Genomic DNA, 55,548 nt, shown 5'->3' with positions numbered 1-55,548 from the left:
ACACATGCATGCAATCTGTTAATTTAGCTTTTTCTTAATGTATATAGAAGATAGGGATCTCCTAGTGAACAATAACATATATATCAAACAGATATATAACCCCACGAGATGATAATGATAACAATCCAAGTGATAAACTGCATGGATGAGCAGCAGGAAGAATATATATATGAAAAAAGGATAGAGATCATCATAGAACTTCAGGGATAGAGATAGAACCTGATGTACGTTATTTATGATAGTACTCATGTTTATATTGTGATAAATTAAACTCATGATCATCTGCATGCTGTAGTGTATATATATACGCATCCACATGCATGCATGACTGATCTATATCTCCGGGAAAGTGTGGAGAATTAATTCGAACCAATTCTGTGTATATACTTTAAATTCATGTTTTACTTATATTTTCCTTTGTCTTTAATGGAAACTTTTGATTAATTACGTGGCGTGGACTGATTGGCCATGAAGCATGAAGTCCTGGTAGTAAAAGAGGTCTGACGCCGACATAATTCCACCTTCAACTTGTATATCATGTTCGTATCAGTATGTATCGGAATTACGATTATCTTTAAGCACAGTTGTAACATGAATAGTCTTCTACTTAATTTCTAGGCCGTTTGTTCTCTCTCTCTCTCTCTCTCTCTCTCTCTCTATATATATATATACATGTATATGTATATAACCTTCAAATCTCATCAGTGAACTCAATTAGTTAACGTTGGTGGTTTCAACCCGTATTTCTGATCATCGACATGAGAGGCCGTAGGCTCCTAAAACCTGGCTCCGGTGGGCAAGAAATACTCCTCTACCACCTTCACAAATAAATAATTTTCGGCCTACCAAACCCTGAAATCGGCGAATGCAACTTATACGGTGAAAAGGAGCCATGGGAGATATGGGATCACGAGTCCAATAACAACCAGGAAGACCTTCTCGTCTTCACCAAGTTGAAGAAGAAGACGGCCAAGGGCTCACGTGTGGACCGCACGATCGGGACGGGATCGTGGAAAGCCGAGGACGTCGGCGTCGAAATATATTGGAGAGAAAATAGCATTCTTGAAGGGATGGCGACGACGCCCTTGGGGAGGAAAAAGAGGTTTCATTATGAGGGTCGAAGCAGCTCCGTTGATGATGATCATCTGCGCTGGATCATGTACGAGTATAGCCTTGATGCCAATCACCATGCACAAGTAAACAGACTTATAAACTATTAACTGCTCCATTATTATAATTAAAAGTATATACTTCTTTTTCTTCCTTTTTTCCTCTTACGATAATAATTTTCAATAAATTTTATGTTCGTATTTTAATTAGACGTCGATCGTATATATATGATGATTAATATATGTTATACGGCAATATATTATGCTGACTAATATAAATATATATATAATTAGTTATAGTTCTGTCGTTCTTGTTGCAATGCTTTCAAATCAAAATCGTAGCAGACAATTATCTCCGATTGATCAATTGTATCTTTCGTTGCTGTTTTTATCATCTTTTTGGAAAAGTACACTCGATCGGTGATTGCTGGTGTGTGTGTGTGTGTGTGTATATATATATATATATTCTGGACAGCCCTAACTTAGATATTCTGATCTATATATCTATTGCAGTGCCAAGACTATGATATCTGCCGAATGAAAAGGATAGATGATTCAAGAAAGAAGAGCAAATCACAGAAACGGGAAAGCACAGAGATCATGGAGAAAGGCAAGGAAATTTATCAAGGAAATCATGGAGAAGTTGCACAAGTCAACAATGGTATTGGAAGTACTACGGCCGGAGTAAATTCATCGGAATCACTGATGGGCGGGAATTTTAGCTGCAGTCATATTGAAACTCTGAGAAATACTAATGGATTACTGATGGACATAAAATCATTTGGTGAAGAGCTAACTGGAAATGATCAAGCAGATCAAACTATGGAGGAGCCAGATGATCAGATTGAGATGATTGATGCCAAGCGTTTTGTTGACGTTTGGAACGTTAATGGGTGTGAACTGCTCAAAAAATAATAAATGGGAATTTTTTTTTTATTTTTTTTTAACTCTTTGTGCAAATTCATGGGAATTGGACGTACAAATTATGATTATGAATATTGTACATGAAGCAGAGAATTTATCAAAGTCCTATATATATAGCTAGCTAGGTTTTTTTAATCCCTGAAATTAAAACCATTTCAAAAGTAGAATTATTTTTGTCGAGTTTGTACATGATCATGATAGTGATACGTGGATAGTTATTTTATATAAAAATGATTATTTACTGTTAAAATGAGTTTGTTTTGTAATAAATAGTTATTATTGTTACAAATAATCTATCACAGATATTTATTTATCTTTTTTTGTAGTGGATGACTAATTAAATACTTGCAACAAGTGGCTGTGTAGTTCTCATCCAAGTTAATTGATTCCAATTATAAGATTATTGGATTTGGAAAAGCTATATATGTGCATGTGACCACAATTAATATAGTTTACTTATATAGTACTATTCCTAATGTCAAGGGATCAAGATTTTCTATAATTTTTTTTTTAACTCAGGCAATATTTAAAGAATTATATAGTTCAATCCAGAGTAAAATTAAAAAAAAAAATTTATTAAAAAATTATAGGAAATGTCGACAAAATGCGAGTTATCTAGCTCAGTGTATGCTCTTATTACCATATAATTATGATCTGAATTATCTTTAATTGCAAGTACTGTACGTAGTTCAGTAGTGGCAATTATAAATAGTCTCCTAGTTTCTACGTACTTTTTCCTCTCTTTAAAATTATTCTCATAGAATTAGAACGCTGGTGATTTCTACCTACATTTCCGATATGGACTCGATCGGGCTCCATGACACGAGCGAGCAAGAAATGCTCCACCACCTTTACAACAAAGTAACCGGCTGGCCAGCAGATATGGGATCAGGAGTTCTCCAACGACGGCCAGCAGGAAGACCTTCTCGTCTTCACAAAGTCAAAGAAGAAGACCGCCGGGGGCTCACGTTTGGACCGCAGGATCGGGACCGGAACTTGGAGAGCCGATGACACCGGCTTCTTTATTTATTCGAACGACGAGATCAACGGGATGACGCTCACCGGGATGAGACAGAAATTTCACTATGAGGGTCGAAGCAGCTCGGTGGAAGATGGGCGCTGGATCATGTACGAGTATGGCCTCCATAACTCCATACCCGTCCATGCAGACGTACGTAAACAAACTAAATTACTGCTCCATGATTAACTTCTTGATCTTTTTTCTTTCTTTTCACGATAATCATTTTCCATCGTTTTATATAATTCATCTTTCACATGGTATAATATTATTAATATTGGTGATGATCATGAATCTTTTCCAGTTTCTTTTTCACCTTCCATCGATTCCGTATTGGTGTGTAATGAGAATTTGTTAGTTCTGGTGGATATGCTAAGGCCTGGTTCTCGTTTAATCATTACATTTTTTTCAAATTAATCATAAAATATAATATATAATTCAACATTTTTAAATCTCAAAATAAAAATAATCTTCTAACAATATTTTATTTAATTTTTACTTTTTATTTCATCTCATCTTATAACCAAACGAGCTTTAAAAGAAATTAAAGTTTCAAATTACTATATAGGCTATATATTTCTCTTCTTTATATTAATCCAGTTTTCATGCACGTAGTGGCGGCTGTGTAAATTTATATTGGATACTAGCTATATAAAGAGTCGATCATGAATATTGCTGATAGAAATATTGTTTTTCTTTTTTTTATATAACAAGAACATAATATTAACAAAAAAAAAATATTACAGACAACTATCAAGCCAAATTGCTTGAGAGATAAAGTCTGAAAAAATCATCACACCACATCTCAATAGACTTAACAGAGCAAGCATGTTGGGCTATTCCATGAGTAGTCTCATTTCCTAACCTACTAATATGTTGAACCTGATATTCCTCAAAAACAGCCAATAACTTTTTCATTTCTTGCAATAAAATCTCCAATATTGAAGAAGAATCTACTGTAGCTTGTAGCTCTCTTATCATCAGTAGACAATCACTCTCTATGATCAACTTTTTAATACCTGTATGAGCACATAACTGCAGAACTTGGAAGACAGCAAGGAGCTCTATATCCTTAGGAGCAGCAGCCTCAAATTCAACTTTGCTAGCATCCATAACAGTTTCACCTTTAGCTAGCATCTCTGAGTATAGCTCCAATCCCAACTTTGTGTTGATCTCTAGACATATCCCCATCCACATTAAGCTTTAGAAAATTAGTAGGAGGTGGTTTCCAACTATAGTACTTCTTAACCTCTACAAGGGACTTCGGCCTTATATCTGTGTATATCTTCTGAAGAGATAAAGCATGCTCAACAACCTGCCTTGGCTCAAGTATCACCTATTCATGCATCTTCTTATTCCTCCTATACCAAAATCTCCAAATTATTAAGAAAAAAAAATAGTCAAAGCCTCTGTTTTATGAAGAGCTTTAACTCGCATAGCAACTTCCAAAATTGAGTTATTTCTTTCCACATCTTACATAACAGGCAGAATAATACCCCACTGATCTTTTATGGATGGACAATTAAGCAAAACATGAGTCAAGTCTTCACTTCCAACATTATAGAAAAACACACACCTCCTCATTAATAATCTTTTTCTTTTTAGATTATTTTGTGTTGGTAAACCATTCTTACAAGCTTTTCATGCAAAGACCTTAATTTTGTTTGGAACTTGCATAGTCTTCCACAGAGCCTATTATGTACTGGCATTCGAACATTCACCTGAGATTTTCTATGATTCGTGCTCTATCAACCTATAAGCACTTCTCACACTGAATTGTCCATTCTTTTCTTGGATCCAAGTCTACCTATCTGGCTGAATACCTAAGCAGATTAGTATTTTCAGAATCTCAAAGGCAACATTTAAGATTGAATAGAGCTCTTACTTTTGCTACATTCCACCAATTAGTACTATCCCAAAACTTAAAAACTGTACAGAAATTAATAGACTCGTGAAGTTCAATGGACAAAATTTATAATTCCCAAAATGATACAGTACTATTCATATTTCTGTCTAACGAGACAATTTGATATTGATTAATTTATACCCTTATAAATCTTCACTAATTCCAACTCCAAATTGTAGAGCAAATCTCAACTACGCAGACCCAACTGCAAAAGAAAAAAAGAAAAAATCCATATATCTACGCCTGCGCAAATGATCTCGGCCACCGCTAGCTCGTGGTGGATCAGGAGAACAATAAAAAAAAAATGAAAAGAATAAGAGAAGAAGTAGGAGAAGATAAGAGGAGATGAAGACGAAGAAGATGATGAAAGGAGGATGAGGACATGAAAGAGGTGTGAGCAGTGGCGGTTCAATATAAAATTTGAATAATAAACTTATTGTATAAGCTTGTACAAAGTAGAACTTCTTATTTAATATTTAAGCATATCTTAAATGAAAATTTATATACAAAAGCCTCACATTCCTGCATATTATATAAAAAAAATATGTGAATTTATTTTTTTATCTTCATATTTCATGAAATATGAAACATGAGAATAAAAGAGTAAAATTACATATTTTTAAATAGTGTGTGCAGAGTGTGGATCTTATATGTAACACAACTCATTTTAAATATAAAAAGATTACAGGAAATTACTCTATTAATACGATATATGTTTAAATTTTTATGAATATAAAAATATTTACAAAAATTTATATCGATTAAGTTGGAGCTCATTAAATAAATAAATGAAATTAAAATTAAACGAAATGAACAATCTACTAAATGCAAATTGGCGTGAAGGAAGGCAAGCAAGCAACCTGGGGAGAGGGTGCAAAACAGACTACTGAGCTCGGCAAAACTATGTTTAATGTTCATTTCAGATAAACAGAGACAGTGGGCAAGACGATCCTCTTTTTGTTACAAGAGACTCATAGTTCTTAGAAATGACTGTTTAGTCTACCAAATAGGGTGCAGATTTGGAGAAACTTAGGATAGGTAGGGCAAGAAAGCTGGGTTGTAGTCTGCGTGAAGGTATTTTTGATAGTATATATACTCATTGAATTGCCACTATGACATGAAAATCTTCTTTTACTTTTGCAATCTGGAGCGATGAGAGGGATTGGGGCTGAAATGACGATGGGTGAGAGTTGAGAGGGATGAATGATGTGCCAAATTTTCATGTTTGGCACTTTGTTCAAATGTTGGGCTATTTTCTTTTATCAGAACGCTTGATTCTTTGCTTATTTTATACATTAATTTATATCTGCTATTTTCTAGCTATTAGTTGAATTTTTAGTTATTGTGGTATTGAGCACAGGATCTTGCTATACAGTGGACATTCTTGATAATCACTCATGTGTGGAGAACTCCATGAAGAATTTCTGCCCTGTTTGTTATGAGGTTCATGCTTTAAGTGTCGACTTTTTTTAAAGTTAAAAAGAGTTTTCTGTTCTAACAAGTTGCTTTTATGCTGACAGTATCTTCTTGACTCGATCAAAGCCACCAAAATTTTGAAGTGTGGACACACAATGCATAGGGACTGCTTTAATGACATGAAAAAACAGAATATGTTAAGTTCAGCTACTTTTGAAATTATTCATTCATTTCTGTGTTTTTTGATATGTGAAATAATTGTTTTTAATTTGTACTATGTGATGGATTTATCACATAGGTATCGATGTCCTATATGCTCCAAGACAATGCGTGATATATCTGTTTTCTGGAAATTGTTAGATGAGGAGGTATGGGGATTTTGTTTTTATATAATTGCCATAGAAACTGAAAAAGTATCTTTCATTTTTCTGTTCATTTGTATTGAGTCTTGTTCGTTACATAAATTTGGTCAACAGTTGACTGTGATTTTAGTTTAGATTCTGCATGCCTGTCCATCGTGGGGATATGTTTCTATGGCAGCTACAAGTTTTAAAGTTCATGTTATATGAAACCACCAAACCACCAGGTTCTTAGTTTTGTTGGAGTTGTTATGCACCACTACACGGTATGCTTTGTCATGTTCAATACTTTCTCAGAAAGATTAGAAAAAAGTGATATAAACAAATGTATATGATTGTATTTGTCCCGAACATAGACAAGATTGTTTGTTGATTAAAGGTCCATGTTGGATTTTTGATCTTATTTTTTATTTATTTTTTTGGGTTTAAGGTTTAGTTGCAGCTGAGTTAAGTTGAGAAGCCTGTTTCTCTTTCTTTTTGAGGGAATTGTTATACTATTGTCAGTTTTCTCATTAACACGGGTTGCGCCTTCGTGACTTTGTATCTTAGAAAATTATTTCTTCCATACCTACATCCTCCCATGCATAGCCACTATTTCCCAGACATCTCTTGCATCAATTTATGAACAAACACACGAGCCAGAATATCTGGCACCATTTGGGTTTAAGGTTTAGTTTGAGCTGAGTTAAGTTGAGCAGCCAGTTTCTCTTTCTTTTTTGGAGTATTGTTATACTATTGACAATTTTGTCATGTACACAGGTTGCACCTCCGTGCAATTTGCATCTTAGAAAAGGAAAGCCTGTTTCTCTTTCTTTTTTGGGGTATTGATATAGTATTGTCAATTTTCTCATGTACACAGGTTGCGCCTCCGTGCACTTTGTTTCTTAGAAAAGGATGAAAGAAATCAAAAGGTGCCAGATATTCTGGGTAGTGTGTTTGTTAATAAATTGATGCAAGAGATGTCTGGGAAGTAGTGGCTATGCATGAGAGGGTGTAGCTAGGGAAGAAAACAGGACTAATAAGCAACAGCATTAAAACTTTGTTAATCAAATTTACTCAATAGCCTGAGTACAAAGATTTTATTTTTTCTATGGCCACAATACTTGTGCTCTATGTTTTAATTTGGATAATCACTTTGTTTTATTCAATTATCCTAGCCACAGAATCGCTTGCTTCTCTAAATGATCCAAAATGTCTCTAAATTAGCAGCAGTGCAGATATAAAAGAATTCTCCAAATTAGGCATTTATTTGGAAATGCGCTATATAGAACAACTGCAAACTGCAATGTTCTCTGTCTCTCTCACACACACACAACTGCTTCAGAAACTGTGATACCAGATCTTTTTTCTTACTTAAGTTGGGAGTTAGATTATCCCTTTTCTATAAGAAGGCAACATGTTTGGATTCTAGATTACATATAGATATCTACACCAATTAAGGTTTACTGGGTAAAATGAAAAGCAATTGCCTTGACCTTGAACATTCCTTTATGGTCATTAAGTGAGATAGTGTTGAAGCTTTCCTGCTTGGCTAATTTGTTTTCATAAATGACAGGAGCCCTGAGTGACATCCTAATTTCTCATTCTCTCTCATTTTAAGATTTGGTATTTAGATTCCATGATCCTATAATAAATCTATCAATCCAAGTTGATGGACATGACTTTTAGAAAAAATAGCTACATCCTGCTAATTTTACTGAGGTTGTATTTAAAATGGGATAGATTTTTGAAAGTCAAAGCTAAATAGCCTGCTCTATGTAGCTTGGCTTGTTTACTAGGCTGCTGGTGATAGCCTGGATGCTGTGGGTATGTGTGCCTTTGCACTTGTTGTGTATTTGTGTGTTTATGTCGAGAAGTATATTATAGTTTATTTACAGTTGATTTAATAAATATTATTTCATAATGTTTTCTGCTTGCGATGACCATTTCCTGTACTTGCTTTTTATACGAAGTGGTTATATTCTTATATGATTATGTACCTCTGATAGATAGAAGCTACTGTCATGCCCGAGGAATACCGATACGATGTAGTTTCTTCATCCATCCTCTTCTCTGTCTGTTAGCTTGCTCTTGTGCACACAATCTCCATGCCTGTACGATTTTATGCATCAGTTTCCACGTTAATTTTAGACTCAGTTTGGACGAAAACCTTAGGAAGTGTTTTTAAAAGCCCATTAAAAATCATTCAGATTGATTTGTTATGTGATTTTTTGGGCTAAGAATTTTGCCATTTGGAACATATATTACACTTTTCCCACCACCGAGGTGGTCTTTGCTTTTCTCATTAATGATCACTACAAGGATGATCATGTCAACCATCTTACCCTAGGCCTACTGGTCATTTCTATTCAGAAGAACAGAGTACGCTTAAACTGGAATTCAACGTAGACACAACTTTGTATCCATGCTCTCCATGCTTAATTTTGAGCATCCATTACACCTGAAAAGGGCAATTAGTGTTATTCAAAGGAAGGAGAGTGGGCTGAGAAAAGCATGTTTGGAACCCTTTCTTCTGAATTTCATTATATTGCTGTAGAGAAATTTGGAAGGTGCATCCATGAATATACTTCCAAAAGGTTTTCCAGGTTGATTATTCTTGTGCCTTGCATTAATGTGATACAGAAAAAGGAGTTTAAGTGCATAGAGCATGAAACACACTACAGTGATCGACGACCTTTGATCACAATGTTACTTGTGTATGTATACTTGTGTGACAATACTCATTCCTCTTTCTAAAAGAGATGGAAATCTGTGTGATGTTGCTTACCCTGTTCCTCCACATTTCTAATCTGTATTGTACTGAAAGTCAATATGCATAACCTTGTGGCGGCTAGTTTGATCTGACTATTGCTAAGTTTGCAATTTGGTCTACTAAAAGTATACTGAGTTTCAGGGGCATTTTTCAGGTTTCAATTCTTTGCAATGATTGCAACAATACTGGCAAAGCTTGCTTTCACATTTTAGGGCACAAGTGCCATTACTGCAATTCATACAACACTCGCAGGCTTTCAGCACCAGACAATTGATGAGATGTCAGCTGACTAAAAAAGTTGATTACCAAACAATATACATTAGGCTATCATACACCTTAGAACTTTTGACAGATCTGCCGATTGTTTCAGTGAAAAATTCCTCTATAGTAAGTGCTTTTGTTTTATGCAAGTTATACTAAGGCAATGTTATGCTTTGTAATGTTAAACGGTTTCAAATTTTCAGTTTTTTCTTTTCCACATGACATACATGAGTGAGAGAAGTACTACAGTCATAAAAAGACCTTACAAAATGACATGATTTCTTATGATATGTTAATACTTTACAATAAAAGTATCTTTATAATCTGATGTATCACACGTGTCAGTTTATGGATTTATTTTTATAGAATCACTTTGTGGTTAAAGCATTTCCCTACATGAGATGTGAATGGCCTTAAAAGGCTTTCTTGAGAACGAGAGAGTTCATACAATTCAGACTTTCTATCACCTCATTTGGATTGCAAGATGGTTTCATCTCATCATATTTCATCTCAATATTCAAAAATCACAAATACAAATAATTTTTAATTTCAAATTTCAAATTTTCAATGTACAATTTTTTCATCTAATCATTATATAATCATTACAAATTTTCTAAACTTCCAAACAAACACAAAAAACAATTAAACTTTTTTAAATTTCAAAATAAAAATTATATTAAAAAATTATATTCTAACAATATTTTAATTTTATAATATTTTTATTTCAATCTTTTCAAAATTTCATAAAACATCTTTAATTCAAATCATTTTATTATTTATATACAAATTATTTCATTACTATTTATAAATTTTTTATTTCATCTCATATCATCATCCCAACCTGCTAATTCTTAGATCTGCTTGTTGACAATTCTTGAGATATTGAATCCTTCCTATTAAAACCATAGAAGGTAAGAAAAAACGTTGTCTTCTGAACTTCTGAAGTTTGCAGTATTTACTATTTTATGACCCAACATGAGGTTGCATTCTATTCATATCTGGCGAAATTGAGAAATCAAGCATAATAGGTCATCAATTTTGACAATTATTGATCATGACTGGGGGAAAGTGTCTTTCTGGGAAGTTGTTTGGCGTTTGAAAAGCTTAGAGATTTTATGAAATGGAAGTGAAAATTGATGATATCCAGCCCACGTCATAAATGAATTAGTTGATATCCAGTCTACATCACAATTGAATTGGGAGAGTACAAAATGGTCCCGTTGGAAGGATGGAATAAGCTGGAACAAACGTCAGCAATGACCTGGCTGTTGATAATAATGGATCTAATGCAGTGAAGGAAGAGGACCCCATCTCATGATATTTAATTCAACATGTGAACTCCGTCCATGTAAGGTTCTGAAACTGCACACGTCTCTCTGCCAATTCACTTTGACTTGCCTTTTTTCTTGCGATGCAGGTTAGCCGAAGGCTGCCTCCCTCTGCCCCCCACCCCAAACAAAACTCAAAATATCAGCTTTTGTGGGGGAAAAAAACAGATGGTCCATCCTCCAGGCCTAGCTGAGAAAATCTTACGCAAGATTGAAAATAATTATTATGGTTTAATTCAAGTTTAATTGTTTAGGCTGTCCCGTGAACTTGTGCTGTTTGTAGCACGCCAAAGAGTTACTAATCTTTGTTGGTGATCTTTGATGGGTGCGTATTTCATGTAAGATGGGGAGGGGGTGCTTTGACTGCTTCCTTCTCTCTTCCCTCCTCAACCTGTAAAATCTTTATATATATATATATACCAAGACAGCGAGAAGAAAGAAAAGTCGAAGCTGACTGAAGAAGAAGAGAATGAAGGAAATGGAAGAAACAAGATATATTGCACAATAATTAATTTATGCAAGCACAAAATAAACAAGCGGTTAAACCGGCCATATGCATGTATGAGTATGCAAATTATTTATAATAAACATATAAGCTTTATTTAACAAGCTTAAAGTAATTACAGGTGCAAGATAATGCAGATTTACACTTACAGAAATCAGGGTAAATAAGGAGACTCAAGAATAAGGTAGAGAGAGTCAGAGGTTTTCTCTCGAGTGAGTTCTGGTTTGAGTTCTGCCTTAGCTCAGAACAAGGTTCTCCTTTTATAGTATAAGGAGTTCCTGTTTACAATTATTAAAGTAAAACAGTAAATCGATCCGTGAGTGAACAGTGAGAACTATTTAGTTCACGGGGCTCATGGGATCATCATTGTGTCTTCTCCAGCTGTCCTCGTGGGCGGCTGTTTTGGGCGCAAGATGACAAATTAGAATTCGGTCGTCTCTGTGTCTTCCAGCTGTCTCTGTGGGTGGCTACTTTAGGCATAGAGTGACAATTATCTCAAAAAGGACTATAGTCGGTCTTCTTTGAACTCAAGTAGTAGTCAATCATCTTCCAGCTTTGGAATGCCTTCTGAATCATGACCAAATATGTTACTGTATGAAGCTTCTGAGGATGCTTCTGAATTCTCATCGTTTTCAGAATTATCACTTGTAGACTTAGACAGTTGTTGCTCCAACAATTTTATTAAATCTTTTTTGCCAAGTCTGTTGAGGATATTATCTTTAGCAGACTTAGAAGATTTCTTTGAGGATGAGCTGGTGGCTTTTCCTCTTGATGAAGCAGTTGGTGAATTAGGGGCCCGAACTATCAAGGGATATTCGGGGACTGGTGAACCAGATTTGATTGCTGGGAATTCCTTCTTGTCTTGCAGATCAGGAGCGACTTGAGGAAAATATTTAATCATCTGGTTGATTACTTTTTCAGTATATCCAAACCTATCCCACCATTTTGTGAAATAAGCTCGGTCAATTATATCAGCATTTTTCTCATAAGTCCATTTAAAGATCCACGGTAGTTTGTAGTTCTTGCAAAAATTGAGCTCATAAGGAAACATCTGTGAATGCCGGTTCAATTTTGTACCAGCAACTTGTTGATAAAATGTAAAAGCTCTGGCGAGCTGCTCAGGAAGATTCTGCGGAATTAATCCGAATTGATCCCACCATTGGAGAAACCAGTAAGGAAAAGTTCCTTTGAATCTTATATCAAAATTGATGAACCATGAATGGCTCATATCTGGTACCTGAAAGAACATGAAACGTTTCCAGACAGTTATATAATCAAAATAATTATAGCTCAGTGCAGAGTCTGAGAGTCTTTTGGGAGTCCATGAGTTTGTTCCCCATTCGGCCTCTGTCATGACTCGAAGGATATAAGCACTGTGGTAGATTAGTTTGGTGGAATCATTCTTATCATAAATGAGTTTTATGACAAGAGAGTTGGTGAGAATCAAGATACTGGAATAGTACTGGAGATTTTTGGAGGAATCTTCAAGTATCCAGTAGAAATTAGGGAGAAAATAGGAAGAGGCTATTTTGAACGGATCTGTTAAATTGGAACGGTTAGGTTCTATATGAAACAGATGAGTAATGAATGACTTTTTCAAATATTCAAATTTTCCTTTTGGGAGGAAAAACTGGGGGTAATCAAAGTAGGACCTTTTGATGCAATTGCTTTCACATATGGATCAAAAGGTGTAGAAACTGTAGACGCAAAGGTCGCCTGTTGCACAATTTTACCAAGAGGTGTGAACCTATTGGCAATATCCAGTGCTATTGAAGAGACACTGGGCACAATGGAGGATCCAGACTCATTCTTGATGAGTTTTATACTGGGTATTGGAGGTGGGGGTTCACTCTCTGTTTCTCTTTTCCTTTCTTCTTGCTTACGCTTATGGTTGGGTGTCTGCAAGAATTCTCTAGTAAGAAAATCAAGGATAGAATTATCAGTGCCTTTGATGTATTCAATATCAAAATCAAAAACACTTAAAATACCTTGCCATCGTGCAAAAATATGTTTTGATGCAATGTTTTGAACATCTTGTTTTAAAACAAATTTAGCACTCATGCAATCAATACAAAGTAAAAACTTCTTGTTTAACAAATCAGATTGAAATTTAGAAATGCATAGTACTATAGATAAAATCTCTTGTTTAATAGTACTATATTTTTCTTGTGCAGGATTCCAAGTTCCAGAATGGAAGCGAACAATTTGTTCAGAAGAACCCGGTGAAACAGATTGTTTCAGAATGCCACCATAACCAATGTTTGAGGCATCTGTTTCAACGATTTTGAATGAATCAGAAGTGGAGATACCAAAGCACGGAAGAGTCTTGACATGTGCTTTGATTTTTCTCACTATTTTAGTATGGATTTCTGTCCACTGAGGAGGATTTGAAAGAAGTCGTTTGAACAATGGACGACATTGTTTTCTCATATCCTTATAGAAATCGGCAACATAATTAAGAGATCCTAAAAATCTCTGTAATTGATTTTTGTCAAGAACGACATCAAGGAATTTGTCGGCAAAATCAATGACTCTTTGAATAGGCCTGATTTTCCCTTCAGAAATATCATAACCAAGGAATCTGATCTTGGTTTGAAATAGTTTGATCTTCTTCGCGGAAACGACAAGACCATTGAGTCTAATGATGTCTAGAAACGAATTCAAATGTTTCCAGTGTTCATCAATAGATTTAGAAAAAACAAGGACATCATCTATATAGACAATGGTAAAAGCAGAGAACAAGTTGAAGACGTCGTTTATGATATGTTGGAACTCACTAGGGGCATTTTTGAGACCGAATGGCATCACGTTCCATTCGAAATGACCGAAGGGGTTACAAAGGCTGTCTTGTACCGGTCTGACTCAGCTATCTGGATTTGCCAAAAACCAGATTTGAGGTCAAATTTGGAAAAGACTACAACATCACTTAACCTATGAATTAAGTCAGTTTTGTTGGGAATAGGGTACCTATTCCACTGTAAGACTTTATTCAAAGGTTTGTAATTAATGACTAGACGATGGGTACCTCTCTCTAGTTTAGCATTTTTTGTTGGGAATAGGGTACATATATATATTCTACTACTATAGAAAATAACTTATCCACATGGACTGTGAGATTCTCGGTTCATCAATTTACAAATTCAGAAAAATTGCGGCACGTGTACTACGTGTCACTAGTCCAAAATTGTGAAATATGAGATATTCTTTCATCCCTATTAATTCAGAACTAATAGGACCCATCAATCACAACCATCACACTGAGGTGGTAAAGATGCAGAGTAATGCTCTTATTGGATGCCTATAACCAGCCCCTTCATTATTCCAAAATTGTTCCCTCTATTTTTTTTATTCTTTTTTGCCTTTTCTTTTTATAGGAAATAGAAACTTTATTGATAAACTTTAGGAAATGAAGGGAAGAATACAAGATGTATAATCTTCCATATCAACCAAATCCTCCTCTGAATCAAGACAATTTTTAGCTAACAAGTGTGCAACCCCATTAGCACTCCTTTTAACATGTCTAACATTCCCACTAGCAAACTTAGATAATTGTAATTTGTTTTCAGAAAGCCAAATCCCAGCGCTATCCCATATTTCTGTTTGTTGAGAAACATCCATAACTACTTGAAGAGAATCTCCTTCTAATATGACATTTTGCAGACAAAGCTCAGAGGTAAAGATTGCAGCTTGGAAAGCTCCAATGGACTCTGCCAGGAAGGGGTCATTGAAGCTAGCTTTCTTCATCCTGTTGAAAGCCATGACATTACCATCATGATCTCGAACCACAATTCCAATTCCAATACTACCACTAGACTGATTTGTAACAGCATCCCAATTGATTTTATAGAAGTCTGGTAGAGGAAGTTCCCATTTATCTATCATAGCATTAGTCACTCAAGTCTTTGAGTTGTTACTAGACTGCAACTCCTTAAAATCTTCCAGTAATTGCTTAGCCTTTGTGCCACCAAAGAAGGATGTAAAAATGAACCCTTGAAAACCAACTCATTTCTTCTTAGACATATCTTCCTTGCTATCATGGCAAATACCTCCATGGTCTGTTGCTCAGTTACTTCACTAAGGCCTTAAAAAATTCCTCTAAAACTGTCTATACTGAGAGTGCTCTTATGAAAAGTAGATGGGCACTGACTCCACACATCCATAGCTGAGCTACAGCTCCACAGTGCATGAACCACATACTTCTCTTCTCTAAGACAGATATGGCACAATGGAGACTCAATAATTTGTTTCTTGTACAAGTTCAGATTAGTGGGCAAGGATCTAGGTAGGCTCTCCACACAGACCTTGGTGCCGTGGGGAACTTGAAACTTCCAACAGCAGCTCCACCCATCTTCCTTAGAGGCAGCTTTTGATGATTGCCCCTTTGACAATCCATTGAGTTCCTTTTGCATATGGTAAACACTTTTAACTGAAAATAGGTCATTATTTATGCATTTTCAGATTAGCTTGTCAAGAGATCCAATAGAGCTAATTGGGATCCTTTTAATGATTTCTGCTTCTTTTCTTTCGAAAATTGCTTCCACAAGATCCTTTTAATGATTTCTGCTTCTCTTCTTTCGAAAATTGCTTCCACAAGATCCACCCTCCATTGCTTATTTTCATGGTTAATGAGCTCTGCCACAGCCGCATCTACATTCAGAATCTGTACTGGACTTTGAACCTTAAATGTTGAGGGTTGAGGTAGCCATCTATCCTTCCAGATACTAGTACCTTGACCATTCCCAATCCTCTATAATGATACTTCTCCAGATAAAAGAGGGTCTAGCCCCAAGCTTGACTTGAAAAAATGATGAATTTAAGAAATACTTTGATTTCAGGATCTATGAAGCAAGTGATTTAGGATGTTGTAAGATCCTCCATCCTTGCTTAGCGAGCAAAGCCAAATTGAAACTTTTCAAGTCACGAAATCCCAGTCCGCCTGCAGCCTTAGCTTTCCCCATTTGACTCCATGAGACTCAATGCACTTTCCTTTCATTTTGTTGCTGTCCAAACTAGAACTAGTGCATCACTTTATTGATCTCCTTAGGTAAAGATTTTGGGAGTTTAAAAACCTCAATGCAGTAAGTAGGTAGAGCTTGGATGATAGCCTTGAAGAGAATTTCCTTCCTTGCCTAAGATAGAAACTTTGACTTCCAATTACTGATCCTGCCCAAGATGCTCTCGGAGGTTTTGTGTCTTGATCTACCAATGAGAGCAGGTAAACCAAGATACTTTTCATAAGAGGATGAAGATCTAACTCCAGCAATGGTAATGATAAAGTCCTTTGCATCCCTTCTGATGTTGGCACTGAAATGAATGGAAGTCTTCTCTTTATTAAGCTTATGTCGTGAGGCTCTTTCATTTAAATCAAGAATACGAATAACCTTGCCCATTTAAGAGAGTTGGCTATGCTAAATAGCAAGTTATCGTTTGCAAAAATAAGTGGTTAATACATAGCTTACCCCTAGCAATAGGAATGCCAGAAATTAATTTTGATGCCTCTGCTTGGTTGAGTAAGGAACTAAGAGCTTCAGAACAAAGGATAAAAAGATAGGGAGATAAATGGTCCCTCTGTCTAATACCCCTTGTAGGTTGAAAGAAGCCTTGAGGAGCTCCATTAATAAGGATAGAATAAGTCACTGAGCTGATGCATCTCAGCACTAGTCTGATCCACCCGCCATTGAACCCCAACCTCACCATCACTTCTCTTAAAAAACTCCACTCCACCCTATCATAGGCATTGCTCGTATCTAACTTCAATGCCATATACCTTTTTTGCCTGTAATTCATAGAGTGCATCGCCTCAAAACAACAATGATATTGTCCAAAATTAGCCCACTAGGTTCAAATGCACTTTGAGTGGGAGAAATAATATTGGGAAGGATACCTTTCAGTGTATTGGCTATGACTTTAGAAATAATCTTATATAGCACATTGTATAAAGAGATAGGCCTATGATCAAGTACTATTTTGGGACTTTTAATCTTGGGGATCAATACAATATGAGTTTCATTTATATGACCAACCTCTCTTGCTGAATTGAGGAACTCGAGAGCAGCATTAGTAACAGCACAACTAACAGTATCCAAATGATTTTGGTAGAATGCTGCTGGAAATCCATCTGGATCAGAAGAGCCCAAATGATTCATTTGAAAAAATGCCTCTTTAACCTCCTTTGTTGTGTATTGCTTGGATAGAAATGAATTCATCTCTTCATTTACCTTAGGAGTCAGTGAAACTAGACATTCGTCAAAACCTTCAAGATTGGATGAAGTGAACAAGTTTTGATAATATAGATAAAAAGTCTCTGTGATATCTTCAGGATTGTAGGCCACTGATCCATCTTCCCTAACAATTCTCTTGATAGCATTTGTCTTCCTTCTTTGATTAGCATACATGTGAAAGTACTTGGTATTTATGTCCCCATGTTTGAGCCAAGCCTATTTTGCTCTTTGCTTCCATCGAGTATTGTCTTCCTCCAATAAAGCCTCCACTTCCTTCTGCAATTGCTTAACAGGACCTGGATGAGAGCCAATATTCATGTTTTGCAACTTGGAGAGCTAATTCAACTTAGTATGGATAACCCTTCTTTGCTTATTCACAGTTTCCTTACTCCATTTCTGCAGGGACTCTTTACACTTCTACAAACCTTTAAGAATAGTCCCCAACTTTGAGCCAAGAAGGCCTTGTTGTTGAAGCCAACTGCTCTCTATAATACTGCTGCAATCCTCCCTTTGATCCCAACTGGCTTCATATCAAAAGAGTTTTGCCCTCCATCTATCCCTGCTATTCATATCTAAAGAGTTTCGCCCTCCATTTATCCCTGCTAATCTCACTTCTTGATTCATTTCTCATGGAGACCAGTAGAGGACTATGGTCTGAAGACTGGGTAGCTAAGGCACTGACATTACAAGTAGAGAAGAGACTACTGGTCAAGATAAATTGCCCATAGCCCGATCCAACCTCTCTTTAGTAAACTGAGAACCCTTTTTATTATTGCACCAGGTGAATTTTGTGCCTTGAAATCCAAGGTCACTTAAACCACAAAACTCCACTGCATCTCTAAAAGCTTCCATTTGTGAATATGGTCTCCTAGCTACCCCTTATTTCTCAAAATGATGCAGAATCTCATTGAAATCTCCCAAGCATAACCAAGTCATTCCTTGCCTAGGTTTCATCATTTTCAGAAGCTGCCAACTCTCACCCCTTCTAGAAGTTAGAGGGTTCCCATAGAACCCCGTAATCATAACCTTAGAATTATTCTCTACCCTTTTCATGATAATGGAAATATGACTCTGAGAATAAGATTTCAAGCAAATGTCTTCAGAGTTGTTCCACAAGAAAGCTAATCCTCCACTGAGGCCCCTATTGTCAACTACAAAGCTACTGCCAAACACAAACTTGGGATACTTAGACTTCACCAAAAGGTGAAGTTTACAAACTTTCTAAGGGTTTCCAAGCCTTCGACAATTCTAGCTAAGGCCTATCATGGCTATTGGTGGAGCTGCGTAGCATCCTCCATCAACACAGTATTGGGATTGTTCAGATCAGAGCCTTTAGCGAGTTTATGTTTCTTCACTGACTTACTATCAACAATAGTTATTCCCAGTCTCCTCTTCTTCCTTTCCCTACCCTTAAGACAGTCTTCATTGTTTTCCAGATTGTTGACCTCCCTAGCCCTTCTCTTCCATGTGGAGCCTTTCTTTTTAGACACTTTAACTCTCCCATTAAAAGAGTTATCAAAATCCACATCAACCCATGGGCTAATGCTTGAGAGCGTAACTGCTTGGTGGGAAGATCTTTCCAGTCTCATTTGGGTTGATATCTTCCTTATTTAAAACCCCCTCCTGCACCATATCAGAATTTGCTCCTGAATCTTCCTCAACTTGGAAACAACCTTGATTAAAGGGAGCATTACTATTGACTTTTACCTACCTCACCCCCATCTCTTGCTGGAAAACGACATTCTCATTTGCCAAATTGATGGCCTCATCGTCAGAAAAAGCCTGAGAATTAACCTCAGATCCCTCCTGTTGATCTACCTTACCACTTTTGGAGTCATCCCTGTCACCACCACAGGAATCTGCCTGTTGCCGCCTCTGATGTTGGCTTGTACTAATAGAGCCACCATATTTTTGAAGATAAAAAATGTTTGAGTTCATTGGTTAAGTTCGAAGCCAAGGACCAAATTGCAACTGTTGCACCTCATCCCCTTGATTGTTATACCTCTGCTTGTTACAACTTCTCCCTTTACGGAATAAAACTCTACATTATAAAAGTTTTGCAGACGTTCATACTTAAAGGATTCCTAGTACTGTTGATAATCAACTTTCAGCTATTTCCCTCTCAGCAAAGGTCTATGCAAGTCAACAGCTACCCTTACTCGAAGGCATTTACCCCATGCCCATCCATCATTATCGGATTCAACTTCTATGACTTTCCCAATAGTTGAGCTGAAATTATCTCCCACTTCCTCTGACATAGCCACCAGAGGGAGATTGTGTAACTGAATCCAAAAAGGTTCATGCATGAATTGCATTGCATTGGGAGGGACATTTCCATCAACTTCTTGAAAAGTTAACAAGCTCCTATCAAAGAACTCCGGGCGACCACTTAGCACTTTTTCCTTATCAACAAGCCATTGAAATTCAATGATGAATCGATGATCACCAACTTCTTTAAACCTCACCCAACCCTCTAGCCTCCACACCTGTGACATCGTCATTTTAAAGGCTTCCCTATTAATTCCTTTCTCAATCAACACTAAACCAATGAGACAGTGCTTCCCTCTTGACCATGAATCTTTAACTCCCTCAGTTGATAATTGGTATATCAACTTCTCCTCCTTCGACAGTTTAAGACCCTCCCATCGTTTAGCAAGTTCTTCCTCCTCCATCACACGCCTACCCTCAATAGACTCACCACAAATCTGAGAGACTACTTGGGAACTACACCTTACACTACTCAAGAGAGTAGAGAATGACCCTCATCTATTAAACTTCATTCTTTTTGACGGTTTAGTAGATATAAATATATGAGCGGTGCTACTCTGCTGCCTGGGTAGCACCGCTCATTCATACTACTAGTTGCTTTTGCAATTTTTTTTTTCTATTCACATTTTTTTATTATATGTAAATATTTTAAAAAAATAAAAAAAATACACAAATTTACTTAAAATTACTTTCTTAATCATTAAGTGAAAAAAATTAGAATAATTTTTTCCAAGCGGTCAAGTAGAGCGATCAAGCTTAGTGGGCATGGCAGTTTCTTCCTATATATATATTTATATATATATAGATATATATATATATATTTTAAATAAGTAGATATAAATATTGAAGGAGCATAGTAGGCAAAACTCTAATTTTTTGGTACTTTAGATTGCGTTTAGATGTTGAACTGAGTTGAATTGAGATGATAAAATATTGTTAGAATATTATTTTTTAATATTATTATTATTTTAAAATTTAAAAAAATTAAATTGTTTATTATATTTTGTGCTAAAATTTGAAAAGATTATAATGATGAGTTGAGATGAGTTAATGAGTTAAATGTATGCTTGAATTAGTTACATAATAAATATTAATTGATTATGAAATATAAAACGGAAAAGAAAGTGGGGAGGTGACAATTCATATGATCTCTCACCTTTTATCCATCGTTTCAGGAACAACGCAAAATATCAACTACCCTTTTCAAGATACTACTTCCTCAACAAGACAAGTTACAACCTCTCTCTCTCTCTCGTATAGTTGTATTTATCACGTATCCTGCTTAGCTCTGTTTCGAAGCTACATACATTCCAGACCACCCATCATCTTCTTCTTCTTTCGAGTTACAAATACATAAGCTTAACCGAGATAGTTTGCAAAAAACAGAGAACAAGAGATGATTAATTTGTCTTCTTCTTATTTTTGATTCCTTATCGTATCCACAAGAAGAGCAAAGCATGAGCCCCCAAAAGCGTGTCTGTGACAATTGTTCAGAAGCCACCGCTCTTCTCTACTGCCGAGCCGACTCAGCCAAGCTATGCTTCCTCTGCGACAGGGAGATCCATTCGGCCAACCAGCTCTTCTCCAAGCACACTCGCTCACCGCTCTGTGACGCCTGTGACTTCTCCCCTGCCTCAATTTTCTGCTCCACTGAGAGCTCTGTTCTGTGCCAGAACTGTGACTGGGAGCGCCACAATCTCTCGCTTTCGCTGGTTCATAATAGGAGGCCGCTCGAGGGGTTCACTGGATGTCCTTCTGTGAGTGATTTGATGGCTATTGTTGGCTTTGAGGAGGTGGGTAACAAAGCTCTGTTTTTGAGCGATGAGAATGATGATGCTGATGAGTTTTCCGATTTCTTGGTTTGGGATGATGCTTCTCATGTTTTCAATTTCGATGATTTGATTGGTTCAACGAATTCAGCGCATGAGTTTCAGGCTATGGGAGGTCCTCCTCTCCCTCTCCCTAAGGTGACTTATCTAACTGGTTCTTTGGGATTCATTTATTTAAGCCCAAATAATCTCAATTTATATCGTCTCATTTCATCTTATCATTATAATTTTTTTAAATTTAAAATAATAATATAATATTTTAATAATATTTTATTCAACTCATCTAAAATTTATCATCTCAACTATCAAAGGAACTCTGTTTCAAGTTGCTGACTCGTGTTAAGTTGCTGACGCTCCCAGTTCTTTTGTAATCTAGTCTCGTCTATCTATGAAGGCTATGAAGGATTCAGTTCATCTCATTTATTCCCCAGCAGATTCTATCTAATGAATTTTAGGATCTTTTGTGGGGGCTGACTTGACTTTGGTTGAAGTTTAAGCATTTACTGTACATGCCTAAGAACCCTTTTCCTTGGATTTGAGATTCTCTGGAATGTTGAATCTCTATTACTATTAGAGTTTGTTTGTCGACCACTGCGATTGTGACTTAGTTCAGGACATTGTTGTTGCATCAGAATCGTAATGCTGCTTGTGGGCAATACAAGGAAGATATACTTAGCCAGCTTCGTGAAATGGCAAAGTCGGAACCCAACTCGAATCACGAAGCTGCTGATGCTGAACCCCTCATCAATTACCGATCATTGGTGCCTGAACAAAATGTGCAGCCAAGACATATGTGTACAGGCTTTGCACATGATGCAGAGCAAATTGAATCTCCTGATTTTGGGGTAATTTTCTTTTTCTATTCGTACCCTGCAAAATCATTTCCCATGCTTTGCCACAATGGTATTTTTCATGTTAAGTATCTTGTGTACGCTTGTCTAACATAGATCTTGTTGTTAGAACTTAGATCTTCTCATTAGATTTGTATAGCATTTTTTCTTGTTTTCTTCTTCTCCTCTGTGATCAAATCAGATGAAGGAGTAGAAATGGGAAGGAATTGGATGTTTTCTTTCGAATTAGCTCCTACCTTCATCCTTTTTGCCAATATGTCATATGATCACAAATTTGGTCCTAACACACACCCGCACATATATATTTTTTACTTTTGTTTTGTTATATCTTACACGGGCAATAATCAACTTTATATATTTTCTTTCTTTCTTCTGTCTCACATGGCCTCGAGTCAGAATCCTAACCTATAACAGTTGGACTTATTAGCCACCACACCAATCTGACTCCTTTCCAACCCATTAGGGAGGAGAACCACATTGCGAGTCCTTACTTGAAGTCCATGCTGATCAAGATCTTGCAAAACTCAAGCATCTTGATTACTTTGCAATAATAGGAAAACTTCATTATTGAGAATAATCTCATCTTTTATAGCCTTTATCCAACCCTTCAACTCTTCATCAAAAGCCAATGTATACTTGAAAGCTAAATTGTTGACTTCTCCCTTAACATGAGGGTTAGCAATATCTAGTTTAATACCCCAAAATCAGTCGGACAACAATGTCAACTATCATCAGCTTAACGTCATCCTAACACAATTCCCTCAATCTTCAAATAACCAGAATCTCCTTCATCATGGTAATAAGTATCCTACTTTATTGGTAGTGAGGCAAACTTTCTTGTGGGAATTACTTACGGTAAGTTGTTGAATCAATAACCCACTCAGCATCACGGTTACCAACACACTTGCACTCTTTTCTTTAACAGAATGTACCAGTACTCCACATTAGTAATAGAGCTTTTGAATGTACCTCTATGTTTGCTTCAATTCCGATTCTATGTGACAAGAACTTCTTGTGCATTTTTTTATATCCACATCTTTCCTCACAAAGTCTTGTCTATACCCATGTATATCAAACTTTATTGTCTTCCAAACCATCAAAACATTAGTTATACTGTTCTATTATCTTATCCGGCTTGTCACATTTAAGGAAGTCTCCAAGTGAGATACTGATATAACATGTTGGGATAGCACCTTAATCTAAAAAGCTTATGCCTATAGGTATGGGGCCCTGCTAACTTACTTCAACTCTTGTGATTCCTTTTTGAGATTTAATACACATACTTAAGCATGTATACTCCATTACTATGTCCAATATGTTTTGTATACCAAAGTATGTTCAGGCATTAGAGTGTGTTTTAGATGGTTAATTTTCTACATTTCTTTATTGGTTATATCAGTATGGTGTACTTTTAAAAACTCAAATTGAAAGGTTAAGCATTCTTCCCATTGTGCAGGCAGGTGACTTTCAGTGGTTTAGTGATGGTGGTCAGGCTGCAAATCAATTTTGTATTTCTAATTCATTCAAAAGAAGCTACATTGAGGAGAGTCCTGTGGTCCCTGAAAAACATTCAGATATTGGTGGCAGTGTCAGTCATGCCAATGATGGTAATGAAGCCCAATCACTACATGTTATTATATCAGAAAACTCATCAGCTCTTCCAAAAGTTTCTCCACATGAGTTAAACAGCCAAGAGAGGGACTCTGCACTCTCACGCTACAAGGAGAAGAAGAAAACAAGGAGGTATCATTGCCACCTTTTTCTTACAATTATAACTTTGTCAAATATTTGGCAATTTTATTTCCTTTGGTACCCCAACTTCAAAATATTCTATAAAGAGGGGATTGTGTAGCTAATCAACATGAATTGAGAATTCACTTCGATATTTCTTTATATTCTTCACAATTTTTTTTTATCATCTGGTCACACTTGTACTTGGAATAATGAGTATCGATGTGTGGAAAACAACAGGTATGATAAGCACATTAGGTATGAATCGAGGAAGGTTCGTGCAGAAAGCAGGGTAAGAATCAAGGGAAGATTTGCTAAGATGGATCACTGAAATACAGGTAGAGTTGTGACATTGGGATTGCAAAAATTTTCTATATTATGTTGATCAGGTGAAACTAGTTATACCTTATGCAATAGCTTTTGAAGCTAAAGCTCAGAAGGTATGTTTGTATTTTACTCAAGCTAAACGTAAAATCTTTTTTTTTTTTTTTTTGTTACCTGTGTAATGAGATGTGAAAACCAGTTAGATATGTTGAATTTTCACCAAAGTTATTCACTTGTGTATAGTAGATTTATGCGTTTGGTTGTTCGAGTGAGTTCAACTCATCCCAAACTAATATGGGACCTACTACTTTTTTAACTTCTCATAAAAAAAGTTAAACTTATCTCAATCTATTTCATACATTCAAACACATATCTCAATCCATTTACATTCAAACACATCTCAATAGAATCTATAAAATATTACTATTCACAGATCAATTCAAATAATCTGAGATCACCTCATCAACATCCAAACACAGTAAGATCTTTCCCAATATTCTCTTCTATGATTTTCTATATAACAGTCTAATGGTCACCACCGTCTTGGGATTGTAGCGAGCACAAAACAATTGTTAAGACTTCATGGCCCTGCAGAGATTTTTTTCTAAGTTGAAAGGGGCATAGATTATCTACTGAGTTCAACTTGAGTACTCCTTGCAGCTGCGGTTGGCTGTTGAACTTTGCTTAGCTTGGCTCTACAGAGTCATTTGCTGGAGGATGCCCACAATTCCTACGGCAAACTACAAGTTTTTCCCAAGGTGACGCCTCGATAGTGAATACAAAAATGATGACCAATTCACAAAAATGCGACCCTTTTTTTTCAATTTAGAGTTTTGTAAGCTATCTATACTTTTCATAAGAAAACGTTTAGGTGACCCTTCAACAATTCAGAAGTCAAACTACTAGAAAACGCACCAATTAATTGTTGTGCACTAGTTTATAAGTTGATGGTCAAGTACACCTAAGCATGCGCATGCTTTTTTTAAAGCTATAGCATGTGAAATGCAACTATTAATAAATACCCACTTTTTCAAAGCAATAGTGGGACTAGTCTAAAGTCATTTAAAACACCATTAAAATACCTATGTTATCAATACATAAGAGCATATATATATACACATAATTATTTTGAGAATTCTAACATTTCTCGACTTTTTATAGAGTCGCTAGACAGGTATTTACTATTTAGAGTTAAGCGGGTCGAATTGTGCATAGAGCTTCCAATTATAGTGCTGAAGTATAAGCACAAGGATTAAAAACTCCATGAACCATTGCATTGGATATGATATCACCATAAGATATTCCCATAACTTCTTTCAGATTCAATGAGAAAATATTGAATAGAAGTTTTGTTTGGACCAAACAATATAATTCATGATTGACACTGCTAGCTATGAATGATTTTTCAACCACTTTTGTTTAGGTATAGAAGCATTCAAGATTCAACCACTTCATGATGACACTCAAAATACTCTGATCTGCTGGCTGCATTTGGTGCAATAGTTCCTATTTGTGGTCTGATCTATCCGTTCCTTTTTCTTTTTCTTTTTTTTTTTTTTGGGAGCTTCTGTGATTATTTCTCCCCCCCCCCCCCCCAAAAAATAAAAAAAAGAGCAAACAGCGGAACAAAACAAAGAAGAGACTAGGAAGCCAAATTCAAGGGGACCACGACAAAATCTTAGGTAAAAGATGTGAGATGGGATAGAGTCAGAGTTCGAATTCAGAATATCTGCTGATTTGATACTATATGAAATTACTTGTCTTAAAACCTTAAACTGATAAAAAAATAAAAATTTAATTATTTATATTATATTCTTAACAGGATGACAGAAAATGCATCTAGTAATCTTGTCGGATGTTGCGCATTTAGCAAAGTTGTGTGTAATGAAATTGATACTCGTGTTCAGTGATCCAGCACCTTTTAGGACCTAGATGATATATATATCCTTAATAAACGGTACCATTTTCCATTCCATCGTTTTTCAATCATTTTGGATAACCCTGATGTCTATTGTCATGGAAAACTGCTACCAGAACCTGGAAGTCAAGGCCAACACGATATTCCATGGGCTGCATGGAATTTTTTCAATTATGATCGTAGGACAAAAGTACCGCATCATGGATGCATTTTTTATTTATTTTATTGGTATCGGGTGTTGTCGGTAAAGATTTTTTCGCAAGTGCCTATAGTGTAATTCAATGAGAAATTCTCAACTCCCAGAGTGTGAATGCGGAATTCTGAATCCAGATAGGAAATAGAATTCCTATCTTTCTTTCTTTTTTCATTCTTTCTCCCACCCAAGATGGTCTTTAGAATCTTCCCTCTCGCATGAAATGCCAAAATAATTAGCCATGCACCAGGCCAGGGAGGTTCGCTTTTGCTTCAAACGAATATCTTCTCATGCACGAACTCTCATATATACATATATATGGATCCGTTTGCATCTTTCGGCCGCTTGATCGATCCGATGATCGATTACTCCATGATCGCCGCCATTGGGCCGGGTGATTAGCCAATATCTATGTCAATTATGATAATGGTGATCTTGGGGTAGACCCCTTTGTTCTTTATTTTTTATTTTTTTTCCTTCCCTAATTTTTTTAATTTTAATTTGCATTAATGTGTCTACCTAACCTGCATTAGAATTTTGTTAGGGGATTTTTCATTTGATCTAATCACGACCCTTTATGTAACTTTTTATTCTAAATGAATGGTCAAGATCATTCATGGAATTAATCTGGGCATTATATATCATGATCCTGAAACACTTTTTAAAAAAAGAATAAAAAAAAATTATGTTAATTAGTATATCCATTAATCATTAGAGGATGAATTACCAATATTTTTTAAAACAAAATCAAAGATGGATGAATAATATCACGTCAACACATGAATTGAATAAATCGAAATAAAATAAGAATATGGTATAATTAAAGCTGCAATTTCCTATATCAAATTCATATATTTTGTACTGTCTCGATCATATAATATATATATATATATATAAATATTCCAACTGCAATTAATAACCACACCAACGGCCAGCTGCTGCTCGGCATCAAAGATTCAAATTTGCTACAGATCATCAAAGCATTTACTTATATATATATAAAAAAATATATATATGTAGTCCTTAATTCCCATACCGCAAGCATTTACTACGTACTACTAATTACAAGCACTGCAACAGAACAAAGTTTCCCTACACTAACCCTAATCCCATACAATCAATTTCCAAGAGCCTCGCATGATATCTTTATTTTTATTTTGACTTCTTGTGGAGGCCCAAAACGGAAAGAAGAACGAGCCCAAGAAATGCAAAAGACCCAATAAGAGAGAGGACTAGGGCAGCTGCCAAGTGGTGGCAATAGCCATCAAACACATCACAGATCTTTCTCCATTGCACGTGTGAATTGCCGTCGCGGCCAACGAGCCCAATAGCAGCCGCTGCCCCATTGGCGGAATAGAGAAGAGCCATCATGATCAGGTCTAGGATGCTTAGTGCCAAAGCTGCATTCATGTGTTTGAAGCTTCGGGCTGCCACAGAGTATACCAAAGATCCTGCTGCATACGCACATGCTACGGAGTTTGTCACCAAGAAGAACCTGCAAGCATGCAGCATGCAGGTAAGAAGAATTTGGTCCCTATTTTTCAGCTTATTGCTTGAAGATAAATTTACTGTATGTAGGTCTGCTTGTATGTATCTATGATGTGAGATCGCTAGATATCCGACTTTTATCTTATACTGGATTAATATAAAGCAAATATATATGAAACTCGTGTGTATGTTTGAGAGGAAAGCTAAGGGTTGAAAAAGCTTACACAAAAGCAGACATGTATTGCCACTTAGCCGTCAAAGGAATATGCAAGACGGGTACGCCTTGTGAAATAGTGATAGGGATAATCTTGGTCTCCCTAGTAACACCCACCAGAACTGCAGCAACAAAAGTGAAGGCCAACCCCAAAAAGCGAAGCAAGACATCATAAATCCTCATTCTCCAACTTGGAGTAGGACTCTCCATCACCTTTACATCACTCCTCAGCACTCCATCCATGTTGTTGAGCTCGTACTGATCAAGTTCTTCGAGAAGGAATCTAGCCGACAGTACTAGAGCATTTGAGCAAGGATGGCAACAAGGAGGAGTTTTAGGAGTGTAAAAGAGTCATGCAGCAAGGGATAGCAATGATGTAATGAGTAAATACTATATTATATAATATAGATCTGAGTAGGTGGGGAAGTGAGGGAAGTTCGAGCTGCATTAATGAAGGCAAACTCATCTGCTAGTGTCTAATACCCATTACAACAAAGTAGAGTTACAGAAATTACAACACCTGCTGCTAGCCGATTAAGCCACCGATGCCATTCTCTAACGTACGTCCGTAAGACTAAGGTCATCGAGCCTTCAGAAATTATATATGTGACTACATATACATATATCTACTCTATTATAATAAGTGGCTATCTAACTACAACAGTAAATTTTCTTATTTTTCTATTAAATTTTCTTGTTTTCCGTTAACCTCCGTTGTTTTTCCCATTAACTTCTGACCCAATATAGCAGTTCTTCACCTTCAGTCCTCCCAAAAGCAAGAGCCATTAAGTTGTGTTTTATTGCCCTAGAGAGAGAACCTCCACATTCTCTCTAAAAAACTTTCCCAAGCCACAACTTGCTTGAGGGGGTGGGAGTTTGGCTCCTACCCCCTCACTTCTTTCATTTCTTCTTTTCCAATTTGCTTTTGTGTTATTTTTTGTTTTTGTGTTTTATTAGGTCTAATAAAGAAGGTGATCCTAGTCCTCTCCTTATCGTGTTTCCTTTGTTTTCTCCCTCACAAATCCTCTATGGTCGTGCTGTGTGCGATGGTGCTCATGCGATGGTTGTGCGATGGTGGTCGTGCAATGGTCATCAATGTACGATAGTGTGATGGCTGTGATGGTCGTGCTCTGTGCGATGGGTGTCGGTGCTCGTGATGGATGTGCAGCCTGGTGGAGCCACCGTGATGGTCATCGATGGGTGGTTGTGCAATGGCTATCGGGTGGCCGTGCGCTTCTCCCTCGCAATGTGTTGAGGAAACTCGAGCCAGTGATGAGCCACATGAGGTGCATGGGTGAAGGATCGCGATGAGCCATGGGAGCCTCTCGTTTTTTTTCCAATTTGGTGGAGGAAGCTGGAAGTGGCTGGTGCTTGTGTGAGGGTGGAGGGGAAGTTTGAAACCCAGGTGGAGGTGGCCGATGGTGGGGAACGAGCGAGAGGGACGATGGTGGGAAGCTGGGCGAAAGGGCAGCTGGGCAATGTTCATGTGAGAGGGACAATGGTGGTAGATGGCAGGAGAAGCTGGGAGAGATGGTGGAGGACCAATGCTCATGCGGGAGGTGGGTGGCGGTTGTAGAGGCCAATTTTCATGCGGAGGTGCATGGGTGAAGGAGAAGGAAAATAGAGGTGGGGGTGGAAAAAAGGTTGGGGGGCAACTGCTGATAGTTAAAGATGAAACCCTAGCTGCCTTCCCACTATTTGCAACTAGGCTGGTTTTTGTTTATGATGTGCCATGTGTTTCAGTGGAGACCATAGTTTAGGCTGAAGTCGAAGAAGATGATGATATCTTTTTCGTAAGAAAGATGAAACCGAAAAAGAAAAAGAAAAAGCAGTGGAAGGCGCGCTGGTAGAAAAGAATTAAAGCCCCAAGGACTATGGCTAAAACGGCGTTGTTTAGAGAGAAAGGAAGGACTGGGCTGCAAGCTACGGGCTTCGCTTCAAATCCGAATGGGCTGGGCCCAAAAGAGAATAAAACACACTAAAACAAGTCAGTCCTAAAAAGAAGGGTCCAATAAAATAAAATAAATAAATAAATAAAAGCACATTAAAATAAGAAAATAAATTTCACAACCTAGTAATAATAAGTACCATAATTTTATAAATAGAACCACAACAATGAAATATCCTCAAAGAGGTTATACAATTATCCAACAAAATATAATACAAAGCCAAAATATGTAGACAAAATAAGAAATAAATCTCATTTGGTCCAAAATACGCCAGTAAATACCATCATCTTGGTGATGCAAACTCAATCATCTTATTAAAATATTAGTCGTAGTAGTTAATTTATTTGTTAAAGTTCCTTTGTAATATTCTATTAATTATATTACTTGTATAAAAGTTGAAGCAATGTCTTCTAAGTTATATATGCCACCAACTATTTTTATAAGTTTTGTAAAAAAATATATTATTTTTGTAAAACAACTGTTTGATCTAACTAGACAAACGAGTGTGTATAAGTAGTACTTATGGTTTGCGTAAAATATATAGCATGATTTGGTTGCATGCAGTTAATTGCGCGCAGCCGGTCGGCTAATAATTAAATCTGTTAGCCCAATGTAATCACCTACTTAATTGCAGGAAAAATCGCAATTAATAAGTACGTAATAATTGGTATGTGTATAATGAATGCAATTTAAGTTACTTGAGTCCAACTCGACCAATACATGCATGATATATACACACACACATCGTCGGTGCATGCATGCATGTGTACTATCAGAGTTGCATTTGTTGTAGGTTTCTCTTTAGGGCTCGTTTGTTTTCAGAACTGAGATGAGATGAGATGAGATTAGATTTAAAAAGTTAAATAAAATATTGTTAGAATATATTTTTTAATATTATTTTTGTTTTAGCATTTGAAAAAGTTGAATTGTTTATTTTATTTTGTGTAAGAATTTGAAAAAGTTGTAATGATAAAGTGAGATGAGATGAGATGTTTCTTGAAAACAAACGAAGCCTTAAGGTTCCCTAGCTCATGTCGAAATCAACAATATGGACTCATCATGTGACTAATTAATTTGTTATATATATATCAACCTGGCCTGCAAGACAATATATATCATGATGTGTCCATGCATGTTGGGACAAAGCCTAGAAATTAAGTATCGATCACAGTAGTACTACAGCTCCTCCATACATGAGAAGCATATAATTAATTATTAATGCTAGACTGAAAAAGAATAAAGGAAAAGGCCGCACACGCCTGGAAGTTGATAATGCCAGCTAGCTAGGCGTTTCATGGATAATAATTATATATACAAGCCCATGAAAAATAATTAGAGAACATTATTTAAAGAATAAATCTTCTCATCAGTCACTGTGCCAAATCTTACACCCTACGTGTGAACCGGCTTGATGAGAGAGAGAACTTGGTAAGAGAAAGCTTGATGTGTGTGTGTGAGAGAGAGAGAGAGGGGGGGTCTAATGAGAGAGAGGGGCCTGATGAGAGAGAGAGGTCGAAGAGAGAGAGAGAGAGAGGGGGGTCCGATGAGAGCTTGATGAGAGGTCCAAGAGAAAGAGAGCTTGAAGAGAGAGAGAAGTTGAAGGGAGAGTGCTTGAAGGGAGAGAGAGGTCAAAAGTGATGGGTCTAACATAATTTTTAACAAAAAAAAAAAAGAAAAAAAAAATGTCAAGTTTAAATGCGAGGATGAATAAAAGTTGATGTATAGCAAAACTCTTATTTAAATATCAAGCCAACCCGTTCTAATCATGTTTTAATTGATTAACAGGATGGAGATCAATTTGGCATATTGCTCCATCGACTCAACCGCCCTTTCTGCTCAAGTTTTAATTGATCAACAGGATGGAGTACTGGGTCGGTCCGATCTGGTTCGACCGACCACTTATTAATTGCTTATAAATTCGTTGAATATATGGTCTTATATATAATAAGCCAGTCAAAAACCGATATATATATATATATATATGAAAGTTCTGAAGTACCATTACATGATCGATATTTGTCTTCAATTTATTGAGTATATATATAATTAATTATATATTTCGAATGGATTTTTTGATCAACCGATGATCAGCCAGTATTAAATCTAATCGCTTTATCTAATCGTTTTTAAAAAGCATTTGACTCATCCTTACAATATTCTATTGGGAAAATTTTGATAATAAATTATATATGTGCAAGCATTTTGTAAACCAGAGAATATGTAAAAATAACAACAATGAATTAAAAAAAAAAAAATCCAATGTTGATACACGTTGTGATGGATGTTTTCCTTAAAGTAGATTCTGCCGCCTCCAAATCTAAATATGCACTAAGTTTCCTGATAGTCTACTCCTAAGATACAAAAATATCAATTCCTGTTAATCTTCTTGTCAGTGCACAAAAAAAGACATCCTCGAATCCAATATAAAATAGTCAAATCCCAAATAAAGAAATACAAAAAGGAAGAGGAAATGTTTCTCTAACTTTTGTAAGAGAATTTGGAGTGAGTAAATTTGTGGGTGAAGTTTCCTATTTATAAAGAATAAAATAGCACTTGTGAAAAGTTACAACTAAAATGAAATGACACTTATGAAAATTCTCAACTTATATAAGTGAAAGTGTACTTGTAAAAAGTTACAACTAAAATAAAAGAACACTTGTGAGAAGTCACAACTTATCAAATTGTAGAAAATATATTAGAAAGATTTTTAATTCACCAAAGAACACAATCTTTCGTTTGGCAGCCAAATGGTTAAGGCTCATATCTTCAAGAGTGGTATTACTACAAAGCACACTACATTTTAACACACTGGCCAGCGTGTAATGTGACATGGCCTTAAGTATAATGATAATAAAAATAAATAAATAAATAAATCCGCAAAATAAGAGCCAAAAACAAACGAAAATCCTTTCATATTTTCCAAAAGAGTGAAAATTTAAGTTGTCTTAAGGAGCAGGTTGCAAGCAACGGAACTCACCAACAAAAAGTTTCCTTCCTTCCTTCTGTGTCGAAATCGAAACTCTGCATTTTGTTTCCCACTAATGTGAAGTAATGCTGAAGCTGAAGGTTTAACCGAAGCTACGCATTTCATCCACCATAGCTACTTTGTATTTCAAAATGTTTTGTATTTGCATTTCGAGAATTTTGCAAAGTTTAGTATCTAGTTGTGCTTTTAATTTGTTTGTGTATGTAATGAATTTTTTATGCATTTATCTGTTTGTTAGATAATTTTTTATGCATTTATTTGTTTGTGTATTTGACTTGTTAGATTCGAAATTTTTGTGCATTTATCTGTTTGTGTTTTTTAATTTGTTTGTGTTTGTGTTTGAATTTAAGGCATTTATCTATGTTGTTTGTGGTCATGTTTGATTTCTTCTTTTCCACAAAATGAGACTTTTGTTTTGGTTTTAATCTCTTGTGAGGACAACAAAAACTTTGGGTTCCCTAGTTTCGAATTTTTTGCATTGCATTTGTGCTTCATTTAATTTAATTTTTAAGCTCAATGTACATATCAGTGTCTAAACAAATCGCTTGCTGCAATTCATTGGCCAAAAAGCATAATGGGCATAAACAACCTCTAAACCACCCATAGAAGACATCTTTGAGTGAATGGTCAGATTCTACAAATGAGATTAAAGTACAATTTTTATTTTTTATTTTTTGGATTTGCCCACGTTGTTATTGTTGATGTTAAAGTAATGCTATTTCTATTTTCAAGCTTATTATGGATATCTGTCGGCTCCATTTTCCAGGCCTCTACCCCTATCTACGCCTCCAGCACCCACTACCCATTCAAATCCATAGGAGCTAATGACTCCTTACCCCACTACCCATTCAAATCCATATGAGCTAATGACTCCTTACCTATCTTCATTTCAGAATGCTACCCCAGATTCCAATACTCCAAACCATATGCTTTCCCTCCAAACCCCTATACCTCCTCTCCAGAACCTTATGTGCCTCCTCCAAAGCATAATGCTTTTGCAACTACATTTCCCTACATATGGGGAAGTTAGGTACATTAATGACATGAGTTAGAAATGATTGCAAAATATTATTATTATTTACACTTCATTTTTTTTAACATTGTGTTGCCCCCTTATATCCAACCGTTTGGGACGCAAGTAAATAAATCCAATTCATTTAGCGTGAGAACTTTAAGCAAGGTTGAGCACTTTGCAGAAACTAAAAAGGCAGAGACTTCAAAACCAATAACAATTTCAAAAGGTACCCTTACTGATGGAGATGTAATAAGGATGAATAAGAATTTTAATTCTTTAGTTGTTGAAGTTGGCGGCTTTGAGAACCTTGAGTTTACTGAGAAAGACTGCAAAAACTTCATTGACAAGGTGAGGCACCTTCGCCTAGGTAAAGGAGATGCTAGGGCACTCTATGATTATTTGGATTGGATGGCTTGTATGCCTCTATGGACTTGGACAATGAAGAGGGATTGCAAAATGTATTCTAGGTTGATACACAAAGTAGAGCATCGTACCTATACTTTGGAGATGTTGTAACTTTTGACATGACTTATTTGACTAATAGGTATGGGATACCATTTACACCATTTGTTGGGATCAATCATCATGATCAATTTATACTTCTTGGTGCTGGATTAATATCTAGTGAAGATACACAGTCATTCGTGTGGTTATTTCAAACATGGCTGAAGTGTATGAATGGTCAAGCTCCAACTGCAATCATAACAGACCAAGATCGTGCCATGAAGAGTCCTATTTCAATTGTTTTTCCAAAGCTAGGCATAGATATTATCCATGGCACATCATGAAAAACTCCCGTAAAAGCTTGGCTCGCACACAATGTATAACTTTAGCTTGAAATTTAGCATTAAAGCTTGTCTGTACAACTCCCAAACATGTGAAGAATTTGAAGAGAGTTGGGAGAGGCTAATTCATGCTTAAAAACTTGATAACAATGCATGGTTCAGTGGTTTATACAATGAGCACTCATTTTGGGTACCAGTTTTCTTAAAAGATGTGTTCTGAGCTGAGACGAGCCCACACATAGAAGCAAAAGTATGAATGTATTTTTTTATGACTTTTTGCATTCGGATACTATACTAAAAGAGTTTGTAGCAGTGTTTTTAATTTCATACCGTACCTGCTGGTACGGTCAAAATTTTTTCGTACCGGCCTAATGGCCGATATAGATATCATATGTGTTTCGTACTGGCCCAAATACCGACTGTACCGGCCTGTATTTCAGCCTGTACCAACCTATATTTCGACCTTTAATTTTTTTTTTTTTCATTTTTTCAAACTACAAGCTTATTTTTTAACCTCCAATTTAGACTAGACTATTTATAATTTATATATATGTATTTATATATAATTTATTCATATATAGACTATTATTTTAGAATACAATTTATATATATATTTATATATAATTTATTCATATATCGACTATCCCGAAACGGTACACGAAACGGTATCGGTATCGAAATATTTCGTTCTAGTATCTTGACCGGTACGACATCCGGTACGGTATTCAAAATATTGGTTTGTAGACCAATTTGACAATTCCCTCAAAAAAAAAAAAAAAGTTGAGAATGAACAAGCTGCCGACTTCACCTTATGCAATGCCACAATACAATGCATTTCATTTACTGCCATAGAAAAACAATTTCAGAGTGTATACACAAATGCTAAGTTCAAGGAGGTGCAATATGAAGTGATAGGAATAATATACTATAATTGCTCACTTGTTAGAACACAAGATGCAATCTCCACGTACAACGTCTCAGACACTTTGCAGATAGAACTTTATTAAAAACGTCGAAAATAATTCTTTGTTTATCTAAACAATTAGCAGATCAAAGTGAAATGTACGTGTGTGTTGTTTGAGACACGGGAGATTTTGTGTATACATGCATTTGCTGTGTATAGACTTCATAAGAGGGATTCATCCTTACCATCTAATTACATTTTGGATCGTTGGAAAAAGGACTTGAAGTGCAAATACACTTTCATTAAGAGTAGTTATGATGAATTGCATGAAATCCCAATACACAAAAGCATGAATACCTAATGAGATTGTTTTGTGCTATAGCGCCAAATCTATTAACAAGTAAAGAGCATTACTTGAGCATGGTAGACCATTTACTTGGAGTAAAGGCGGCTTTACGTCACTTAAGGCATTCAGTTAATAGACCAAGTACAAGCGCTCTTGTAGCCAAGGATAAGATTGTACTTAGTCCAAACGTTGTAAAAGGCAAAAGGAACGGCATGAAGAGTTTCGATAGTTGAAAATGCCGTAAAAGAAAATAGTCAAAGAATGACTGACGTAGAGACTACAACAAAGTCAAAAGTAGATGAAAACTTGTGGTTTTAAAATTGTACAGCTTTCGTCCTAAAACTCTCTCTCTAAAACTTGTGGTTTAGACCCTCTCTCTCTAAAGCTCTCTCGTCCGACCGCAGCTGGGGGGAGGGGGAGCTTCGGCTTCCTCTTCCCCTTCCTCTCCTCCCTCTCTATCGTTGTCTCCGACGGGTTTTTGTGTTTTTTTGCTTTTTCAGGTTTTCGACCAAATAAGGGGAGGGTAGTCGATCTGAGCGTCTTCGGTGACCATCTTCCTACATGCACACTACCGGGAGAACCCTCACCCACCGATCTTGCAGCTGTCCGCTTTGGGTGCCATTCGGAGCGGCGCATCGTACCCACTCGCGGATCTCAGAGAACACGTGGCACACTCGAGCCACCGCGTATCACACTGCGTCGGTGCCATGTGCGACAGCTCAAGGCCCAGTTCACTGGCACTGCTTCGACCAGCCGATTGGCTCCTTCCCAGAGTGGCGCGTGTCATTCACGCACCACCACTGATTCCCTTTACTACTTTTCCGTCTGTGTGTGTTTGGTGGTTGTTTTGTTGTTTCTGTTTCAGTGTTTCCGACTTAATGTCGGTGTGTTTTTTGTTGGTACTTGTTGGTTTTGTTTGTAGGAAAAATAAAAGTGAAATAGGCTATTTGGACTTATGTCTATAGCAATATGGGTTCCTCCCTCCTCTAGTTAGGAGGATGGGTGTTATCTATACTTCTCCTTTTTGGAGGATGGAGTTTGAATGCGGAATTTTTTAATCTCTATTTTATATAGAGACTGATACTCTCTTTTGAAAGTTTTATGAAGTTCAGATAATGTCCGTCACATAATATTTGTATACGGAGAAGTTTACAATAGGAGTTTAGTTTGGCTTGTACCTTGAGTCACAGATGTAACTTCCTTATGAATGAATGAAATGATGTCTATTTCCTATCAAAAAAAATTTGTACAGCTTTCGATTTTCTCTTTTTTGTAGTAATTAGCTAGATTTAAGAATTTTTAGTTTTCTCCTTTTTTTATTATAAGTTTGGTTTCAATATATTGACTGTGTAGAGCTGTTTAGCAAGTGAATCACGATATAGTGCAACCCCTACTAATAGTATGGACCCTACTGATAATGGCAACAAGGTATGATCGTATGCCCATTCTTACATACTTCACTTGTGTATAGTTATACTTATTATTCTAAAAAAGTGTTATTTTTAATGCAAGAGGTATGTACAACACGGAGCAGTCCATAATGGAAGCAACATTCACAAGTGGAGCCCCAAGATTATGTGAACTTTGGAGATTTCGTGTAATAAATAAGAGTTGATTTCCTATAATGTAATGAAGAAGTTGCTTTCCTATAATGTATAAATTTGGCTATGAGAAGCAAGAAAAGAGAAAAAAAAAAGTATGTAATTTTTGTAACTCTCAATATTCTGTATATTTGCAATTTCCTTTACAAGGAATACATTATCTTCTTTATTAGGGTTGAGTTGGGTTTCGAGTCCGAGTCCGACTGCAATCGGAGTTGTCAAAGTCGGAGCGTCGACGCCACATATATATATATATATATATACACACACACACACAGAGAGAGAGAGAGAGAGAGAGAGAGAGAGATGGCTCTGTTGGCCGTCGTCGTTGAACGATGGCATAGTCGATGTTGCTAAAGCCATCGTCATGAAATGAAGTCTATATATTCCAGTGAATGGTATACATGTACTCTTTCGGTGCATTTCTTCCTTTGTAAGATGCTCCAGAGAAACACATAAAAGGAAATGGAACTGGGAAGAGAGTAAAGTCTCGATGTTGAAGAATCAAAATGCATAGGAGCTTGGATACAGAAAGATTAAAAACTAATTATGTGTGTGTGTGTACTATTACCACTATATTCAAATTAGTCGTCGATGTAAAGGAACAACGGTCAATATTGGATGTCGAAACTAAAATTAACCTTTTGGAGAAGCAAAAAATAATATAGACTTCTCTTTCTTTGTTTGGAGAAGCAATAAAAATGTAAACAGAATTTTTGTTTTTTGTTTTTAAAGTGGAAGTTAGAGTTCGGAGCTCATCTGGGCTGCAGTCTGACTCTGACTCCGACATGTAATTTCAGAGGTAATCCAATTCCGATTCCGACTACTTCGACTTTGACGGAGCCGGATTTGGAGCAGAGGTTGACCAGAGTCGAAGTCGCAGAGATTTGCACAGCCCAATTCTTTATGTTGCTATCATTTACAATAATAATCTCAAACTCACATGAATCAAATGTCTTAATTTTGATTCAACAATGCATTTTTCTGAAGCTATTTGCACCAAAGTGGCAAAATAAAAAGCAATACCAGATGCGTATGCCATTATCTGCTCATTAAAATATTGTTCTATTTTGTTTCAACACAGCTACACAGCTATTGAAAAAGTCCAAACATGTTCATACCCAATTTGTTTGAAAAATACTAGAAAGGAAAATACTAAAACTTATCTCGTTGCAGTTAAGTGTGTACCAACATATTGCAAAAATGCCACGTGAAGATAATAGGCAAAACTGAAGCTGCCCATTCAATATTCATATAAGAGAGTAATGTATACAACCAAACATTCTCAAGTACAAAATATCCCTACTTCACTACTAAGTTGCTAGCATTGCCTTTACATTTACAATATTATGGCGAAAGGCACTTTTGAGTAAGCCTCCTAGTGTTGCCAAAGTAGTTGAAAACGAATATCATAATCAATCTCCAATACATGTACAAATAAGTCATAAACACCTTTTCTCCACCATTTGCCTTCCAAGCTCATCCTCTTGGTTTTGTAATAGTCTTGACATTTGTACGAGTTCGCCTTCCCTTTAATGAACTTCAAACTCTCTTTTGAAAACCTCATCTTCCCTTTTTTGAAGTTCAAATTTGACATTATTACTACTAAAATTAATGAGAGACAAAAAAATGCAATATGTTAGTGTCATATATCATTATTGTCTTGTTGATAATGTTATTTATATGCACAAGAAATTCAAGCACAAGAAAAAGTCTTATGACTTCAAGACACAATTGTCTAGGTAGGAAACTTCTCTCTGCAAACAATTCCACACAATGAACACATAATTTAAAGTTGTGACTCCTTATTAAAACACTAGAATTCTTATACCTAATTAATGTACATAAATTCAAGTACAAGTTATATGTATTCTCTTAACCATCTTCCCCAAGTTCTCTTAAACCACTATAGTCAAATTAGTATCATGGTATAAACTAAAATATAAGGAGTGAGATTAAAAAGGAAGAAACTAAATAGCGAGTTTGTTGAACTTTCCAACCTAGAGCCATTTCGGATCTGCAGACACGAGAGCCATTTCCTACTCCTTTGGTTTTATTTGGGAGTTTTTTGTATGAACTTGTCTTGATTTGTGCCTTGAATATTGCAACTAGTGAGAGACAAAAAAAAAAAGGAAGAAGAAGAAGATGAAAATTCCAACCGATACACGAAACTCAAAGATGCAAATACCAAGACACAAGATGTAAAACCCAGTAAGAAAAATCACCCAGAAACCAACTTATACATGAAACTCAAATTACATGCACAAAACTCAGTGGACCCACTTACCAGACAGAAGCAGAGAGAGAAAGATTCAAGTATAATAAAACCTACTCCTAATCTGGTTTGCAGATCACACACCACATGAAGGCTGATTTGGTAGACCCAGTCTAACTCGAGTCCGATCCATTAAAACAACTCTCTTCTGCCTTTCCTTCCCTCTGAATATGAATCCCTTTCCCCTTCAGAAATCCTCACAAAATCCCTCTCTCCTATGATGGACGTTTCATCTTCTCCCACCTCAGATCTTGCTCTCCCCCGCGAGTATCCAGTTGCAGATCCCGTCTGATAAATCCCTCTCACCCAACCACCATTGTGCGATTCTCTACAGTTGAGCAGTTTGGCTTTGTAGCAGACCAAAGGATACTTAACATCCAAAGAACAAAGAACTCAGACTTCCCTTGTTTGTGTTTTCCATGATGATCCTCCTAACACATGATTCGATCTAAATTAAGCATGGATCCTAAGTTTTTGGATTCTATGCACATACTATATATAGATCATCAATATTGTTTCTCAAGAAACAAACATTCTCAAGAAACAAACACTACTTCATGAAAAAACAAGGCTATTAATTATTAAATGGAAATTAATTAGAACCAATATATAAAGAACTGTTGCCAAATATTATTAGAACAGTAGTGGCCTTCTCCATCATATCAAATATTATCTAGCTTGCCTAGTAGATGATCAATAAACTCAATGACTTTTCCTTTTTCCTTGCCTTGTATATGATATTTCCTACACATTCTCTTGCACGTATTAGTGACCCATAAATATATATATATATATATAATTGGAATCATTATATATATTCTCCTATTGATAGTGAAAAATCATGAGAAAAATATCCATTGGAACTTAGAGTACACATATTTTGGTTTTAAAGCATTAACTGCTTTAAAAATCTGACAAAAAGTATCTTTATGTTTTATCATGGCCAATCTCATGTATTCCATGTCATATGGCTTCAAACGACAAGGTCTATTTTTTTGTTAATATTATTCAAAAAAATATGTAAGTTCCTTTTTTTTTTTACTCACATTCACTGCATGTTTTAAGTCCCCACTCCAAGTCAATATGCATATTAACACATGAAAGTGAGAACTTTTCTTTATTAAAAATTTATTAACTTTAACATATGGAGAGAAATTGTTTACCATTATATCAATGCATTTCAGCATGGGCATTTTCATTGTTTTTACTGTCATTTATGATTCTCATTTAGATCACCTATGTCAACGAGTCAATCATCATCATATGTAGCTGATGCAATTCAAATGGAATTCCTTGTTAGTGTGGCTTGAAAGCACATTAAAGACCTTACAAACAAGCAAAAATCCAGAAAGAAAATTTTATACTTGCTCGAAGTATAAGACGGTAAGCCAAATTTTTATTTTGTAAATAAATTTTATTGCTTTTTAGTTTGTCATATTTAATGTTTAAAATTCTTGAATTGTACCCAAGGAGAATCAAGTTGTCAATTCTTCATATGGACAGATATACTTCAACTGGTTGAGAAAAAATTCCTGTCAAAAGAGAACGCACTTCGAAAGAGAGATGATGATTTATTGTTGTGCAAATATGACGTTCAGAGAATAAAAGATAAAACTAATATAGAGAGAAAATGATCTGCACAAGCAAGAGGGTGAAGTTCAAAGGCATATCGTAGAGAATAGATGTGCAAATATATTTTTGTGTCTGTATTGGGTGTGTTCTATTCTAATAATTTTTGGTTGGTTCAGATGATATATGTATCATGTTATTGTTAATTGTAAATGCATCTTGTAAATGTGGTAAGATTTGAGTATGGTAATGGATGTTAACATCATTTTTTATTTGTGAGAATGGTACTGTACGTGTACCACTTATTGATGGGAACAGTGGAGATTTGTTTGGTACTGTATGTGTGCTTGGTTTAGTTTTTGTGAGAATAATATTGATGGGAATAGTGAAAATTTGTTGCATATAAATGAAATTTGATCGTCTTGTGAATGGAGGATTGCACTGCTACTTTCAAATGACATTAGATTCTTGGCCGATAGTTGATGTTGATACAAGTGGTTAGGAGAAACACATTTTTGAGTGATTTTACTTGTATGTGATTTATTTATTTGGGCTATTCTGTTGTTTAATATATTTTTTTCATTTTTCCATTTTTGTCTCATGTAAAAAGTATCGATTGATTGTGGTTTTCTGATCTCGACAAACCTCAATAATTCTGCTACAAAGTAAGATAGGTGGTTAATAATTGGGCTCCTCAAGTCACTAAGACTCATGGTAATTTCTCTGAAAAAGTATATTTTGAGCCTCCAAATTATTAAACCTTTTTTCTATTTACATTTCAAACTACCACGTTTTGGTAAGGTTTAGATCTTTTTTCTTCTTTCCTTAACATTGGTTTAGATCTTTTTTCTTTTTTCAAACCGTTGTATAGTGCTCATATCAGCCCAAAATATAATTTTCAAGTAAGCCGATACCTAGAATGATCTCTCGGTGTAGAACTCTTGCAACCATGCATTATCACCAAGGTCATACTTCTGAATTAATTCCCCCACTTGCACAGGTATGCAAATAATATAGGGCACTCTAAATGGTAGTCTTCAACCCTGCATTGAATTAAGAGTAGGATTCCAATTTCTCGGGCAATTTCCGCATGATATGTCATAGACAATATCTATGGCGAGTTTCTGGGACCATCGCAATAGCACTCTTCATTGTCCGATCATGGTCTGTTATGATTGATTTTGGAACCCGACCATTCATGCAGTCCAGCCATGCTCGGAACAATCACACAAAAATACTTGTATCCTTTCTTCAAATCAAACCAACCCCTAACAGTATGGACTTACCATGATGGTTTACCACAACAAATGGAGCAAAAGACATATCTTACCTATTTGTTAGGTACGTCATATCAAAGGTGATTGCATCTTTGAAATACTCGTACGCGGCTCAACTAGGTGCATCAGCCCAGAACACATTTCTAACTCGCAACTCGTCATCCACATTCAACACAGAAACAAAGCCATCATTCATCTTCCTCATCCTCTTAAAGTAATCACTAAGTGTTTTGCCACCTCATTTACCCAACCTCATGTATTTTGTTTTGTGAATAAAATTTCGACAATCTTTCTCTTGAAATTCAAGATTCTCTAACCTCCCCCCTGCATCAACAACAAGTGCTCCAAAATTTTTGTTCATTCAAATACATTCTCTGTCATTTAAATCGAGCATTATTCGACTATATTCACCTAAACACTTGTGACTTCTAAAAAATCTAGACTTTTGTGGGCTAACAATAATATGATTGTGAGTATTCTCGGCAGTGGTCAAAACCCATATACCCTTTTTGTCCAAGTGAGAATTTACCTTGACCTTACAGTCCGTTTTAATTATTGGTCGTGGCTTCGAGATATTACTCTGACTCAGATGGTACTTGCCGCCATGTGCACACCCAGTTGTCATATACTTCGTTTTCTTAGATGCATCTCTCTTCATCTTTTGTGTGATAACACCGAAACCTTGTTGCTTGGAATCTCACTTATAATATGCCAGAAGCTCTTTATTAGTGGCGAAATCCATCCAAGGTTTGGCTCCTCAACTTGTTCATCATCATCTGATACTTCATTAGTTCCCTCGGCTTCTACCTCTTTATTTACGTCCGACGAAGTTTATAAAAATGAAAATGTATGTTTCATATTAGAATTTATATTATAACACTGGATGTTTACTAATTGGGTTGAAAGTCTAATACCGTTAGTCAGGTGACAACTCTGATCAGTCGTGTGTAATATATCTACAAAATTCTTTTAACTTTTAGCACACAATGGCAATGGCACAGTTGATGACTCACTTGCTAGTTAGGGAGTCTTTTTAGATCTTGTTGACTCCTCCAAATTACTCAACGGTGGCATCGATAGAGGTTGTAATGAGGCACGGTGTTCAAATAAATTCAATGCATATAAGAAAAAAAATAAAAAAAGTTTAAAATGAATATACTTGGTAGGTATGTTGAACTCGTGTGGACTCCTCTGGATTACTCGACGAAGGATAAGGTATCGTTGATCGAAAATGTGGCATCGACGGAAGTTGTAGTTAGGAATGGTGTTAAAACATCCCAAATGCATATAAGAAAAAAAAACTAAAAAAGTTTAAAAAGAATCTACCTGGCTACCCCAGGCACATGTATATGGATTTGGATATGCATTTTGAGGCATGATAAATAGTAGGTAGTATGGATTTTCTGGACCATAATATCCCTATAATATACAAACAAAAAATACATTAACTAAATGGAAATATCGGACACAATGACATTTCCAAATGACTAATATGTTTCATACCTGAGTAGTGAAATTGATGTAGAAAGCGTAGGTAGCGTTTCATCTTCCTCTTTGTCTATCCCGTTATTTTAACTGAGTTTTTAGAACAAAGTTACTAAAAAGAAAGGTATAAATCATTCCACAATTAAGTACGCTAAAAGCATGATGGTTAAACATAAATCTTTAACATAAATCCAGAATTTAAATACTTTATTTTAAAAGCATGGTGGTTAAATACTTCAACTTTTTTGGCCCCACCCACAATTACAAATCTTGCCTTGATCTACTTCTCTCTTGGAGTACTTATAGCTGGTGACAACATGATGTGTTCTGTTGGACTCTTATACCTCTTTACCTCTACTTACTCCCTCAAATGTGCAACCTAATTGGCTTTTAATGCAATTTTCTCATACTTCATCAACTCTCAAAAGTTCACTGCTTTAATTCTTAACTCTGTGTTGTCCTCTCAGAAGTTCCCACTCTTAGAGCAACAAAAATCCAAGAATGAATTTCAAAAAATTTGAATTTAGAAGCAAACTAAAGATATGGAAATTAAATTGTTACCCAACTAAAAAAACAAAAAACATGGTTACCCAACTCAAACTAATATTCTACATACAACTCTAATCATTCAATTTTGGACTTGAATCCAAAAAAGAGTTCCCACTCTTATACAGCGCATCAAAACAAATTACCCTATGCTAACACCCCAAGTCCCAAGTTCCCAAACAAATTGAGAAATGAAACCTATCAAATATATAGACAAAAGAGTGAAAATTAATGTAATGAACTTGCGATAACCAATTCCAATGCTTACATTTTACATGATGATTATACAAGAGAGGGAAAAAAAAAACTAAAAAATAATGCACCAAGTAATAAGTCAAAGAAGTCACAGTTAATAAAATTCAATAGGAAGTAGACAAAAAAAATAAAAGCATAAAAAAAAAACTTTATCTACTGTGATTTTTTGTGCTTCAATTTTCTTTGCAAGTTTGAGTTGACAGAGGGCAATAATTCTCTCAAATGAGAGCCCCACTTAGAATCAAACAACAAGCACTGATCTGGAGGCCTATAACCATCATTTGTCTTCAACCATTGACGCGAGCTAAATGTCTGTGTGAATTGAAATAAAAATAGAAAACAGGGCATAAGAAAGAGATTCCATGGCCTAAGAAAGAGATTTCAGGGCATAAGAACTATAGAAAAAAATATATATTTTAGGAATAAAACAGAAATATATATTAAAAAAAAAACCTGTGTGAAGTTGAACTTGGATGCGAGCCGAACGTGGATCTGAGTTGAGTGAGGTGGATCGGTCGTGGCTAGGTTCTCATCAGTCGGTCGTTCTAGTCAACGGTCCTAGACGGTGGTGAACGTGAAGAGGCTGGTGGAGGAAGATGGGGGAAGGAAAAAAAATTCGAAAGCCACCCACATCAGATTTGGGTATTTACTATTTAAGGTCTCTTTAAAAAGTCTAAAACGCACGTTTAATTAAAAAAAAAAACAAAAAAAAAAATCTCCAGTTTCGTGTGGTATATGTGAGAAGGAGACAAAGGATTAGAACTTCTCTTCAAGTATATACCGGGAAGGGGGAAACACTTGGTGCCAACAAAGAGGCCACGGGAAGTGTTGACTCACTGGGAGTCGGAGGTGACTGGCGAGCAACAGAGGAATTACAAAGAAATTAGGTCACAGGGAGGGAAGGCATGTACGAGAAGGGGTATGGGGAGTAGCCTTTCAGGTAGTTTTTCATTTCTCAAAGTGTGAAGTTTTTGGTCTTTTCCACCATTCCAGCATGGCAGGTATTGTTAGTGTGTTAAAATTAATGTTGAAGAATAGATTTTCCCTCCCCAAAAGGCATGCATTCACTGTTATTAATATCGTACCGTACCGGTTGGTGCCGTACTGGCCACTGGGCTGGTACAGATACTATATATATTTCGTACTAGCCTAAATACCGGTCGATATTTCGGTCTTAATTTTTTTTTTTCATTTTTTCACACTACAAGCTCATTTTTTTACCATCAATTCATATTAGGCTATTTATAATTGATATATATATATATATGTATTTATATATAATTTATTCATATATAGACTATTATTTTAAAATATAATTTATATACATATATTTATATATATAATTTATTCATATATCGACTATCTCGAAACGGTATACGAAACGGCATCGGTACCGAAATATTTCGTTACAGTACCTTGACCGGTACGACATCCGGTACGGTATTCAAAACATTACATGCATTAGTTCAATTCACAGCACATTTTTATTTAAATATTGACAATAGAACCAACACATTGAACAATAATAATGGTTTGAATTATTTTTTACTTAATAGTAAATATTTTAATTATTTCTAAGTTTAAAAAATATATATTTTTATCCCAAAAAAAAAAAAAAAAAGCAAGAGAAATTTTGATGGCATGCATGGACAGCGCAATTTTGATGAAGCCCATCGATTTTTATAATTTTTATCGATTAAATTTTGTTACTTAATTTAATGTATTTAATAGGTTAAGATTTCTTGTACAATTAAGAGAGATATATAATAAAGTTAGAAAATAATTATAGTTTAACTCTTTACATGCATCTAAAATTTGGCAAATCAGATTTTTATCAAGGAAAATGATAAAGTTATTACCACTGTACTATCCATTTACTACTCTTTTTATATTTAATTTTTTTTAAATTTTTTTATTTTACTTAATGGTTAAGGAAGTGATTAGTAGTAAAATTATATATTTTTTTAATTTTTTCTTAATGATTAAGGATGTTAAAAAAATATTTAAAAGAAAATAATTAAAAAATAAAAAATTTTCAAATACATGTAAGTAGTAAATGGGTAGTAATAGGATAGCAACCCTCTCACTACCCTTTTATCAATAACAAAGATTCCATTCAGCTGTGGAGATAGTTGTGAAGTAGAAGAAAAAAAAGACGTAATACATGTTGCTCCAAGGTTAACTAAACCATCTACCATTCCAAAAGATGATTTCTTCTCTCTATATATATGCTGAATATTAAAACTTAGAAATTTTTTAAAATCAAGTATATCTTCCCAAAAACCCACATACCTGCAAGATTAATGGCTTTTCTTATTTTTATACCAGTTAACTACCTACAAAGTATGCATCTAATTCATAGTTGGTAACATAAAGAGATCAACGAGCCTTGACTGCAGTAAGTTATGCAAAAACACTTGTTCAAATTCCAAATAAATAGAAAAGCCATGTATGAAGTGACAATAGTGATCACAAAGAATCTCACCACAACTAGCAGATCCGAGGTTGCCCTTCGAGGCTCCGTCAATGTTGAGTTTTATTTTAACGGTAGGAGGATTAACCAACGAACCAATTTGAGCTTTTGTGTTTTAATCTTCAATAAACGGATTTTCAAAAGATCTAATCGTGTAGACATAGCAACATGCAGGTCAATGTCTCGTAGTACTTATGCCCTTTGATGGTTTTAATCATTAGATTTATAAGTTCTTACAACCATTTCTCAACTTTCCAAATAATGAATGGTCGAGGTAGGTTTTATCACACCTTCATACTTGGTTAAATAATTTCTAGCTAATCACAATTTTCAAAGTATCAAATAAAGAATTAATTGAGCTAGTAAATAAAGCTTATTTGAACCATGAAAAGTTGACCACAAAGTTAGCAATATATCTCTCTATCCCAAGGTTGAAAGGGTTGAGATGCCAAGGATTTGAGAGAAATGAGACCAAACAGATATAGCAATGAAACGATCATTAAAAGCGTGTAAATCAAACTCCATATGACAATGCCAGAGCCACCGCTTGGGGCTCCTGCGGGCTCTAACATGTTTTTTCATGTATCTTTTTTTAAGTTATTTTTTACATAAATTTATTTAACACTTTTAAATATTTTAAAAAAATAAAATAAATTTAAAACATCATTAAAAAAACACTTCCTTAATCAGAAAGTAAAAAAAAAAAATCATTAAAAAATACTTCTTTAATCACGAAGTAAAATAAAAAAATATCTTTTTATGATTTTTTATTTTAAGGAAATATTTTTTAATGATGTTATGAATATTTTTTATTTTTTTAAAATATTTAAAATTTTTAAAACTTTTAAAAAAATCTATATAAAAAAAAACTAAAAAAACACACACTAAAACCCAACCCAGCGGTGGCTATAGCATTATTCAACTCCATATATAGCCTCACAACCAGGGGTGGAATTTGGATTTGTGCATGTGGGGGCGATCAGCAAAGTGTGTCATATGTATAGGTGAACAGTAACCGACATTTAAGGTAGCAAAGTGTGTCACCGACATTTAACATTAACCATATAAGGTTGTTATATAGGGACAAACTAAATTATTAAAGTCATTCATCTAAACCTCTCACTTGAGCTCCATGGGCAAATGAAAGATAAAAATTAAGATAGAAATAGACATGTAAGATTTTTTGAAGCAAATGATAAAAATTAAATAAACAAAGATAAATTTTTTTGTTGAATCTAAAATTGAATATTGTAAAGTCTCTATAATATAGATATAAATAGCTATGCGAGATTTGTTATATTCACTTCTAATTGTTAACTTGATAGTAGTATATATGTACTTATTAACAAAACTAATCCAAACAAGCTAGCTAGTGGAAGACATAAAAGGAAAAGTGTAAATAAATAGGAAAAATGAAGTTGTAAATTTACCAAATAGTTTATAAAAAAAGATCAAGATATTTTATTGCCTCTTATGAAATGTAAAAAAAAAAAAAAAAAAAAAAAAAAGAGAGAGAGAGAATGTAAGATTTTATTAATGACAAAAAATAGGTGTAATTATTTAAAAATTATTAAAAAAACTAAAGAAACCTAGAGAACTAAGTACTAAATGAGATTTCTTAAAATGTTTTGGGGGACAAATTATCTTTATATTAAGATATCTTTAAAAAAAGAGTAATGCTTGAGAGAAGTAATTGTAGCAGTGCACACTTTGTACTTACTGCATGGCTGCTTGTAGTTGATTGTTTCCAACACTCACTTGGGAAGATATGTGGTTTAGATAATATCATATCATGTGTACAAAATGAATGCTTTCAATAATAACTTCTATCTATATTTATTCTTAAAAAAACCACATACTAAAACATATTTTTAAAAAATTATCACCCCCAACCACCCACGTAGGTCCGCCCTGCTCACAACCACAACTACATTTTGAAGCCAAGGGCCAAAGATTATGCCACATTTTTTTATATTAAGGAATAAAACTACCAATTATTCCACAATGTACATTGTAAAGAATTAACTATACGCATTCTAACAGAAGATTAATGATGCAACGTCAGTAGACTCAGTACGAGTACTCTAGCTTCCTTTTCATCATTCTACATACCGGTGGCGCCATAATGAATGCACTGGGACTGAAAACACAGAATTAATTAAAGAACATTGTCTTATAAACTTTAAAAAAAAAATTATCAAAATGTGATATTTGGAACGAATAATTAATCATAGATATAGTCATAAGTTGCATTTCTTTTTAAAAAAAAAAATAAATTAAATTTATTATTAAAAAAATTAAAATTTTCATGTAAATTTTATATATATTTATTTCTTAAAGAATTAAGTGCGGGACACTTGCAAGGGAAGATATTAGCAGTAGAGATGCACGCTGATCATCGTCTTTCAAGATGTTATAGCTAGCGTATAGCTTGGGTCTAGAATCTAGATGAGTATATATCGATTGATCAACTGCCATGGACTTCATGATTTATAGATAAGAAAAGATATATATGATAATTGTAAGAAATTTTAAGGGCCAATTATATGCAGCAGAATATATTGTAAAGAATCAATTATGACTTGTTCATGTATATATTAAAGGAATTAATTAATATCAAGTAGCTAGCTAGAAATTTAAGATAATTAATACATCAAAATTAATTAGGATCGTCTAGTGATCTATCCATCGGTCTTTATCTCTATCACTGATCTTTATAATTAGAAAAATTGTTTTCATCAGTCACTATTCAGTACTCCATGTACCTTATGAAAAACACATTCACTACACTCTATGGAAAAAAAATAAAAAAAATAAATTCCACATCATATGTAGACCGGGATATGTGATGTGAACAATTGCTGATTTGTAACAAAACTCTTATAATTATATGTGTGTGAGACGATTGTGTTTTGGAATAAAAATCCATCTATATTATTATATGTGGGCCGGCCAGTACTCTAATTAATATAAGATCGACTACTACTAGACTTGTTATACATGAATAATAATATATTTCGCTATATACCCTTTAATAATTTAATTGAACCCTCAAAATTACTGCAAAGATCGACTAGTTATTAGTTAATCAATGGGCATGCATTGATCAGTAATATTAAGTTAAATGGGCGACTTACGTACCTAACATGCAATCTGATCAGATATATATGTTGTTTAAATTAAGGAGTAATTTTTGCTCTCCAAACTCCAGATCACTATATATAGGGACGACGTCACTCCACACATGCATATTTGAAGTGCTTTAATTTCATGATTGGCACTTAATTAATTAATTAAGATGATCATGAATTAATGGGAATTGAACTGGAAAAACAGCTTCTACCTTTGCTAATTTCAGACATTAATTGGATTAATCGATTATATATATATATATATATATATATATATATATATATGCATGCATGATGAGTAAGATGCATGAGGAGCAAATTAATTAAAAGCCAATTGAAGGAAGGAAGCTGGAAGCATATATATATATAAAAGGCAGATAGCGTAGGCAGGGGTGGTGTATTGGTTGAAACAAACCGTTTAAATGTAACGGCTAGATAGCTGGTGGGCTCTCACATATGATCTCACGTACGTGCTAATTCCAACCAGGCCAGGCCAGTACGTACTTGATCTTTTAGAGAATTAAGGAATTTGGGATTGAACACCTACGTACGTATATTGAACAGACTCCGTTGGCCTCCATTACTCTTCCAGCTCCCTCCATCTTTACTACTATACAATCATGATGATATATGATCAGTTGCTTCACGTCACCAAATGGCTCCACCCGCGCTCTCATGATCTCTTTCCAAATTAAGCCATATCAATTGCGCCTGCGTCTCTCTTATGCAGAGATCAAACGTCGAAGTACAGCTGATCAAGTGATTGGCCGGTTCGGTAGTTAATTTTATCGTTAATAACTGCATGACCCTTTTTGAAGCTGCATGCATGTGTATTATATATATGTTAATGTTAAACAAACTCAAGGAAATCCCGCCCGATCACTTATTAGTAAATCTCGTGGAAAGCATGCAAACATATTAGAAGTTAGCAAGCTAGCTAGCACATGACCAATACTTTCCAGTTTTCCTACACAAGTTTAAGAATAATTGGTAGCAAATTGACATGTTTTTTGGTAATATATACAGCAGCTTATAATAGCGTGTAGGGTTCGGCTAGAGAGACCCATTTGGTAAAATGGCTACCAAAAGTGGCTAGCTAGTGATGAAACTTCAAGATCGATAGGTTTCGGAGAACCAATGAATGCCAGAAATAAAACACTCCAAAAATGGCCATAATTAATCATTAATGAGCTTCCCAGCTCATCATGATGATCTACTTCTACCCCCATTAAATTATTTTATCATAGTTTTTGCTTAACAGCTCAAAAAACCAAATAATATTAATTGTACCCAAAAGCAACTGATCATCTCTTGGCGTCCACCATCTTCTAAACCTTTCCATCTCATACCTATAAATACGCACCCAATACCAAGACTCATGACAAGCAGCTAGCTGATCTTTTGTACGTACGTGGTGCCGGCAGAATCCACAGCTAGCCTAGCTGATCGATCCCCTGCCGGACACCCTGGTCACGAACCAAAAGGGTTGGCTTCCCAGCAAGAATGGCAACGACCCATGTTGATCATCACGTGATGTCTTTTGTTTTCGGCCTTCTTGGTACGTATAGCCACTTTTTCTCCCGTCCCAAACATCTCTTGAGTTCTTATATACTAATTTCAAGGTCTCATGTCATTTTTGGTATCTCATTTTATGCAGGTAACATCGTGTCATTCCTCGTATATCTAGCCCCAGCGTAAGTAATATTTACTCTCCAAATGTATATGCATTTTTCAGCTATGAAGCCAATCGAATCATTAGTTTCCATTTTAATCGTTTGCTATTTAATTTGTCTGCCAGGCCAACCTTTTACAGGATATACAGGAAAAAATCAACACAAGGATTCCAATCGCTGCCTTATTCAGTAGCACTATTTAGCGCGATGCTGACGCTTTACTATGCCTTGCTGAAGAAGAATGCATTTATGCTCATCAACATCAACTCCATCGGCGGTGCCATTGAATCCATTTACCTCGTCTTGTTCATGATATATGCACCAGGGAGAGCTAGGGTAACGTACTTACAATTAATCTTTCTTAATCTGTTTTCTTTTTAATTAATTGGTTGCATGCAGCTAGTTTATTTAATTAACTTGATAAATCAAAACCGTTTCCTCTTTCCGCAGATATATACCGCAAAGCTGCTTATCTTGTTTAACGTAGGGCTTTTGGGCTTGATCATACTCTGTACATCCCTCATTCGAGAAAGTTCGCTGCGGCTCACAGCTGTTGGATGGACTTGTGCGATTTGTTCTGTTTGTGTATTTGCTGCTCCTCTCAGTGTCATGGTAATTCATTGTTTTCGCAGGTTGATCTAAAATCATATATACAAACTCTAAATATACAAATCTCTCACCAGTCTTTTATAAAAAAATAGACATCACCATAAAAAGCGTGAAAAACTCAAGTTTTTTTAGTAGAGTTCAATTTTTTACAAGAGCCAGCTTGTACAAGACTTGTGCATTTGAGACTTATTCGTAGCATTATTCTATAATTATTAGACTTGGATTGTTGACCCTAGCTAGGTTTACATTTTATTGGGTAAGTAATTCTCTGTTTTTTTTTTTTTTTTTTTTTGTCCATTTTCAGAGGCTGGTTATACAAACAAAGAGCGTGGAATTCATGCCATTTTCACTATCATTCTTCTTGACAATCTGTGCTACGATGTGGTTCTCCTATGGTCTATTAATAAAGGATCTCTTCATAGCGGTAAAGTTCGAGTATTTCCGGATCAATCCCCCTTTGTAGCTAGAAATTATTAAAACTAAGCAAATATAAAATTAATATATTTAATTGTACACTGCTTATATTCTTACAAGTTTATGCGATATAGACCGGCCTTTTTGTTCTGTTTTCAGACACCAAACATACTAGGTTTCATATTCGGGATGGCTCAGATGATACTGTACATCATTTACATGGATAGGCCGAAAGATCTAATCTTTCCAGAAATGAACATCCAATTAGATGTACCAAGTGGCCCTGCTACTACAGCAAATGAACATGAGCTCCAGTTGAGCACAACACAGACAACAGAGATTATTATCCATATTCAAACGGAAGACACAACACAGAATATTAGTATTATTGGAGGGTCCGGCGCCGGTACTACTGCACCTCCTATTGAGCCAAGTGATCATGAATCCAATAATAAATGAGACAGACGTACATGCAGCGTGTCTTGTACGTCAAAGGAGATGATGATCAGATGCAGATTGAGGAAAGCAAGAGGTAGCTTGATCTATCTAGTGCTCTTGAGAAGGAGTTGGATCGACACAAGGAAAAATAACACCGTTGTTGTTTGGTTTTTTCCTTAAAAGAGTTTCATTAATATTGGTGTAGCCCAATAAATAGGAATAAATTAATGCATGCGGGTGTATTTGTTGCAGATAAATAGACATGATGATCATATACACTTAATTTCGTGTTCCATTAATTTGTTGCATTTGTGTTGAAACTTAGATCAACTTCTTCATCAACTAATAATAATTAACAGTTTCTTTGAAGAAATTCGAAGGATGAAACTAAAATGATCAACCAAAAGACGAACTGATCAATATGATCAATTGCCAATTAATATATATGAATTTCATGGCTATTAATTATTACAATTCCCTTTTGTGGGTTACAAGGAGATCTAAAATGAGAAATTGCATTCAGTTTATTACTTCTTGTCCATATCAATCACTCCAATTTCGCGAAGGAAACGTACAATATATATATACATATATATATACATATATATATATATATATTCCTTTTTAGATATTGACAGACTCTTCATCTACCAATCAATACCAAAAAGCTATAGAAAACAAAATACGGACATATACGATGTTTCAGCTTCTAGTTTAATTAAATAAAACAGTTCTTTATCTTCTATCCGGAGTTGGTGTAAAGTTGGGTTGCACAGCAACGAATAGAAATATTACACATCTACTTTCCTTTAGTTTCTGAAATAAAAGCAGAAATATTACCTCACTTTAGTTGCTCAAGTGAAAGCACTGCACGGAAACATCATGAACGAAGGGTTTACGCCCAAATAGCTTTCTACATCCTTCCCAATACATCCAACCTTACAGTCACTACTGGATTCCTTACTTAGTACTGACATTATTTTTCTTGTCGATACTGCAAACTCATTTAGTATTTCGATGAGTTTTTTCTAAATTTTTGTTACCCCCTCTATATCTACAAAGAAAACTCATCTTTTAGAATAAGAAGCTCATTTGTAAGCTTGGTTACAATCCACCTATTCCCCTCCTTTTTTACACTCGTCAATGCATGTTTTACATCCAATTCTTGTTTCAGCTGGCTCGGGAATTGATCTTTCTTTCAT

The 55,548-nt window shown here is 35.4% G+C and overlaps 4 protein-coding genes across 4 annotated transcripts; 3 read left to right on the top strand and 1 right to left on the bottom strand.

Annotated features, from left to right (window-relative positions):
* Positions 1-6,219: 6,219 nt before the first annotated feature.
* On the top strand, positions 6,220-10,071 carry LOC121259288 (E3 ubiquitin-protein ligase MIEL1). The gene is made up of 5 exons (XM_041160823.1): positions 6,220-6,400; positions 6,478-6,569; positions 6,672-6,741; positions 8,721-8,759; positions 9,639-10,071. Exons 1-5 carry the CDS (start codon positions 6,371-6,373, stop codon positions 9,756-9,758), a joined length of 351 nt encoding a protein of 116 aa, XP_041016757.1. The 5' UTR covers positions 6,220-6,370; the 3' UTR covers positions 9,759-10,071.
* Positions 10,072-21,311: 11,240 nt separating this feature from the next.
* LOC121259287 (zinc finger protein CONSTANS-LIKE 13) lies at positions 21,312-25,030 on the top strand. Its single transcript, XM_041160822.1, has 4 exons — positions 21,312-22,034; positions 22,529-22,741; positions 24,204-24,490; positions 24,719-25,030. The coding sequence occupies exons 1-4, from the start codon at positions 21,525-21,527 to the stop codon at positions 24,807-24,809; spliced, it is 1,101 nt and encodes a 366-aa protein (XP_041016756.1). The 5' UTR covers positions 21,312-21,524; the 3' UTR covers positions 24,810-25,030.
* Positions 25,031-27,730: 2,700 nt separating this feature from the next.
* LOC121259286 (CASP-like protein 1E1) lies at positions 27,731-28,987 on the bottom strand. Its single transcript, XM_041160821.1, has 2 exons — positions 28,626-28,987; positions 27,731-28,408 (listed from the first exon to the last, which is right to left on the bottom strand). Exons 1-2 carry the CDS (start codon positions 28,856-28,858, stop codon positions 28,066-28,068), a joined length of 576 nt encoding a protein of 191 aa, XP_041016755.1. The 5' UTR covers positions 28,859-28,987; the 3' UTR covers positions 27,731-28,065.
* A 23,610-nt stretch (positions 28,988-52,597) lies between these two features.
* LOC121259285 (bidirectional sugar transporter NEC1-like) lies at positions 52,598-54,626 on the top strand. Its single transcript, XM_041160820.1, has 6 exons — positions 52,598-52,770; positions 52,870-52,906; positions 53,011-53,221; positions 53,336-53,497; positions 53,799-53,918; positions 54,068-54,626. The coding sequence occupies exons 1-6, from the start codon at positions 52,716-52,718 to the stop codon at positions 54,365-54,367; spliced, it is 885 nt and encodes a 294-aa protein (XP_041016754.1). The 5' UTR covers positions 52,598-52,715; the 3' UTR covers positions 54,368-54,626.
* The last annotated feature ends 922 nt before the right edge of the window (positions 54,627-55,548 follow it).

The sequence above is a fragment of the Juglans microcarpa x Juglans regia genome, chromosome 4D (genome assembly GCF_004785595.1).
Source record: "Juglans microcarpa x Juglans regia isolate MS1-56 chromosome 4D, Jm3101_v1.0, whole genome shotgun sequence".
NCBI lineage: Eukaryota > Viridiplantae > Streptophyta > Magnoliopsida > Fagales > Juglandaceae > Juglans > Juglans microcarpa x Juglans regia.
Note: the sequence above shows the minus strand (reverse complement) of the source record. Positions and strands in the feature narration are given on the sequence as shown.

Bases quoted from the DNA above. Each gene is read 5' to 3' on its own strand.
- LOC121259288 (XM_041160823.1), top strand. From the start codon at position 6,371: ATGAAGAATTTCTGCCCTGTTTGTTATGAG. The intron at 6,570-6,671 runs GTTAAGTTCAGC...TTTATCACATAG, and splicing joins GACATGAAAAAACAGAATAT to GTATCGATGTCCTATATGCT. The intron at 8,760-9,638 runs GTAGTTTCTTCA...GGCATTTTTCAG, and splicing joins CCGAGGAATACCGATACGAT to GTTTCAATTCTTTGCAATGA.
- LOC121259287 (XM_041160822.1), top strand. From the start codon at position 21,525: ATGAGCCCCCAAAAGCGTGTCTGTGACAATTGTTCAGAAGCCACCGCT. The intron at 22,035-22,528 runs GTGACTTATCTA...TTGTTGCATCAG, and splicing joins CTCCTCTCCCTCTCCCTAAG to AATCGTAATGCTGCTTGTGG. The intron at 24,491-24,718 runs GTATCATTGCCA...GGAAAACAACAG, and splicing joins GAGAAGAAGAAAACAAGGAG to GTATGATAAGCACATTAGGT.
- LOC121259286 (XM_041160821.1), bottom strand. From the start codon at position 28,858: ATGGATGGAGTGCTGAGGAGTGATGTAAAGGTGATGGAGAGTCCTACT. The intron at 28,409-28,625 runs GTAAGCTTTTTC...GCATGCTTGCAG, and splicing joins CAATACATGTCTGCTTTTGT to GTTCTTCTTGGTGACAAACT.
- LOC121259285 (XM_041160820.1), top strand. From the start codon at position 52,716: ATGGCAACGACCCATGTTGATCATCACGTGATGTCTTTTGTTTTCGGC. The intron at 53,222-53,335 runs GTAACGTACTTA...CTCTTTCCGCAG, and splicing joins ATGCACCAGGGAGAGCTAGG to ATATATACCGCAAAGCTGCT. The intron at 53,919-54,067 runs GTAAAGTTCGAG...TTCTGTTTTCAG, and splicing joins TAAAGGATCTCTTCATAGCG to ACACCAAACATACTAGGTTT.